Source organism: Cervus canadensis, chromosome 19, assembly GCF_019320065.1.
Source record: "Cervus canadensis isolate Bull #8, Minnesota chromosome 19, ASM1932006v1, whole genome shotgun sequence".
In the NCBI taxonomy this organism is placed as follows: Eukaryota; Metazoa; Chordata; class Mammalia; order Artiodactyla; family Cervidae; genus Cervus; species Cervus canadensis.
This window is the reverse complement of record NC_057404.1, coordinates 55,838,706-55,910,794: the sequence shown is the minus strand read 5'-3', so window position 1 is coordinate 55,910,794 and position 72,089 is coordinate 55,838,706. Positions and strand designations below refer to the sequence as shown.

Below are 72,089 nucleotides of genomic sequence, written 5' to 3'. Positions count from 1 at the left end.
GACAGACTTTATTTTCTTGGGCTCCAAGATCACTGCAGATGGTGACTGCAGTCATGAAATTAAGACACTTGCTCCCTGGAAGAAATGATATGACCAACCTAGACAGTATATTAAAAAGCAGAAACATTACTATCTTCCAACAAAGGTCCGTATAGTCAAAGCTGTGTTTTTTCCAGTAGTCATGTATGGATGTGAGAGTTGGACCATAAAGAAGGCTGGGCACCAAAGAATTGATGCTTTTGAACTGTGGTGTTGGAGAAGACTCCTGAGAGTCCCTTGGACTACAAAGAGATCAAACCAGTCAATTCTAAAGGAAATCAATCCTGAATACTCATTGGAAGGACAGATGCTGAAGCTCCAATACTTGGGCCACCATCTGATGTGAAGAGCCAACTTATTAGAAAAGACCCCGATGCTGGGAAAGAAAGATCGAATGCAGGAGAAGGGGACAACAGAGGATGAGATGGTTGGATGGCATCACTGACTCAATGGACATGAGTTTGAGCAAACTCTGGGAGATAGTGATGGACAGGGAAGCCTGGTGTGCTGCAGTCCATGGGGTCGCAGAGTCAGACATGACTGAGTGACTGAACAACAAACAATAAGGCTTCAACAGTACATGAACCGGGAACTTCCAGAAGTTCAAGCTGGATATAGAAAAGGCAGAAGAACCAGAGATGAAGTTGGTTATGATCCAGCATCTGCTGGATCTTACGGTGAACAGTGTTGGATTCGTGATCTCTGAAGAAGATTTAACTTTGGGACCAGGCTTGATCACTCAAGAGCTTTTGTATATATTAAAGTGAAAAGGGGCTGAGAAAGCTTCTGACACTGACATCAGAAGGGGTACAGAGAGTGCGCCTCCTTTCTACAGTAAGAGCAAGCCCATCCGTTTTCACCCGGGTCCCTCTGGGCATTTTTCTCAGGCTGTTTAAGAATGGTTTTGACAGCCTTTACTTCTTTCGCTGCCTTTCTTTCTTTTCCTCATATTCCTTGCCATAAAACACTGAGCCAATTGCAACAGATTATCCAAAGACTGATTTGGTCCATGTGCCTGTTTTAATAGCTTATGGCAGATATCTGGAGCCAACTGAGTGAGAAATCCTTTAAGATCACTTTTTCCTCTTCACTTTTGGGATCAATCTCAGTGAATCTGCACAGGGATTCCCTCAAACTAGGAATTTACCAGGAGCTTCTTTCTCTTCCTGTTCCTGTTTGCCAATTTGGCATAGTTTAAAGTCTTAGCATGTGCTTGCCTGAGTCCTTCAAGAATACACCTACAAAATGACTCTGATCCCATCTTCCTTTACCGTGTTATAGTCCCAGGCTGGTTCTATAGCCAGGACCACCTGATTTCCAGTGGGGAGGACGGCTATCTCGTCCTCCCTCTTCTCTACTGATTCATTACAAAGCCATTCATCTCCATAGACAACCGCTTTCCCCAAAACTCGAGTTTTTGAGTTGGGGATTAGCGTTTGTCCCAGGACATACATCATGTCCTTCCAAGCAGAGTCATAAAGCAGAGTAACACCCTTAAAGGCTCTAATGTATTTTTCCGGGTCCTCTAACTAGTCTCCCAGATCCTCCTTGATTCTTTGTATTTCTTGGTAAGAAAATGGCTTATTAACTCTCATAGACTGATTATTTCTCCTCATGGGTGCTTCATGAAGAGACAACAGCTTGTATGGCTGTTCCTCAGCCTCTCTGGCTGCTTGGCGTGTATGATCCCAGGGAGAGATTGGACAGACCTGCTTTCTTTTTTCTCTTTGTCTCCTGTCCTCCAGCTCATCCTGCATTTCACCCTTAGTCTGTGCTGTCTGAGCTTCTCTTACTTCGATGGCCTGAGTTTCTACTGACACCATAGTCTGTGGTCATGCTGAGACGGGGGTGTTTGGAAGTCTACTCGGGCCGTTTGAATCACAGCTTGGGTTGTCACCGAGACCAAGGCAACCCTTCCTGGGGAGCCCCTGGCTTCCAGTTTGCCCAGTTTGGAGCCCTGAGTATGGGGGCAAAGCAGGAGGACAGGAGGGAGCTGAAGGTTTCACACCCAAATCTACACCTTTGGACATAAGTCCAGCAAGTATCACACAGAGAAAATGGGCAACACTTATGCTACTTCTACCCATTTCCCTTGATTTCTACAGAACTGGTCTAACTGTAAAACAGTATTATAGTTAAGAGACCCGTTCGCCATCCTCCAGTGGGTACCGCGGCCATGCAGTATCACATGGGAAGACCAGGCGTGTCTTCTTTAAGCCCTGGGAATGAAATCTATCCCAGTTTTTCAGGATACCGTTCACAGGAGTGAGGCTGAATTGTTAGCTCCCATCTGTAAGAGAGAAAAAAGCAACCAGCGCCCTCTTTCTGCCGGAGGCGTCCCCCACTGCTCTAGATGGGGGTGTAGACAGACTTTCCATGAAGCTTTCCTTCCCTGGTCGGACTTAGTCTGTCCCTTACCAATGCAGGCGCCGTATTTGTCCCTCCCGGTTTACCACCGAGGTGGGGTGGAGATGCACCAGAGGCAGACCTAGACCTGATGGCATCCCAGACTGATGTCCAGCTCCTCACCATTAAAACCTTTGCCTCTGATGCCACCCGGCGTGCGATCAGAGTAACCTTCCAGAATGCCTCCCGAGCTAAGACCGCTGGGGGAAACATTCCTCACCTGAGTGCCTGTGCACGAGTTCAAGTATATTCCTGACCACAGTAAGACCGGTATAATTATAAAACCACACTGTTCCTTCTGAGCATCACCACACCAGTATTCTCACAGATTCCACAGAAAGAATATCTAAGGAGTTGGGACAAAAGCCACCGAGAGCCTCCTCTGGTCCACTGAGAGCTGTTACCAAAGGAAGAAGCCTGCTGTCCTTTCTGAGTAACCTTGAACCTGAGAGATGCTCTTGGAGCTAGAGCTCCATCTAGCTTCTGAGCTTCCGACTCCTACCAATCCAAGTTTGGGACCTAAGTAACAGCACACAGTAACAGCATAGATCAGAAGTCTCTTCAAAGTCTGTGGTCCGACAGATTAGATTAGTAGTTCTAACTTCCCACGCAATTACGAAGTGGTCAAAGAGACCAGGAAAAGGTGACCGAGAAGGGAAAGTTCAGTCCACACGCTTTGCCCATCTCTGGCCGCTCCCCTCGCAGGGAGGTTGGGTGTCCCTTGGCATTGGCAGGTCGGTAAAAACCCCCGATAAGGTTCCCCTTTCGGGGGCTGCCTTCAGTGGTTACAAGGCACTGCAAAGCCAGAGCAGAGCTCAGAACGTGTTTCACGCAGGGCGTGTCATTCATTCACACAGCACAGTGAGGAGTCAGTAAAACGGAAAACGTGTGTGCTGACAGAGCAGAGAGGCTACAGCTCTAAGTGTTCTTACCTTGTCCTGAGGATCCTGGACGAGCCCTCGAGACAATAGCTTACGGTGAATGGTGTCAGATTCGTGATCTCCGAAGATGATGATTTGACTTCGGGATCAGGGACCAGGCTTGACCACTCAAGAGCTCTTGTGTAGCAGAGTTTCATTACAGTGTGAAAAGGGACAGAAGAAGCTTCTGACATAGACATCAGGAGAGGGATGGAGACTGCCCCCCTGCCAGTGTCAGCAAGCTGTTTTATGTCTGTTAGAAAGCTGTCAATCAGCGGAGAGAGACACTTCCAGGCTGACGGAGTTTCACCAGGCCCCTCTCCCACAATATGCATTTTTGAGATAGGATGGCGCAAGGTGTGTCATCCCCCAGCCATAAAATACTGGTCTGTTGAGCTATTATCAGCCCAAGGCTTGAGAAAAGAAAAGTTAGTCTTAAGTGGAACCATTTTGAAGAAGGGCAAATTTCAAAGCAAATATATAGTTTCATTAGCATAGTTTAAGGAAGAAAAAAAAAATTTCCATAGAGTTTGTTTCCTCCTGCCGCTTAAGGGAGAGAGAAAAAATGTCTGAGACTTGCAGCCTATTTTCTCCATTTGGAGACGCCTGGCCTTCCTGTCTGTTACCCTCTCAATAGAAAAAGCAAGGGAATTCCAGAACATCTACTTCTGTCCATTGACTATGCTAAAGCCTCTGACTATCTGACTACTGTGAACTATCTTACTATTGTGAACCACAACAAACTGTGGGAAATTCTTAAACAGATGGGAATACCAGACCCTCTTACGTGCCTCCTGAGAAACCTGTATGCAGGTCAAGAAGCAACAGTTAGATACTGGACATGGAACAACCAAATGGTTCAATATTGGGAAAGGAGTATGTCAAGGTTGTATATTATCACCCTGCTTATTTAACTTCTATTCAGAGTACATCATGTGAAATGTGCAGCTGGATGAATCTCAAGCTGGAATCACGTATCTCAGATATGCAGTTGACACCACCCTAACGGCAGACAGATAAAGAGGAACTAAAGAGCTTCGATGAAGGTGAAAGAGGACAGCGAACAAGGTGGCTGAAAGCAACATTCAAAAAACTAAGATCATATCAATGGAACAGAATAGAAAGCCCAGAGATAAATCCACGAACCTATGGACACCTTATCTTTGACAAGGGAGGCAAGGATATACAATGGAAAAAAGACAACCTCTTTAACAAGTGGTGCTGGGAAAACTGGTCAACCACTTGTAAAAGAATGAAACTAGAACACTTTCTAACACCATACACAAAAATAAACTCAAAATGGATTAAAGATCTAAATGTAAGACCAGAAACTATAAAACTCCTAGAGGAGAACATAGGCAAAACACTCTCCGACATAAATCACAGCAAGATCCTCTATGACCCACCTCCCAGAATATTGGAAATAAAAGCAAAACTAAACAAATGGGACCTAATGAAACTTAAAAGCTTTTGCACTACAAAGGAAACTATAAGTAAGGTGAAAAGACAGCCCTCAGATTGGGAGAAAATAATAGCAAATGAAGAAACAGACAAAGGATTAATCTCAGAAATATACAAGCAACTCCTGCAGCTCAATTCCAGAAAAATAAATGGGCCAAAGAACTAAACAGACATTTCTCCAAAGAAGACATACAGATGGCTAACAAACACATGAAAAGATGCTCCACATCACTCATTATTAGAGAAATGCAAATCAAAACCACAATGAGGTACCATTACACGCCAGTCAGGATGGCTGCTATCCAAAAGTCTACAAGCAATAAATGCTGGAGAGGGTGTGGAGAAAAGGGAACCCTCTTACACTGTTGGTGGGAATGCAAACTAGTACAGCCACTATGGAGAACAGTGTGGAGATTTCTTAAAAAACTGGAAATAGAACTGCCATATGACCCAGCAATCCCACTTCTGGCATACACACTGAGGAAACCAGATCTGAAAGAGACACGTGCACCCCAATGTTCATCGCAGCACTGTTTATAATAGCCAGGACATGGAAGCAACCTAGATGCCCATCAGCAGATGAATGGATAAGGAAGCTGTGGTACATATACACCATGGAATATTACTCAGCCATTAAAAAGAATTCATTTGAATCAGTTCTAATGAGATGGATGAAACTGGAGCCCTTATACAGAGTGAAGTAAGCCAGAAAGATAAAGAACATTACAGCATACTAACACATATATATGGAATTTAGAAAGATGGTAACGATAACCCTATATGCAAAACAGAAAAAGAGACACAGAAATACAGAACAGACTTTTGAACTCTGTGGGAGAATGTGAGGGTGGGATATTTCAAAAGAACAGCATGTATACTATCTATGGTGAAACAGATCACCAGCCCAGGTGGGATGCATGAGACAAGTGCTCGGGCCTGGTGCACTGGGAAGACCCAGAGGAATCGGGTGGAGAGGGAGGTGGGAGGGGGGATCGGGATGGGGAATACGTGTAAATCTATGGCTGATTCATATCAATGTATGACAAAACCCACTGAAATGTTGTGAAGTAATTAGCCTCCAACTAATAAAAAAAAAAAAATAAAAAAAAAACTAAGATCATGGCATCTGATCCCATCACTTCACAGCAAATAGATGGGGAAAAAGTGGACAGACTTTATTTTCTTGGGCTCCAAAATCACTGTGGACAGTGACTGCAGCCATGAAATTAAAAGATGCTTGCTCCTTGGAAGAAAAGCTATGACAAACCCAGACAGCATATTAAAAAGCAGAAACATCGCTTTGCCAACAAAGGTCAGAATAGTCAAAGGTATGGTTTTTCCAGCAGTCATGTACCAGATGTGAGAGTTGAACCAACCATAAACAAAGCTGAGCACCGAAGAATTGATGCTTTCGAGCTGTGGGGCTAGAGAACAGTCTTGAGAGTCTCTTGGACAACAAGGAGATCAAACCAATCAATCCTAAAGGAAATCAGCTCTATATTCATTGCAAGGGCTAATGCTGAAGCTCCAATACTTTGGACACCTGATGTGAAGAACCGACTTATTGGAAAAGACCCTGATTTGGGGGAAAGACCGAAGGCAGAAGGAGAAAAGGGTGACAGAGGATAAGATGGTTGGATAGCATCATTGACTCAATGGACATGGGTCTGAGCAAACTCCAGGAGATAGTGAAGGACGGGAAAGCCTGGTGTGCTACAGTCCATGGGATTGCAAAGAGTCGGACATGGCTGAGAGACTGATCAACAAGACAATGATGAAAGAAATTAAAGACAACACAAGCAGATGGAAAGGTATACTGTGTTCATGGATTGGAAGGATTAATATTGTTATAATAACTTATCTACCTAAGGCAATCTACAGATTGAATGCAATCCCTATCAAAATACCAAGGGCATTTTTCACAGTAATAGAACAAATAATTTTAAAATCTGTATGGAAACATAAAAGGCCCCAATCATGAGAAAGAAAGCCAGAGCTGGAGGAATCACACTCCCTGACTTCAGCATATAATATGAAGCTACAGTAATAAAAATACTATAATAAGGGAACAAAAATAGACAAATAGATCAATAAAACAGAATAGACAGCCCAGAAATAAACTCACACATCTATGGTCAAAGCAAGAATATATAATGGAGAAAGACAGTTTCTTCAATACATGGTGGTAGGAAAACTGAATAGTTATATGTAAAAGAATGAAATTAGAACATTCTCTAACACCACACACAAAAAAAAACTCAAATGTATTCAACACCTAAATTTAAGACCAGAAACCATAAATCTCCTGGGGGAAAACATAGGACAAACACTCTTTGACATAAATTGTAGCAGTAATTTTTTGTCTGTTTCCTAAAGTAAAGGAAGTAGAAGCAACATGAGACAAATGGGACCTGATTAAATTTAAAAGCTATTGCACAGCAAGGGAAACCATAAAACAAAAAGGTTAACTACTAAATGGGAGAAGATATTTGCGACTGATATAACCAATAAGGGATAGCTATCTAAATATATATAAACAGCTCATAAAGCAAACAGACAAAAAAACCCAACTAAAAACTGGGCGGAAGACCTGAGCAGACATTTTTCCAAGGCATAAAGATGGCCAGCAGGAACATGAAAAGAAGCTCAACACTGTTAATCAGAGAAGTGCAAATCAAAACCACAATGAGCTATCACACCTACTAGAATGGCTAGCATTGAAAAGAACATAAATAACAAATGTTGGTGAAGATGGAGAAAAGGGAACCCTCATACACTGCCAGTGGAAATCAAATTGGTACAGCCACTGTGGGAAACAGTATGGAGGTTCCTCAAAACACTAAAAACATATACTACATGACCTAGCAATTCCACTCCTGGGTACCTATCTGAAAAAAATAAAAACACTAATTTGAAAAGATACACAGCAGCAAAGCTAAGCTGAGGAACAATACAATAGCCAAGCTAAGAAGCAACTTCAGTGTTCATCAACAGATGAACAGATAAATATATGGTACACACACACACACACTCTCTCTCTCTCTCATACAATGAAATACTACTCAGCAACAACAGCAAAAAAAGAACGAAATTTTGCCAAATGCAACAATATGGATGGACTTGGAGGGTATTACGCTTAGTGAAATTAAGTCAGAGAAGATAAATGCTGCATGTTATCATTTACATGTAGAGTCTAAAAAAATGAAAGAAACTAGTGAATATAACAAAGAAACAGACTCACAGACACAGAGAACAAGAGTTACCAGCAGGCAAAGGGAAGTGGGGTGGAAAGAGCACGATAGGAATAGGGTGTTAAAAGGTACAAACTACTATGTATAAAACAAAGTACAAGGATATATTGTACAATACAGGGAATAAAACCAATATTTTATAACAACTATACATGAGGTACAACTTTTAAAAAAATTAAAAAATAATCTAATTATTGCCCTGTGTGTTCCCAAGGGTATAGAAAATAGAACCAATAAATGTAAGTGACAAGGTGCAGCTTAACTGAAAGAAGAAACTTCTAAGTAATTAGGTAGGTGCTCAAAGAATATGCTATTCAAAGAGGTAATCTGTTCTCATTTAACAAGTATTTACTTCACACCTGCTGTGTGCAGTATGTCAGGCATTATACCCCTACTGGGGAGACAGACAACAGTAAGACCACAACCCAAATCTCATGTATATATGCTGTATACACATGTCTGTATATGTATATATATCATATATGGGCTCCTTGGTGGCTCAGTGGTATAGAATCTGCCGGCAATGCAAGAGACACAGGTTCAATCCTCGAGTGGGAAAGATCAAGGAAACGGTAACCTACTCCAGTATTCTTGCCTGGGAAATCCCATGGACTGAGGAGCCTGGCAGGCTTCAGTCTGTGGACTTGCAAAAGAGTCGGGCATGACTGAGCACGCAGGCACGTGCATGATACAGTATATATATGTTAGGGATATCTGATCTAATCTAGCTGGGGGCAGGGTAAAGATTTCACAGTAAATCATTAAATTATTAAAGTAAATCATTAAAGTCAGCAAAGATTTCACAGTACTTAAAACACTGAAGCTGGGACCTGGAAAATTTGGTAGATATTAGCCAGGTCATAGAGAGTACTGGTAAAATATTCCAGAAAAGAAAAAAATATGCATGAAGCCCCAGAGTGAGAGACAGCATATTTATTACCCTTCCAATAAACCCAAAGGATTTTAAGTTTAAAGTTGACTGGAACTTACTAAGGAGAAAAAAGCAGCAAAAGAGAAAACTGACTGAGCTCTGGTCAAGGGGGAGTTTGGACTTAAGCCTAAAGGCAAACTGCAGACATTCAAAGTAACTTCAGCAAGACAGATAAGATCATCCTTTAGGAAGATCACTTTAAGGTATGAGGCGGCAGAACTAAAGCAGAGAAACCATTTGGGCAGCTCTCAGAATAGTTCCTTTGAGGACACATAGGGTGGCCTGAACTAAAATGATGGTATTTGACAGAAAAGGGCAGGGAGGAACCAGTTAGTGAGGGAGAAGGAAGTGTCTGAAAATGATTTCTGCTTTGGATAGCTGGGTAGACAGACCATTCCCTAGAAAAGGAAACATGGAGTTCAAACAGACTGTGTATATGTGTGTGTCTCTGTAAGGGGTAGTTCACATCTGTACGTTAAGGTGCCTTGTAAGTTATCCAAGTGAGACCAACTATAGCACCTAAAAATATGGGTCTGAGACTCAGGAAAGAACTCTGGGCTGGAAATGTGCAAGCCATCTATACATAGAGGGGGAAAAAGCCACACAAGTAAATGAAAGAAAAACAAAACAAAACAAAACATAGGGAAATCCTGTAGTAAGAGCACAACAAATCCTTGACAAACAGTAAAATAGAAACCTGGAGAGACTGAGAAGGAAGTGCCAGAGAAGACGGAAGACGTGGCAGGAGGATGTCACAGCGCCAAGGGAAAGGGGTACATGGAAGTGGACAGGCACATTCCAGGCTCCTCAAAGGCAAGCTATAAAGACTAAGAGGCACGTTAGAATTAGTTTAAAAAAAAAAGGTCGTGGGGAACTGGTAAGAGCAGTGTTACTGGGTCAATGAGCTTAAATCCTAGATTAGAAAAGGTTGAGGAATAGGAGGCAGAATGGAGGCAGCTCAAGAAAGGGATGAGAGAGGGTCACAGACAGAAGGATTTTGTTACTTAAGACAGGTAGGGATTTGACATTTAAATACCGGCAGAGTCCAGTATTATATCAGAAAAAAAAATAGTGGCAGTACTGTTTCATTCAACTCTAAGAATGTTTAAGGTTGAAAACAGAAAAACAGAAACAGAAACAAACAAAACCCTTAAAAGTCAAACTCAAGAGCACAGGAAGGAATATAACACAAAGTACAACAGAGACTAGATTTCAACGGTGCGTGTGCTAAGTTGCTCCAGTTGGTCTGACTCTTTGTGACCCTATGGACCGTAGCACGCATGGTTCCTCTGTCCACGGGATTCTCCAGGGAAGAATACTGGAGTGGGTTGCCGTGCCCGCCTCCAGGGGATCTTCCTGTCCCAGGGATCGAACACACGTCTCAGGTCTCCTGCACTGGCAGGCAGGTTCTTTGCAACTAGCACCACCTAGGAAGACCCTTCAATGGTAGAAGAACCCAATATACAATGGAGGTGCGCCAGTGAATCCCAAATGACTACTTGCTGAAAATGGTGTGAGTGCTGTCCCATCGTTTCTGAGTTACCCCATCCCCCAAACCCTGAGAGGCAGGAGGGCATAATGGCTAAGAGCATGGGCTCTGGACCAGCCATGTGGATTTCTACTGTAGCTCTACCACACAGGTATGTCATACAGCTGAGTTAGACACCATTCTGTGCTTCAGTTTCCTTTTCCGTTGTTTCATGGATTAAGTTAACACAAGGCTTAGAACAGTTCTTGGCACACAGTGGTATCCCATCACCACAGTTTCACTGCTATTAATATTAGGTATCAATATCAAGAAATCTTGATCCTTAAACATCCTAAAACATGTAGGACTCCTACATGTCTCATGAATAGCTTAATTTATGTCCTTAAAGCCAAGCATCTTTAAATTCTAAAGAAGGATCCAATTAAAAGATGGTCTCAGAGATTAAAATAAACTCTTCAATGAGAAAAATATCAAACCAAGCTGCTTTAGGTGTTAAACCAAAACTTAAGCTAACCTGCTTTAACTGTTAAATCAAAACTTTAGTAATATATAAACCAAAAGCAAGAATTTGTATTTGGAAAGGTGAAGAATCAGTATGAGAAAAATAAGAGTTCACTCACTCAAAAAGGCACATCTTTGAGGATGTTACTAAATGGTACTCCCTTCACTTCCTAGAAATCTAACCTAACAAGACTGAGAATAATTAGGAGTAGTATATTAATCTCTATTAAAAATGCTGCCAGATGGAAACATGTTTCTCTATTAATAAGACCATGAAGAATAGAGATCAAAATTTAGATCATGTTCAGAGGTAACCTCAGCTCCACTGGGAGGCATTACACACCGAGGGTCTGGAAACCTTCCGAAAGGTTTAGCTGGTGATTTTCCAGAGAAGACAATTCTTCGGGGGAGAATTGACTACATAAATTATAATTGCTGAAAACAAAACGCAGCACTGAATAATCGGATAAAAAGGAAAAAAGCAACAGAAATCCCCAGTCACCATCTCTAACAGATGTTTCCTGGCCTCTGCTTTGAAACAATGTGTTAAGAAGCTTACTCCTTCCCAAGCAGCCACTTATGAACAGTTCTGTTAGAAAATCATATTTAGCAGACTGCATTACTGAAATTTCCCTTTTGTGCAAACTCTGTCTGAGGTCACAGGTGAATTCTTCCACATGATGACAGTTTTCAGAAAGTTCAAAGGCTACCATGTATCCCTATCATGTCCCTTGTCCAGGCTAAACCCCACCAATTTCCAAAGTATGTCCTCAGGAATATGATTTCCAGAGCCACTGTCATCCAAGAAAATCCAGTTTTAAACTATACAAAGAACTAAGTCAATTTGGGAAGCAAAATAACGACTGTCTAGTTTAGGAAACTATCATAATAATGACTACAGATCCAGTCTCAAGAGTATGAGCTGTGCAAGGATTTTCAGGGTGTTTTTTATTTTCATGACATTAAAAAATATTAACAGTTATAAACACAGAGTTCTTATATGATAAGAATTTTCTATTTTAAGAGCTTTTACAGAACAAGACTTTGAAGCCAATATTTTTCAAACTAGGGTATACCTTAGGTCCATTAAAAACTCTTCTTTAAAAAGATATTGTTTCAAAAATACAGTTTTAGGATACCCCATGAGGCTTAATGTTACCCAGTCAATGTTTTAGGGACTCATCATGCCTGTTCGGCAAAAAGGCTATTACATTTATGAATTAGGGGAAATCAGATTTGGCATATTGACATAAATTTGCAGCAGTAAACTCTAGTATACAAAAAAAATAAGTTTTAAAAATTAGCATAATCGCTTCTTGGCCCTATGGCTAAGATCAAGTGTAAAAATAAATCTGACTCAGAATCTCTTATTTCATAGAACTGGCAGGGAAGATTTCCTGTCTTCAGTCCACACTGATGACTAGTGTTAAAGCCCCAGAGTCTCCTTAAGTCCAGGACTCCTCTGCTTCCACACTGTGTTTGGGAGAAATTAATGTGCAGCCTGGGGACCAACTTTCCTGTGTGCACCATTCAGCTACTTCCCAGTGAGGTCCTCTCTGCCTGAGGCAGTGTCACTGACCCCCGGAAGTTTCCCAGGACCCCCAGGGGCCTCCCGACGCCCATCCACAGCCCTCCTGTGCTCTCCTCACTCTTAGGCAACCTACCCTCCCTCAGGTCCACTACCATAAATAGGAGGAATAGTCTAATCTTTTACTGAAGCTGTTAGCAACAAGGTGATACAGATGTGGTTAATTAGTCTGCCTTACTTTAATAGGCTGCATTCCACACAGTATTTTAAAAATTAATGTCCTGAGGAAAGTCAGATGCCTTTAAACTCACACCAAAGGAAACTGATTCTACAAGTCCACTGGTAAGTAGTGAGTGAGTGGAAATTACTTCATTTCCTCAGCCTCAAAGATGATGTTCTATTACTTGAGAGGAAAAAAATCCTTCCTATTTAGAAAATCAGTCCTCTTATGGAGCAAAAAAGAAACAGCAGAAGGGAAAAGAAGTGAAATGAGAAGGATATTAAAAATCCTCTGGGAATTACTTCCAATTATTAGTCAAATCAAAGAGTAGAGGGCTATTTACTGACTAAGCACTTGCGATGTGCTGCACGTGAGAAGCTGAGAAAGCACACTGCTGCCGTTACAGAGTCTGTGACAAAGACCAACTGCTAAGAGCATGAGCAGCAGAGATGTCAGTTCAGAACTGGATGAGCAGGCAAAGGCAGGTACCAGATGGACGGGACTCTCTCACTTGATAAGCATCACTAAAGCAATCAGAATTGGGAATGTTCCCCAAAGAAGTTCTAATGACATTCTGGCCCAATATGCTATCAGCACCATCTCAAGGAAGCGATGGGATTTCAAATTCAGGGGGTCTTAGGACTTCCCTGGTGGTCCAGTGCCTAAGGCTCCACACTACCAAAGCAGGGGGGCCCCAAGTTCAGTCCCTAGTCAGGGAACTAGCTCCCACATGCCACAACTACGGAGTTCACATACTGCAACTAAGAGGTCACACGCCACAACTAAGCACTCACATGTTGCAACTAAAATCCCGCATGCTGCAACTAAAAGATTCTGCCTGCCGCAAAGACGATCAAAGATCCCATGTGCCACAACTTAGACCTAACGCAGCCAAATGAACAAATACTCAACAGAATAAAATAAAATTCAGAGAGTCAATTAGCTGACTAGCTTACATGTGTGCTTATAGTTTCTTAAATTTTGCTTTGGAATTATTTTTATAAGCATAATACTCTTAATCATGCTTTTATGCTTTAAGATTTTTATTTCAGTAAGATATAGCAGTAGAAAAGTAAGCTACAATCTTGAGATCCTATTTACCACTATACATACCTTGCTTTTTGGACAAGAAAAAATAATCCCTCTACCTGTGCAGCTTATTTGAACCATGGGCAACATTATTACATCCAAACCCTTTCCTTGTACTTGATATGAAAGTATGTACCTACCATCTTGAAAAGTGTAAACCTATAAAATGACAGCAAATTCCTTAAGACATCCAAGCAATTACCCTGGAAATTTAACCAGCATAAACTACTAAACTGGGTATCTCAGCAAAATAGTTTGACATTTTGTCCTCTACTTTAAAAAGGCATGCAAAAAAACCCACAGAATGATGATGTACTCTTTTATGACATTAACAGCTGTAACTCTAAGCTAAAAGCTGGGGCAGATGTGGGGTTCTGTAAGGAAGTGTGGCAAACAGGCCTAGCCCTCCACATTCCCTCCACTGGACAGATGAATGGCTGCAGTCACACTCCTGTGTCCAACTTTAAAGTATTAGTCCATGTCTGCAATCTCATTAATGTGTTTCAAAGTGTACCAACAACATTTTCGAAGTGAATGTTTCCTGTCCAAATCAAGTAAATTTTTTTCTTCCTCTTTAAGCAAATTTGGTAACAGTATTTAGAAGCCAGAAGTTAAAATGTATGCAGTATTTGGACAGCCAAACTAATTTTTAAAAATTTCAGTTCTTTGAAAGGAAAATGTAAGCAAAGGACACAAAGTGTTTTAACTGCCAACATCTAGGGAGATCTCACATGCACATTCAGACTTGCCATCCTCCCTCTTTGGTGACAGTCGGCTGGACCTGAGTATGATGCCCACCTTACCCATGAGATCTGTTGCCACCTCTCAGATCTCCACGGCCCTGAAAGCAAGTCAGTGACTACTTGTTAAGGTGCTCTGTTCTGCTTCCTTTTCTTAGAGAGGAGGTAAGAAAACCCACCAGTGTGGGAAAGCAGCAGAGACAGGACAAAAGGGGGACAGTAAATGAAAGTAAATGGTCCTGTATTAAATATGCAAATAGTGTTGTGAAAGTCACTCAAAATGTCTAAAAAAACAGTTCAGTTCAGTTCAGTCACTCAGTTGTGGTCCAACTCTTTGCGACCCCATGAACTGCAGCACGCCAGCCCTCCCTGTCCATCACCAACTCCCGGAGTCCACCCAAACCTATGTCCATTGAGATGGTGATGCCATCCAACCATCTCATCCTCTGTCGTCCCCTTCTCCTCCTGCCTTCAATCTTTCCCAGCATCAGGGTCTTTTCAAATGAGTCAGCTCTTTGCATGAGGTGGCCAAAGTATTGGAGTTTCAGCTTCAGCATCAGTCCTTCCAATGAACAGACGGATTTCTTTTAGGATGGACTGGTTGGATCTCCTTGCAGTCCAAGGGACTTTCAAGAGTCTTCTCCAACACCACAGTTCAAAAGCATCAATTCTTCTGTACTCAGCTTTCTTCACAGTCCAACTCTCACATCCATACGTGACCACTGGAAAAACCATAGCCTTGACTATACAGACCTTTGTTGGCAAAGTGATGTCTCTGCTTTTTAATATGCTGTCTGGGTTGGTCATAGCTTTCCTTCCAAGGAGCAAGCATCTTTTAATTTCATGGCTGTAGTCACCATTCCATTATAAAATAAACTCATGGCTTGCTTCACTGATTCACATTATATATGTAATTCCTATATGCATTTTGTATCACTGACTTCAAATTTAATTTTTTAGAAGTATTTTTAGGAAAAACCTACCTTATTTGATTTCATTGTTCATTAATCCCTCTAGTTACAAAAGAACAGACTCAAACTGATCATTTAAATATTTTGTCAAATTCTAGAAAAAGAATATCTAGATTAAATGAGGTAGTATTTCCTCTGTGCATTATACCTAACAATGTTCATATGAGTAATTGATTGGGGGTCTTGAGAGCAGAAGTAATGTGACTTTTCAGAAATGGAGTCTTCAATGGGCTCAATTTGCCAGATAAATGTTCTAACCTCCTGGGGAGTCCTAGGTTTATAGCTTAAAAACTGACAGCATATACTTAAGTCCCTATCAGTTCAGTCCCTATCACTGAACATCAAAGATAATGCTAATGTCCTATATGGACCCCAAGATTATACAGGACTGTTCCAAGAAAAGCCTTTCTTATACACAAAAGCTTATGTTTTTAACAGCACACAGAAAAAAAGAGAGTATCTGATCAAAGACTATAATTTAGAATGAATCCCAACTGGGCCACCATTTTGTCACGTTAATAAAAATTATTTTAAATCAATAAAATCTAGAACTATACTTCAAAGACTGAATCTTCTGTTCTTAAATTCAGAAAGAAAACAGTACAGGTTTTAAAAACAAGCTGATGTAATCCGAACATTGTAAATTAACAACTAAAACGGGTAGAAAGTATTTTAAGAGACATGCAAAGGAATCATTCTTAAGTTAGCGTGCAGTCCCAGGCATCCAACCATTACAATCCCATCAATTTAAAATGAAACTGTGGCATGACAATTACTCGGTTTACAAATAAGAGAGGCATGTAGTTTTTATGAGCTAAGGACTCAGGAGGTGGATCTTCTACTTACCAAAGTATCAGCTGGTGCAGCACTGATCCCCACTCCAACTCTGGATATGCAGCCTGGCTAGCAAGTCTGACTCCACACTTGATCCCCCATGAAAAAGCCTGACGCCTCGTGCACCGTGCTGTCTCATTCTACACTTGACTGACATCATGACAATTCCCTGGCCTAATATGGTTCAGGAGTGTTTGGGTATGATATTCCCCACTACGAACCCTGTTCTAGCTGACCCAGAGCAGGGACAAGGCTAGAGTCCTATTTAAAGGACAGAGTCACTCCCTAGCTGGTGTGTCTAAGGACTCCCCTTGGGCAACTGAGTATCTGTCGTCTTCATTCCCAGGTCACCTTTAACAAATAGAGTTCTCTCTCTGGTAACTTTTAATTACTGAAGCTGAAAATGTACCACCATTTCAGTAAAAATTCTAACCAATAGTTCCACTGTTGTCCTTCCACTAATGTCAAGAAGGACATTAGTCAAATGCTACTTGTACTAGAAAGCTCCAACAGATCGAGCAAGTAAAATTCATCAGGCTTGTAAGGATCTCAAGCACAACCCTATAATTCAGCCCCTATCTTCAAACTGAGTCTTTAAAGGACATAACATAACCTCATTTTATGAGCCAATGAAAAGCACAGAAGGGCTACTCACAGACCAAGAGAATAGTTTCATCTGAAGTCAATCCTTTTTCATTTGGTAACGACTACAATTCCACTCACAGAAAAGAGACTCTCAAAGTTCAAAGGTTTAAAGTTTCATTAGAAAAATCATACATAAAATAAAAAATATGTTTATCAACAATAATGGTATTATTTCATTCAGCAGATTCATGCAAAACATGAGTGACAGTATAGAAATGACAATATAAAATCTCATACAACTAACTTATCTGGAGAACCAGTCCCTTAGAAGGCAACTGCAGTTCCATTTTTCCAAGCTCTCTTCTTAAGTTGAGGGTTTTCTGTAATTGGTTTTACCTTTTCTCCAGAACAAGTTTAAAGATGCATGTCATTTTCCCATCACCAAGTACTTTATTTCCCAAAATGTTTAAACCAAGCACCTGATAACCAGGTGTATCTGTTGCTTCCGATTCTTTTATTTTGCTAAGGAATATGAAACTGCTTTGAAAGTCAATCCAAGATTACACCAAAGTTCTACTGTCCTTGGCTACTTGGCTCTTTGTCCTCGTCAGCTTCTTAGGAAGTATGAGTGACAGTCATCGGTAGCTGCACAACTGACATTATAATGAACACTTTTTTTCCTCTTTGTAAAGTATACCTATAGGTTCTACCTCCTCTCTGCCCACCCGGTGGCTCCACCTCCCTGATCAGATTCAGATTTCTTCTGTGATCAAAGTACACGAGTTTACTTAAGATTTTTCAAAAAGAAAGAAAAAAAGTCTCTTTTATTGTTTCAGTGAGAAAATGCTGAAACCCCAAGAGAAGTTTACCACCTGTCCCAACTCCATTCCATCAAGGCTGCCAAGCAGCTCCCGTCTGCTGTGACAGCAGTGATGGGATGCCCACCATCAACTACTGTCAGCGCCGGTGTGACACTTCAGACTGCGTCTTTTCACTGCTCGCTTTATTCCTAAAAAGCAAAAGCCTTTGTAATTAGACTAAATTCAGTTCTGAAAATGAAGGTATTTGTGTTGTTCCACTGTTTGGTTACATGCACAGGACAAAAGACAGGATGACTCATTTACCCTGAATAAAACGAGACAGTGACAACTAGGTTGATTAAAATATTCCTGTAGCTTAGAGAAACTAAAGCAAAGTGCAAGCTGGAACAGAGTTCTAAACATCTCCCGGGTGAAATTCAAACTATCGGAAAGAAGGCGAAGGGGCATTAATAGGATCAGTGTCCTAAAAAACTATCGAGGTGGAAAGCCACCTCTGTGCGCGCCTCCACGGCCCCCCCTGAAGCCACCTCTTTCTCCTCGGAAGTTAGATCGATTTCTCTCTCGCCCACGGCCAGCAGAAGTGCCACCTCTTCCGCCTCCTCTGGGAGCTCCACCTCCTCGATCAGATTTAGATTTGGGAGGAGGTGATTTTGGTCGAAGTCTCTCAATTTCCTCTGTACATCCAGTCAAATAAGAATTCGGGGCACTGAAGTAGGATGCATACGTTTCTGCATTGTAGTTACTATTTGTAAGAGTTGGTCCAACTGTAAGCCACCCTGAAATGGAGGGAAGAAAGATTAACCTTTTTATCGCCCCCAATTCTCTTACTGATCTTTAGGAGCCATTTCAAATCTCCAGTGTATTTCTACATGTCCCTATCACTTACCCAATATTGATATTTTACATAGAACATGTGGCATTTAACTATGGTCTTTGATTTCATATATATATATATATAGTTTGCTTGTTTTGTTTTTCCTCTTAAACTGTAACTTTTATAATATAATCGTCATTTCCATCCATATTTCACATTCTGTGAGAATAGGATTTAGAAAATATTGGACACCACACTGAATTCTGCTTAGTGAAAATTTATTAAATTTTATATCACCTTCCTACTTGTAGAAATGGTTCCAGTTTTCTGACTAACATCCTGGAACTAACTTTTGCTTCTTTTCTTCCAACCACATTAACCCAGCTGACAGGTCTTAGAAATTCAACCTATTACCATGTTGCTCCTATTTGTTACCATCTTTCCATTTCTACTCCCACCCTTAAGAGTTTTTATTTTTCTACTAGTTTTGTCCCGTACACATATAACAGACACACATGTATACTGTAATGCTTTCTCAGTCTCTCCTCCCTCTAAAAGTGGAAAGCCTAAAGTAAAGCTAAAACCACATTCCTTCTCTGTACAACCTTCTGGGCTTTCCACTAAGCCAGAATTCAGAAATATGGAATCGAAAGTCTTATACAATGAGGTCTGAACTAGCTTTCTAATCGCACTGCTGAAACAATGAACCACTAGTTAACTGTTTGCACACGGATATCCACCTTGTGCCTATAATTTTCTCTATCCTGTCAACCTAGTGAAAATTCCATCCTTCAACATCCACCTTAAACATGTATCTTAATGAAATGAATTATCTTTCTGAATTTCCATTACATATTATATTTCTATAGGTAAAAAGGTATTTTTGTCAACTTCACTGCTAGACAGTTTTCTTCATAAGGGTGGTTTCTGTTCGGTCGCCTTGTATCTGCAGCAGGAAGAACTGCAGATTAACTGTAAATGCCTGATGGAGACCTCGTGCTCCGAGGCTCCCTCCACGTGCTGATTCCTCATCACTGGGGCAGGCCGAGGAATCTCTAAGAATGAGGTTCTTCACCTGAAAAATCAATCTCACACTATTTATGCCTTATCAAGATTATTTCTTAGACTATTAGGTCCATGATAAAATGCAAAATATTTGACTAAGATCACATTCTAAAATGTAGTAGCCTTTTTTGTACAACACTGTGTTCATCATTTAAATCATCTAACAGTACACAGATAAGATCTGTAATATCTGGAGAAAAGTAACAGATAAAACCGTATGATGCCTTTCATGTCTCATCAAGTAGACACCCTGGTAAAAGTCAGATGAAAGAATACACTGCACACCTATGTGGTCTCACTGACAACTGAACCTATGAGACTTCTACTTGCTTTTGGTTTATTTTCTGCTATATATATGGTGCTGTGGAACACAACGCACAAGCAAGAGGTAAGAAAAAATTCGAAGATTTAATAAAAATAGTTAATATTGTCTCTTTCATGCTATATTGCCCTACATAAATAAGACATGTAAACCTTTACAAAGTAAACTGCAAGGGACGCTGCTTCCCACTCACAAATTCTTCACTGCAACAGAGTTCTATTCAGATTTCTAATCCTTTATTTCTAAGAACCAAGTAAGCTTAAATTAGCCTGGCTTCAGCGAGTATGATATATATAGCAATTTTTAAACTTTTAAAGCAGTAATAAAGAGTATTCCTTTGGTATGTGTTATATACCTTAGACTACCTCCTTGAGGAAGAAGTGTATTTGAGGATTTGACCCAAATAAATTATAGCCTCTTGAACAGACTTCTCTCAATTGCTCCTATTATTATTTACATGGTTAACTTCCTACTACATAATTTTCCCAAGTGGATATTCCTTCTTAATACTAAAATAATTTTTGCAAGAATAGGCAAAGATAAAGAATCAGATAGTAGTTTACAAGCAAAAAATAAAATCTGAACCTCTAAGACTTTGTGCAACTGGTATAGATATAGATAGAAGGGTATCAAAGATATAATGTATAATATAAAGTGGGTAGAGTGGCCACAGCTAAATGAATGGAGAAAATTCCCATGATGTTTTAGTTATAGAATATTATAAATACAAACTGGCACCAAAATTTGTATTTTTACTTCAGTTGCTGTTTATGCTTGTATCTACAGCTATACTTAACAATTATCTACTCTCTCTACTCCTTAGGTTCTTCCACTCACATTAAAAAAAAACTTAAAATAATGCTATAAAGCCGTTAAAAGCATTATAACTAATTATTTAAATGTAGAAATAATTTTGACGTATATTTTGACAAATATTTTGACATAATATTGAGAAAAATATAAAATGATGAATGACACAGTTATGTAAAAATTTGTATGCACAAGAGGACTGGAAAGTATTATGCAAAAAAATACTTCTTGGAAGTAGTGAGGTTGAATCTTTTTTCCTCTTAAAAATTTTCTTTAATGTTGTTACACTGACTTTTCAATTATTAAAAGATTACCATCTGTTTGATGTTCCCTTTTATTGTTTAAATAGCTTTGCTTTTTCTTTAAAGTTTTCTACTTCCTTTAAATAGCAGTTCCCACTGAAGATTGTTTCCAGATTCAAGAGCTGTTTTTGGGTACAAAGGTTAATGATGGAAGATAAAAATCTGTTCCTTATTTCCTCAAACACTATAGCCATAATCTTAATATTCAGCATCTATGGACATCTACACTTTCTGAAAAACACACAATTCCAGCTGAGCATCTAGTTGTTACTTTCTTTTAAGCCAGTGAAGAGGAAATATTTGCTTGCCACAAGCTCTGTTGCCAAAATATTTTACTTTGATAAAAGAGTAAAATCATCTACTAAACCTCCAAACAAGATGTTCATGTATGTGTACAGCAGAAGTCTCAACAACTCAAAGTTCATTCTGTAGCTGTCTATCTAGTAAGGGTGTAATAACTCAGGCATGACTATATATATATATATTGAGAAAAACTGGTTTTAAAAGACTAAAGAAACTATGAGGCATAACCATAGCATTCCTACCCTTTAAAAAAACCAATACGCTATTTTACTTTAGAATTTAATAATTCAAGGGTACAAGCTGCAATTTCCAAGAAAACCAGTGAAGGAACAATAAAAGAATATTTAACAAGTTAATAAAAAAGAAACACTGAATAATATAAGAATACTTAATCCAAAAGAAATGAGAGAAAAGGGGACACAGAACAGGTGGTACCAATGTAAAGCGAACAGTAAGGTGGTCACCTTCCCTTCAAACACCCTCTTCCAACAACACGAGACAACTGTATGCATGGATGTCACCAGATGGTCAATACTGAAATCAGATGGATTATATTCTTTGTAGCCAAAGATGGAAAAGCTCTATACAGTCAGCAAAAACAAGATGGGGAGCTGACTGTGACTCATATCATGGACTCTTTATTGCAAAATTCACACTTAAATTGAAGAAAGTAGGGAAACCACTAGGCCATTCATGTATGACCTAAATCAAATCCATTATGATTATACAGTGGAAGTGACAAATACGTTTAAAGGATCAGATCTGATGGAGTGACTGAAGAATATGGACAGAGGTTCCTGACACTGTACAAGAGGTGGTGATCAAAACCATTCCTAAGAAAAAGAAATGCAACAAGGCAAAATGGTTGTCTGAGGAGGTCTTACAAATAGCTAAGAAAAGAAGAGAAGCAAAAGGCTAAGGAGAAAAGGAAAGATACACCCATCTGAATGCAGAGTTCCAGAGGGGGGATAAGTTCCAAGGAGGGATAAGGCCTTCTTAAGTGAACAATGCAAAGAAATAGAGGAAAATAGAATGAGAAAGACTAGAGATCTCGTCAAGAAAATCTGAGATACCAAAGGAACGTTTCATGCAAAGATGGGCACAATAAAGGAAAGAAACAGTATGGACCTTATAGAAGCAGAAGAGATATAAGAAGTGGCGAGAATACACTGAAGAACTGTACAAAAAAGGTCTTAATGACTTGGATAAACACAATGGTGTGATCACTCAGCTAGAACCAGACCTCCTAGAGTGTGAAGACAAGTGGGCCTTAGGAAGCATTAATACGAACCAAGCTAGTGGAGGTGACAGAATTCCAGCTGAGCTATTTCAAATTCTAAAAAGTGATGCTGTGAAAGTGCTGCACTCAATATGCCAGCAAAGATGGAAAACTCAGCAGCGGCCACAGGACTGGAAAAGCTCAGTTTTCATTCCAATCCCAAAGAAGGGCAACACCGAAGAATGTTCAAACTACCACACAATTGTACTCATTTCACATGTAAGCAAAGTAACACTCAAAATCCTTCAAGCAAGGCTTCAACAGTATGTGAACCAAGAACTTCCAGATGTACAAACTAAATTTAGGAAAGGAAGAGGAACCAGAGATCACACTGCCAACATCTATTGGATCATAGAAAAAGCAAGAGAGTTCCAGAAAAACATCTACTTCTGCTTCAGTAACAACACAGTCTTTACTGTGTGGATCACAACAAACTGTGGAAAATTCTTAAGAGATGGGATACCAGACCACCTTACTGGCCTCCTGAGGAACCTGTCTGCAGGTTAAGTAGCAACAGTTAGAACTGGACATGGAACAACAGACTGGATCAAAACTGGGAAATGACTATGTCAAGGCTGAATATTGTCATCCTGCTTATTTAACTTATATGCAGAATATATCATGAGAAATGCTGGGCTGGATGAAGAACAAGTGGGAATCAAGATTGCCAGGAGAAATATCGATACCTCAGATATGCAAATTGACTCCATCCTAAGGGCAGAAAGTGAAGAGGAACTAAAGATACTCTTGATGAAAGTGAAAGAGGAGAGTGAAAAAACTGGCTTAAAACTCAATATTCAAAAAACTAAGATCATGGCATCCAGTCCCATCACTTCATGCCAAATAGATGGGGAAACAATGGAAACAGTGACAGACTTTATTTTCTGTCTCCAAAATCACTATGGATGATGACTACAGCCATGAAATTTAAAGACACTTGTTCCTTGGAAGAAAAGCTATGACAAACCTAGACAGCATATTAAAAAGCAGAGACATCACTTTGCCGACAAAGGTCCGTATAATCAAAGGTATGGTTTTTCCAGTAGTCACATACAGATGTTAAGAGTTGGACCATAAACAAAGCTGAGTGCCAGAGAATTCATGCTTTTGAACTGTGGTGCTGGAGAAGACTCTTGAGAGTCCCTTGGACAGCAAGGAGATCAAATCAGTCAATTCTAAAAGAAATAAACCATAATTTAGAAGAACTGATGCTGAAATTGAAGCTCCAATACCTCAGCCACTTGATGCAAAGAGCCAACTCACTGGAAAAGGCCCTGATGCTGGGAAAGATTGAAGGCAGGAGGAGAAGCGGATGACAGACAATGACACGGTTCGATGGCATCACCAACTCAATGGGCTTGAGTTTGCGCAAACTCCAGAAATGGTGAAGGACAGGGAAGGGAAGCCTGGGGTGCTGCAGTCCATGGGGTCGCAAATAGTTGGACACGATTGAGCGACTGAACAACCACAAATATCAGAAACTACATTAAAGGTTATCCTAGTGGCTCAGTGGTAAAGAAACCCCACGCCAATGCAGGAGACACAGATTTGCCCTTGATCCTGGAAGATTATACATGCTGCAGGACAACTAAGCCCATTTGCAATTACTGAGCCTGTATTCTAGAAACTCCAACTACTGAGGCCATGTGCCAGAACTACTGAAGTTCTCGTGTCCTAGAGCCTCTATTTCACAAGAAAATCCACTCAAATGAGAACCTTGTGCACCATTACTAGAGTAGACCCTGCTAGCTGAGAAGTCTGTGTAGCAACAAAGACCCAGCTCAGCCAAGAATAAATAAAAAGAAATATTTTTTAAAAAGAAATTACATTAAATATAGACTTGACTTGTAGCTCAATTGGTCAAGAATCTGCCTGCAATGCAGGAGGCCAGGGTTTAATCCTTGTGTTGGGAAGATCCTCTGGAGAAGGAAACGGCAACCCACTCCAGTATTCTTGCCTGGAGAATCCCATGGACAGAGAAGCCTTGCAGGCTCATGGTTCATGGAGTCACAAGAGTTGGACACGACTTAGAGACTAAACCACCACCACCACCACCAAACAATTCAATTAAGGGACTTCCCTGGTGGTCCAGTGGTCAGGATTCCACACTTCCAAAGCAAGGGGCATGGGATAAATTCCTGGTTGCAGAACTGAGATCCTATGTCTCTCAGCCAAAAACAAAAACAAAAAAAACCAAACATGGGAAAGGGAACAATCAATTATTTTAAAAAACCCCAATTCAAAGATAAAGATTAAATCTACCTATTTAATGAAAACTACCTCTGTGTTTGATCACAAGAGATATATTAAAGGATATGGAAGACTGAAAATAAAGCATGGAAATAATATGCAAAGCAAACACAAACCAAAAAAAAAACTGGAATCACTGTAATGTTAGATGAAGTAGGATTTAAAGTTAAGAAACTGGATTAAGAAGGACATTTCTTAATATTAAGAGCATCAACCTACTAGGAAGGCATAAAAGTCCAACATTTTAAATACACCTAATGATCTCGAATAGACATAAATTCAAAACTGACAACTAAACAGAACCACAAACCCATAATCTTAATAGATTTAAACATACCTTTCTCATAGAATAAATAGTTAAACAAAATCAGTAAAGACATGGCTGACAGAACAGCATACAACAAATACTACAATCAACAACAAAAAATTTACATTATTTTCCATCAGACTTTCATCTGAATTGGACAGTCATCTAAATTCAGTCAAAGCAAATTATAAATTAGTGATATTTTATGATACATATTATTTGACCACAATATTAAGCCAAAAAGCAATGACAAATGATAACTTCAGCAACGCAATTCTGAATAACAAACTGCCAAGAGAAACACCATTTAACTTTTAAATACAGAAAACATCTTCTCTAATCCTAAGCCACAGAGAAAAAAACATTTCCCACGCAAAATATTTCTTTGTAAAGAGAATGCACTTTTATTTTTCTCTTTATCATTTTACAGAACTTTATGAAATTCAAGACCAGTTTCTACAAACGAAGATATTTCTAAGCGTGTTCACTAAAGCACATCCACAGAGACCAGCTGACGAGTCTGGGGTGGAGGCAAGGAAGATGGATCCCGTTATACCTACCCACCTACCGCAACTTTAAGGGTTACTTTTTTTAGAACGAACATCAGAGTTTCTCCTAAATTCATAGGTACTTTGAAGGCCAATTATTCCACTGTACCTTCTTCAACTTTTACTTTGTATAAAATGTAGACTATTTAAAACAAATAAGATCCTGGCTCCTTTCAGCTTTAAACAACATTTCTAGCATGGTAAAACCAAACAGGTTGATTTCATATACTGTGATTGAATGATGCAACGTCCTTAAAAGTAACTTTTATATTTTCCGAGAAGTAAAAGAAATGGAATGTAGAATTACTTCAACAATACTTTGTAAACAAAAGCTGTGCCCTCTGAAAAAAAATTCCAGTCTATAATAGCTTAATTATTTTCTACTCATTTTTTTCAAAATTGTAAATTCACATTACACAGATTTAGTAAAAAAAGTTAAAGTTTTGATAAAACAGTATCATGATATATGTAAGGAGACAAGTCAAGTACTAATAAAGCTGGGATATATCATATATTTCACAAATGTATGGTTATTTTCTACAGGATCATTTGGTTAGCAGACATTTAGTGCCATCTAAAAAGTAAGACATTTTGTTCACGCCAAAAGGTCCTTGAAACCTGAGCAAATCTGGTCCCTGCCAAATAATTTTGGACAGGGCCAAATATCAGGAGCCTTTTGGTGTGGACCAAATGTCTTACAGACGTTTTGGACAGGACCAAATGTCCATTATGCATTTCTTCAACACAGTATTTATTTAATAACCTAAATGCTGGGTCAAAGAAGAAAATAAGACAGTCTTCGCTTTCCATGAGACTGAAATGCGAAAGAGACTGACTATAAACATGTCCAAACGATTTTATAATTCAGATAATAATAGTGCTATGAGGGAAAGAGTGGTGGGAGGACTGGATAGTACTGTGAAGCTGGCTAATCTAGACAGTGTTGTGAGAAAAGGTCTGTCAGGATCAGAATGATAGGAAAGAGGGCCATGAAAGAGTACTGAGACAAGACTGAGTATACTTGAAATACAGCAAGAAGAAGGGTCAAATGTGTCATAAGCATTTTATTTTACAAAGCACTGTGTACTCTTTCTTAACATCTATATCTCAAGGAACTATCAACACTCCCCCCTGCTGAGATCTTACCTGGTCGAATTGTACTATCTCTTCCAAACAGATGAAGGCGTCTTCTACCAAGACAAAAATGTTCAATTATATGAAAAATTTCTACAGGCTTTTCTATATTGCCAATTTCAGGTTCTTCTGTGATAATCAAGTCAATGTCAACATTAGCATGAATGAAGTCCCCATCTGTGCTACGCTTAACAGTTCCTTTGATCCCCATAAGGCAGTGTTCCTAAGTAACAATAAAAACAGGCCAATTAATCTCTTCTCATAAACAGTCATATTGCACAACATTTTACATTTCAAATTCCAAAACAATACTCATTTCTCTGAATCTTTGGGATATAGTTCTATGGGCAAAAACACAATAGGAAAAACCTGGATCTCTGGACCTCCGAAGATTGGCAGGGAAGCTAGACATTAAACTCAGGGCTGTCACATTTTAGATAACTGAGTCAACGACTGTGGGATCTTTTCTTCTGCAACTCTTGATAGTAACTTGTTTCCAGAAGTTATGGAAACATGGGACTTGACTTCAGAATCTGATGTTATATTGGGCCTTGCATGATCCAAGAGCAAAGCTATACACAAGGTATAAGCCTTTTCAAATGGAGGAAAGACTTTAAGCAAGGATACAAACTTAAAATACTCAACATACATAAATGTGAAAGTCAAACAATTTCCTTTTTTGTTGTTTATTGTTTGACCTCTATTTAATCTGGACAACAGGGTATAGTTTAAATAAATTTAATCTCACTTGACTCCATGAACCAATGGATGGCTTGGATTTCCTTCAAAAAGAATTTCTAGCCCAAGAAAGACTTCAAAAAGACCCTCCCCATGAATGAAGCTCCCCATGAATGAATGAAGCTCCCAGAAGAATGAAAGACTGGAGGACAAACTGTTAAACCCTGATAACTAGGAGGGCAGTCCTACGAATTAGAGGTTCTCAGGGGTTCTTGTTCAGGTTCTTATGCAGAAAAAAGAAGGGAAAGTGAAAGTCGCTCTGTCCATGGAATTCTCCAGGCCAAAATACTGGAGTGGGTAGCCTTTCCCTTCTCCAGGGGATCTTCCCAACTCAGGATCGAACTAGGGTCTCTGGCATTGCGGATGGATTCTTTACCAGCTGAGCCACCAGAGAAGCCAAGTATACTAGACTGGGTAGCCTATCCCTTCTCCAGGGGATCTTCCTAACCCAGGAATCAAACTGGGGTCTCCTGCATTGCAGGCGGATTGTTTACCAACCAAGCTATCAGAGAAGCCCAGAAAAAAGGGAAGAGGAGAGAAATATTCATCTCAGCTGGCCAGCTATTGAGTCTTGCTGCCATTTCTTTTTTCTGAGTCTAGAGAAAGGAAAAAATATGGGGGTCAGAAGTACCAAAAGCCCATATCTGACTGAGAATTACAGTAGTATAGGATATACGGGAATACATATTACCTTCTCCAGCACAGCACAGGCTTCTCTGAGTGAATAAAGTTTTTAAAATGAACTTGGCTTTGTTACTTTAATGCTCAATGCTATCTGTGCAAGTCTGAGAGAACCCTTCCACCAAAATGAATTAAACAGCATGGAGTCATCTGGAAAAGCTTGAGAGAAAATAATTAAAATATAGAAAAGAAAACAGTAAAGACAATACCTTTGTTCTCTGGAAGACGGCCTTTGGATCTAAAGTCTTAGTCTTCCCAGGATTGTTTTTATTGGTTTTAATCCAACAAATATCTTCACATCTTCTGTAACCCCACTTGCGTAAACACTAGAAATAAGAGAATTTTTTAAAAATCCTTAGCTAAAAGAAATAAACAATACTTAACCAACCAGCATTAAAAACTTCCTAGAGGTTTGAGACACTAAATTCCAAGATGGCATAGTAATTTTGTATTACTGTAGAAACAGAAAAAAAGAAATACTTGTCTTTAAATATACAGCCATTATAAAAACATATAAAATCAAAACATGTAAAAGACTATATAATACTCCAATTCTTTATACTACCTTCCACTGTCATCAATAGAAAGTGAGCTTTAAATAAGAGAATAATCAGCCCCTATTAAATCAAAAAATAATTCAAAAGGTAACTGTTCTTGCCACCTCAATTTTCTATCCTCTGATAAAGCTAAAAACTGTTGAGAAGTTCTAATCAGTAACTTCCTTTCAAATGAGTCTTGTAAAATGTTATTTTTATATATTTAATACTAAACCTCAAAAATCCAAAGACTTACAATTGTCTGTATATTTCTTTATAGGATAAAACTTTACTTTCAGCTTTATGTAACTTAGACAATAGAGAGTTTTGAATCTTAGTGTCTTAGAATCTGTCATATATGAACATATAACAAATACCAGCTAAGTGAGTACCCAGAGTAGCATTTTGAGCCCTACCATATGTAGGTGTTTGCTAGCTGCTGGGATTAAAAACTTGAGTAGGATGCAGTCCTTACCCCTAATTGACTAAGAGCAAAGTAGGAGGAATTAAATAAATTGTGCAGTGCAATACTGTTGGCACTATGATCAAGTACAAATAAAGACACAGTGGAGCATAAAACATATGTACTTTTCACTGTATAAACTGAGATACACCTCAAAATGGAACTTAGATTTTTAACTTAAAATCTCAAAAATCACAATCACTATCTGTTCCTGTTGCCAAATATTTGTTTAGCACTGGATATTCATGAAGTATCACAAGGGCCTAAATCCAACATGCCCTAATCAACTTACCACAAGTTCATGAGTATTCCTCATGCTGTATTATTTTTGTAATTATTTGGGGCCAAAATCTGCTTTCACTAGTATGATAAACTGCTGCATAAACAAGTAAGATAAAGCCTCCTAGTCAATTTCAAGCTAATTTGAGGGGTAGGAGAAAAGCCCAAAGCTAGATATTTGATCTAACAAGGGTAATATACCTATAAAATATACCAATATACCCATAAAAACATACGGTGTGTTTCTATTTTCTTAGTTTTTTTTTTACAGCATCTTAGGGAGATGCCAGCAATAAAACAGATTCCCAGTATACAGTTATAGTCTTACCATGGAGTTAATAAAAGATGGAAGCAATGATGTGATCCAACAATCTCAAACTTGCTATTTATACAAAAACTACAAAGCAACTGCAGAATTTCAGGATTTGAGCACAAATTTATCTCAATATAATCCTACTTAAATTCTTTACCTGTCAAATGGACACCTCCTAAAATTACCAGGATTAAATGAGATCTTGGTAGTATATCAAGTATTAATAATGTCCTAAAAATGTAAACATTATCCCATAACAAGTGAGGAAACTGAAGCACACAAGAGTAAATACCTCTTTACACAAAGTTTCACAGCTGGACAGCAGATCTGAGACCAAAACTAGCCACAAAGCTACCAGTATTAAAAAGAAAAAGCTTTCATTATTTGGTTTCCACTTAGAAATTCAAAATACTCCAACCAAAAAAAACAAAGAAAGTTCTGAATATGATAAACATAAGGTACCTAAAATAAACTGAGATGATAAACTTCTTTCTCACTCTCACTCATCCCTTCAAACTATGTGTTCTAGATGCTGTGTTATTTATCCAACTCGATTTGGCTTCCACTTGGAATTCATGAGTTAAGACTACTCAGAAGAATACATTTTAGCTACTAATAATGGACAGTATACAACAGTAAGCCTCCCGTTTTTGAGCTGCAATTCAATTTCAAATCTCTAAACTGTTCTCTTCTTGCAGTTGTAGTAAATTGTAGTTTGATTTTTTATCGTAAAAGCTAGTTAACTGACTAAGGGGTACTGTCTTTTACATATTCTTTTTATTTTTTTTTAATTTTTAAAATTTTTTACATATTCTTTTTAAAACAGTTTTTCTTTCTGAATATTTGAGTACTATGTAAGAAATGAAGAACAATTTAACATTAATCTTCAAATTTCTTATACAAAATACTGTTATTTGTTTCTTATGAATTTTAAAAAAACACTTAAAAAAAACGCCATCTTACCACTCTTCCAAGGTCCAATCCTTCCCCAGAACCACACCAGAGGAAAATAAATGATCGAGGCGCTGCAATCTCATCGATTTCTAACTTCATAATCTGGAAGAAGCCAAAACAGTATAGCAGAGAAGCATCTTGTTTCCCACTCATTCTAAATCCAAAAGAACAAGCACTGAGATTTATCAGGACTTATAGTATATGTTTATATACTTATAATATATGCTTAACTGGTGGCTCAGATGGTAAAATGTCTGCTTGCAATGTGGGAGACCTGGGTACGATCCCTGGGTCAGGAAGATCCCCTGGAGAAGGAAATGGCAACCCACTCCAGTACCCTTGCCTGGAAAATCCCATGGATGGAGGAGCCTGGTAGGCTACAGTCCATGGGGTCGTAAAGAGTCGGACACGACTGAGCAACTTCACTTTCCTTTTCACTTATAGTATATGTGCTCTTTAAATGTACTAATTTTCATTAGGAAATACAATGGAAAATAAATTTTATCCTTAAAGCTTGTTCTTAAGGGTTTTTTTTCCCCTGTATTAATACAACACAGATGAACACATGCACATACATACACTTGATTTTATATGAAAAGTTTATAGAAAACCATATTTATAGAATTATGGAATTTTATAAGGTATAGCTTCAGAGCAACCTGTTACCACTTACAGAAAAAGAAACTGAAAAAGAAAAGGATTAAATTACCCCAAAGTTAGGGGCAAACTTAAAATAAAACATAACTACAAATGTTTGTGGAGGACATGGTTTCCAGTAGAACAGTTCTAAATAAAATAAATCAATATACACATTTCATTGTAATGATCACTTTCGGTCTGAAATGTAAAAAAAAATAGGCTATAATTGTTGGCTTTGTATGTGTTGAGTATGACAATTAAAAAAAAAGTTCTTTAATAATTAAATTTCTAAATTTGGGGACTACCATAAATGTGTATAAATGACTACAAAAGCAATCATTTAATATGGTATTCTTATTCTACTGCTTCCTATTACAGCTAACAAGTTTCACAGACCATGGCTCAAGCTAATACTTATTAGTTAGATATATTAAGAAAAGTTTAACTTAGAAAAAATTTTTTTTCCTTTATTTTTTTCTTTGACCACACCTCACGGGCGTGTGGAACTTTCCCAACCAAGGATGGAACCCACATTCCCCACAGAGGAAGTACAGAGTCCTAACCACTGGACTACAAGGGAAGTTCCTTAACTTTTACCTGAATGCATCATAACTGCATCACCTATAACTTATCTAAGTAAAAGAAACATTATTTGAGGGTGATAGTGAAAATAAACTACAATAGGCATAAACCTGTTCAGTTTTACACTTCCAACTTTATCTTGATATAACGCCTGATCTAATAGTCTCATAAGAATATGAATAAACATTAATATGCACAGACACACACATATATTCCTACACACATTCCTACACACATATTATACATGGCATAGCTAAGGTAAGTGATGGCACCCAGTGAAGAACATTAAGCAAATAACTCTTGATGTTACAATTATAAATACTAAATATTTGTATTTTAAGTAAGTGCTTATATTCTTAACTAAAACACACTGATCTCTACTGACTTTAACATGAAAAAGAATACCTGAGAAACTCAAATACTTTTTTAATTTATATTTAGCTATTGGCACTTTCTTTAGGTCATTACTACATAAAGGTTAAGTTCTAAAGCTTAGAGTTCTTAGGGCTCCAGACAAACTTTTCAATACGCATATAAAATGGAATTTCTTTATTTCAAAAACTCTATTAGTTTATCATATAAAATTTAAACTCTTGGATTTCACTGACCAAATCTTAGAGATGGGCCAGAGAAAATAAAGTTCAATCTAACTACTAATTATAGACATAATAAGATTAATTTTTCAAGTTTCTTTTGCCTAAATTGAAAGATTATTTTCTATATCAATTTTAATGAGGAAAAATAGACATTTCTTAAACACCATCAGAACAAATATTAATTTGTGCAATCTATCTGGAAAACCTCTCAGCCCTAAATATCAACAGCACTACATCTGTAACCTTAAATTTTGGGGATACTATATATTTCTGTGTTTCAACAATAAACACAGATTATACTTATCAGAGGACAGGAAAAACTTGCAAAATAAAAATGTAAATAAATGTGACAGAGGTATTGAAGCTAAAAAGAAAAGTTTCAAGGAAGAAAAACTGAAGTTATATATTGAAGAGTAAGGAATACTAACAATAGTAATGACTATTAACTCAGAAGGGGATATGCAAGGATTTAAAGCAACTTCCTGTGAAATAGCAGTTTACAGAGTTTCCGTCCACTGCTTTCCCTACCTCTCTTCTGTGTTCAACGCTTTTGATCACATGCTCCTCAACTAGGGAAGCTCTCTATTCCCTTGGCTTCCATGACATTCAAACTGTCTTGATTCACCTCATTCATCTGTGACCCATTCTTTTCACATCTTTTCTATTTGCCTCTTAAATATAAGTTCCCTGAGGCTTTACTGTAAATTCACATTGTATCCTAATTGAGATACTATCTCAAATGAATATACATTCATTTATTCTCATAGGTTTAATATGCTAACCCTTTAAAATCTGTCTTTTGAGATGGCCAGATCTTTCTGTTACGTTGCATACTCCTGTTACAACCTTCACTTGAATGTCTCTCATACACCTCTAATCAACACATTCAGCATAATCCTAATCCCTCTAACCCTGCTCCTCTCCTTAAACTGACTTTCAGCTGGTGATAACTGAACGCACTTATCCCAAGTCTCAAACTTCCAAGCATCCTTACCTCTTTCCCTCATCCCAATCACTAGATCTCACAAGAAATACCTACAAAACATTTCTGAATTTATCACCTTTCTATCCTTACTACCATTACCCTAATTCAGGGATCCTTTATCTCCTAACCAGACTACTCCAACAGTCTGCTACCTGCTCTTCCCTCTCCAGTCTTCATTTTCTCTGGACCATCCTTCTCCACACACTAATTAGACCATTTTACTAAACTGGTTAAAGCCCTTCAAAGATTCCTTAATGCCTTCACGATAAAAGTCCAAGCTTCTAAGAAGACAGAATCTCTAGACTGTCTCCATCTGTGTTTCAACACAATCAACATACATACAGACCTCCATTCTCATCTCTTTGCCTCCTGCTCTTGCTGTTCCTTCAGCTTGCCCATTCTCAGCGGCTAATTCTAGCTAATCTGTACACGCATCACCTCCTCTTTATGTCCCCCAGCTTCCTCAACTTGATCAGGTTTTTGTTCAGATCACCTTATGCAGTCCTCTATTATTGAACTAACAAAATGATACTGCAATTATCTGTTTAGGTCACTGCTTATCCCATTCACCTCTGTGCTCCTTAAGGCCAAATACTAAGTCTCATTCATCTTTGAATCTCTAGTACCTAGTTGCCTAGTACAGAGTGGTACTCAATAAATATATATTTGCTATTTTTGTTACTACCAGTAAAAACAGATTACTTTATGTAACTCACTGAAGCTATCAGTTTGTTTAATTAGGAAAACAGAACTTTACTGTAACTATATAAGACTGAGATTATATATTTTTAAAATCTATTATACTGTAAATTCTTTAAAGAGTAAAAATTATGCTAATACATATATGTGTGTGTGAATACTCTGACATTCACTGAAACTAACCAAATACAGAAAGCTATCAACCATTCAATCTGTTTTTAGACTTATTTCTAGCTATACATTCAAGGACTCTTAAGATTGGAATTTTAAGGCTTCTATAGACAACTTACTTATTCCCTGCTCAACTTCTGCCTCAAAAAGAAAGACCAAAGATATTATAATGTTTGTTGCTGCACCTTAGATTTTCAGCCATAATATATACTATAATCTATATTTATAATTCCTAAAACAGTATTTATAATATTACTCTCTGATCAATTAAAGATATATTCATTTGAAAAATAAATAATTCATTACAATGCAGAAAGTTTCATCATACATCATCCCAAGTCCAGCATTTTTCATTAGCAGTGATGCCGGTCTCTCTGTAATATTCTTCTAAAGGTGGTTCAAGAAGAATCACATCAAATTTGGGTGTCAGTTCTCTGATGTCAAAGGCTTCTATATCTGCTTGTAAGTACCTATTTGATTAAAGCATAAAAAGTAAGAGATTACAGATGGTAATGAAAAAAAGTTTCTTAAATATTTCCTAATACTATTTCAAAGTCATCATGAGCTAATAACTAAATACCTTTTTATGGAGGAATCTCTCTCCTCAGTATAGACAGTAAAACTATCTATCACTGTTCTTCCTGAGGACATGGATAGAATCATACTGCAAAGCAAAACCATGATCCCACAGGAATATCCTGAGTATAAACCTCTCTCATTTTTTATACTGAAAATCCATACTTAGATGTGAGATGTGACTGTCTGAGTCCCTTTCCATTATCATCATAATACTTCGAGGAATATCACATTATTTTTCCTGCAATTGTCCTTTAGAAAAATTGTTTTAAATTCCTCCATCTAAAAAAGTTTCTAAAGATAGACATAATTTTCTTTTGCTAGTTTGTTTGTTAGCAAGTGTTTATATTAACAGTCCTTTCCAGCCACTTAGTATAAATTACTACTAGCCTTTATTTAATGGTTATTTCTACACAGTATGAAGGTATTTCAAATATAAATATAAAACACTTTGGGGCCTCCCCAGTGGCTCAGTGGTTAAGAATTCACCTGCAATGCAGAAGACCCAGGTTCAATCCCTGGGTCGGGAAGATTCCCTGGAGGAGGGCATGGCAACCCACTCCAGTATTCTTGCCCACATAATCCCATGGACAGAGGAGCCTGAAGGGCTACAGTCCATAGGGTTGCAAAGAGTTGGACACAACTGAAGCAACTTAGCATGCATGCATGCATAAGATACTTTAAATGTAAAATATTTCTAAATATGATAAATAATATCCTGTTAAAATTTTTTTCACAAACTCAGTCATCTCTGTGGTTTTCTAATAATAGTATACATTTTAGCAAACTGTTAAATGTACAAAATGTTCAAAGTAAGCTAAAGAGTCTCCAATTTTAAGGATTATACACATTTTTTGAAGGAAACATTATTCTGTTAGCAAAGGTTAAAATGAATTTTTGTATTCCAAAATGTTAAGAATAGTATCCCTAGATGCCAAGTTATAATTTAACTTTCATTTTCTTATTTTCTCTCAAGTTTTCTAACTTTCTTCAGTAAGTAATTTTTGCGAAGGAAATATATTTAAAAACATTTAAAGATAGTTAAGAATACAACAAAAAAGATTTTCTAAGAAAAAATACTTAAAGACACTCTAAATTATCTAGTAAACTGAAAACAAATAAAATGACAACCTACTGTGTACTCAGTACCAGACTTTCAAACTAATACATTTCACTATTAAAGAAGAAAGAGTGTGTTAACCTTTCAAAGGTGCTGAATTTTTTTCAAACTTCAGAAAGGTTACATTACAAAATGTAAAATATTAGTCTGAGTTGGGAACAAAAATTTTAAGCCTGAGTTGGGAACAAAAACTCCACTTACATAGGAGGAGTGTTGGATTTAGCTATTAACTCATCCTTCAGTCTGATGAGCTCCCGCAGTTTAGGGTATTCTTCAAATCTGTCGGCCAAACCTGGGGAGGAAAAATAGTAAATTCCAAATTTCAATACAATTGAGTATCAGTGAATTCAAAGGTGATGAGCCTGCTCAGGAAAACAAAACAAGACACAACCAACTTATCATTCTCACATCCTTTGTAAAAAAAGTTAGTTCTGAGTATTTTTAAATACTTCATATACACATTTTATACCTAATGACCCTAGTTTCACATGTAGGCAAACACCTAGGGGTTTTAAAGGCCAGATGGTTTAAGTCAATTAACCATTTAATTTTTCAAACTCATTACATAATCTGCTTAAAGTATCAAGTTTAGACATTCTGTTCTCAAGAAAAGAAATTTTTTTTTATTCATGCTTTTTTTTTTTTTTTACTAAAAAACAACACCAACAACAAAAAACAACTCTCCCAAAGATCTAGTGACTGTTCAGTTTTCCCTTAGTTTGACAGTTATCCAGAAGAGAAAATGAAGATTTGTTATCCTTACTACTGACGATTTTAAATGGCTTAAATTATGGACACAATCCCAGAACAAATCTAGGCAGGGAGATAATGAGTCCCTATTAGTCAATTAGCTTTCACCTCACTCACTCTGATTACTTATCTAAAGTGCACTACCAACTCCAAGACAAGTCATTTTCTGTAAGAACATATCCTATATCAGTATTTATAGTTTTAAAGATCTCACATCTCCACATATTATAAACCAAATCCTCATATATATTTTCAAGCTTAGGATCTTCAAAAACACCTCAAAGTCCCAGAAAGGTTAAAAGCAGGAGCCTCATTGTTTCCATGTCCTCAAAAATATTTAAATCTTTGAACCTCAGAAGAGATTGCAGGGAAAACAGCATAATGCCTGTTTAAACAACTGTAAGGGTAAGTAGGGCCTTGAATATCAAAGATTCCTAAACGATTTTATTTTACTTTATCATTCTGCCTTACAAGAATCATAATCATCTTACGTTAAAAACCAAAAGTACATTTTCACAACCCTAATATCAAAAATTAAAAAAATGAAAGATTTTGTAAACAGTGCTTAATCAGTGGTTAGAGATCAAATTTCAAATGAAACAAGTTTGAAGATTTTATTATATTCGGGTTTCAATCACAGTAGTCAGCTCTCAATCACCTACAAAACAGAGCTACAACTTTTTCTCAATTCATAATAGTTTCCTACGTACATTTTCTTTGCCTCAGAGAAATAAACGTCTTAAAAGCAGAAAGGCCAATAATGAAATCTGGCTATATTACTTATATCCTTAAAAAAAGCTTTACTGAAGTATAATTGATAAACAAAAACCTTATAAACTTATATTTAATGGATGCAATCTGATGAGTTTTAACATATGCACATAGCTGTGAAACCATAACCACAATCAAGGTAAGACATATTAATAACCTTCAGAAGTTTGTGTTCCTCCAGTTTTGGCGTGTGTATGTGCAGTAAGACCCCTTCATGGATCACTGCCTTGCCATGGCGAACGACGGGCTTGCATAACTCAATGAAGCTATGAGCCATGCTGTGAAGGGCCACCCAAGACAGACGGGTCATAGTGGAGGGTTTGGACAAAACGTGATCCACTGGAGGAGAGAATGGCAAACCACACCAGTATACAAGCCTTGAGAACTCCATGAACTGTATAAAAAGGCAAAAAGATGTGACACTGAAAGATGAGCCACTCAGGTTGGAAGGTGTCCAATATGCTACTGGGGAAGAGCAGAGTACAACTACTAATAGCTCCAGAAAGAATGAAGCAGCTGGGCTAAAGCAGAAACAACACTCAGTTGTGGATGTGTCTGGTGATATAAGTAAAATCGGGTGTTTTAAAGAATAGCACTGCATAGGAACCTGGAATGTCAGATTCATGAATCAAGGTACATTGGACATGGTCAAGCAGGAGATGACAAGAGTAAACATCGACATCTCAGGAATCCATGAACTAAAATGAATGGGAATGGGTGAAATTAATTCAGATGATCATTGGACCTACTACTGTGGACAAGAATCCCCAAGGGAAGCAACCTAGATACCCAGCGACAGATGAATGGATAAAGAATTTGTGCTACATATGCACAATGGAATATTACTCAGCCATTAAAAGGAATGCATTTGAGTCAGTTCTGATGAGATGGATGAATGTAGACCCTATTATACAGAGTGAGGTGAGTCAGAAAGGGAAAGATAAATATTGTATTCTAACACAGAATCTGGAAAAATGGTACTGAAGAATTTACTTATAGGGCAGCAAAGGAAAAACAGACAGAGAAGTCTTATGGACATGGTGGGAGGGGAGGAGAGGGTGAGATGTATGGAGAGAGTAACATGGAAATTTACATTACCATACGTAAAACAGATAGGCAAGGGGAATTTGCTGTATGGCTCAGGAAACTCAAACAGGGGCTCTGTATTAACCTAGAGGGATGTGATTGGGAGGGAGATGGGAAGGACGCTCAAAAGGGAGGGGACATGTGTATACCTATGGCTGATTTATATTGAGGTTTGAGAGAAAACAACAAAATTCTGTAAAGCAATTATCCTTCAATAAAAAAAATAAATTAAAAAAAAAAAGAATCCCTTAGAAGAAATGGAGTAATCTTTATAATCAACAAAAGAGTCTGAAATGCAGTACTTGGGTGCAACCTTAAAAATAACAAAACGATTTCAGTTCGTTTTCAAGGCAAACTATTCTACATCACAGTAATCCAGTCTATGCCCCAACCACCAATGCTGAAGAAGCTAATCAGTTCTATGAAGACCTAGAAGTCTTCTAGAACACCAAAAAAAGATGTCCTATTCATCACAAAGAAAGCCGAGTGCCAAAGAATTGATGCTCCTGAACTGTGGTGTTGGAGAAGACTCTTGAGAGTCCCCTGGACTGCAAGGAGGTCAAACCAATCAATCCTAAAGGAAATCAGTCCTGAATATTCATTGGGAAGACTGATGCTGAAGCTGAAACTTCAATACTTTGGCCTCCTGTTGTGAAGAACTGACTCATTTGAAAAGACCCTGATGCTGGAAAGATTGAAGGTGGGAGGAGAAGGGGACGACAGGGGATAAGATGGTTGGATGGCATCACCGACTAAATGGACAAAAGTTTGAGCAAGCTCGGGGAGTTGGCAAAGGACAGGGGAGCTTGGCGTGCTGCAGTCCATGGGGTCACAAACAGTCAGACCTGACTGAGTGACTGGACTGAACTGATTCATCATAAGGGACTGGAATGCAAAGTACGAACTCAAGAGATACTTGGAGTAACAGGCAAGTTTGGCCTTGGAGTACAAAATGAAGCAGGGCAATGGTTGACAGAATTTTGCAAAGAAAATACACTTGTCAGAGCAAACACCCTTTTATAACAACACAAGAGATGACTTTACATATGGACATCACCAAATGGTCACTACTGAAATCAGATCGATTACATTCTTCATAGCTGAAGATGGAGAAACTGTATAGAGTCAACAAAAACAAGACCTGGAGCTGACTGTGGCACAGATCATCAGCTCCTCATAGCAAAATTCAAGCCTAAAAGAAAGAAAGCGGGGACAACTACTAGGCCAGTCAGGTAAGACTCAAATCAAATTCCCTACGAATATCAGCGGAGGTGACAAACACTCAAATGATTAGATCCAGTGAGCAGAGGGCCTGGAGAACTATGGACAGAGGTCTACAACACTGTACAGGAGGCAGCAAACAGCACCCCAACGAAGAAAACGCAAGAAGGCACGTGGCTGCCTGAGGAGGCTTCACAAACAGCTGGGGAAAGGAGAGGAGCAAAGAGAATGGGTGAAATGGAAAGGTTCACCCAACTAAATGCAGATTTCCAGAAAACAGCAAGACCAGAAGGTCTTCTTCAATGAACAGTACAGAGAAATAGAGGACAACAGAAAGCCTAAGGCTAGAGATCTCTTCAAGAAAATTGGAAATACCAAAGGAACATTTCATCCAAAGATGGGCACAATAAAGGACAGAAACAGTAAAGACCTAATTGAAGCAGAAGAGATCAAGAAAAGATGGAAAAAATACACAGAAGAACTGTACAAAAAAGATCTTAATGACCTGGATAACCACGATGGTGTAGTCTCTCATTCAGAGTCGGACATCCTGGAGTGTGAAATCAAGTGGGTGTTAGGAAGCACTGCTGCCAATAAAGCTAGTGGAGGTGATGAAATTCCAGCAGAGCTATTTAAAATTCTAAAAGATGATGTTATTAAAGCACTGCACTCATTAAGTCAGCAAATTTGGAGAATCCAGCAGTGATCACAGGACTGGAAAAGATCAATCCTCATCGTAACTCCCAAGAAGGTCAGTACTAAAGAACGTTCAAACCAATGGACAACTGCACTCATCTCCCATGCTAGTAAGGCTATGTTCAAAATCCTCCAAGGCAGGCTTCAGCATTACGTGAACCAAGAACTTCCAGAAGTTCAACAAGCAAGCTGCATTCAGAAAAGGCAGAGGAACCAGAGAACACATTGCCAACCTTCACTGAATCACAGAGCAAGCAAGGGAATTCCAGAAAAACATCTACCTCTGTTTCACTGACTATGCTAAAGCCTTTAACTGTGTGGATCATAACAAACTGTGGAAGATTAAAGAGATGAGACTATCAGACCATATTACCTATCTCCTGAGAAACCTGTATGCAGGTCAAGAAGCAACAGTGAGAGCCCTACAGGGAACAACTGACTGATTCAGGATTGAGAAAGGAGTAAGACAAGGCTGGTATTGTCAACCCTGTTTATTTAACTTATATACAAAGTACATCATGGAAATACTAGGCTGGATGAGTTACAAGCTGGAATCAAGATTGCCAGGAGAAATATCAACAACTTCAGATATGCAGATGATACCATTCTAATGGCAGAGCATGAAGAGGAACTGAAGAGCCTCTTGATGAGGGTGAAAGAGGAGAGTGAAAAAGCTGGCTTAAAACTTAACATTAAAAAAACCAAGCTCATGACATCCATTCCCGTCACTTCAGGGCAAAGAGAAGGGGGAAAGGGAAAAGCAATGACAAATTTTCTTTTCTTGGGCTTTAAAATGACCATGGATGGTGACTACAGCCATAAAATTAGAAGACAACTGCTTCTTGGCAGGGAAGGAAGATGACGGCTTCTTGGCAGGAAAGCTACAGCAAACCTAGACAGTGTGTTAAAAAGCAAAGACATCACTTGGCCAACAAAGGTCCGTATAGTCAATCAAAGCTACGATCTTTCCAGTAGTCATGTACGGATGTGAAAACTGTACCATAAAGAAGGCTGAACAGCAAAGAAGTGATGCTGTTGAACTGGTGCTGGAGAAGACTCTTGAAAGTCCCTTGGAAAGCAAGGAGATCAAACCAAATCAGATCTTAAAGGAAATCAACCATGAACACTCTTTGGAAGGACTGATGCTAAAGCTGTAGTTCCAATCCTTTGGCCACCTGATGCAAAGAGCTGACTCATTAGAAAAGACCCTGATGCTGGGAAAGATTGAAAGCAGGAGAAGAGGGCAAGAGGATGATGGTTGGATGGCATCACTAATTCAATGGACATGACTTGGACAAACTTTGGAAGAGGGTGAGGGATAGCAAAGCCTGGCGTGATGCAGTCCATGGGGTCACAGAGAATCAGACACAACTTGGCGACTCAACAAGTATCTTTAAGTAAGATAAAATATGCCCTCTTAAATTTTTTGAAGTATCGCTGACTATGGTCAGCAGTATTGCTGAGTATAGACAATTTGCTATACAGCAGACCTAAAGAATCTTTTCATCACAGGGGCCTGGAATGCAAAGTAGGAAGTCAAGAGTTAACAGACAAGTCTGGCCTTGAAGTGCAGAATGAAGCAAGGCAAAGGCTAACAGACTTTCGCCAAGAGAACATACTGGTCATAACAAACACCCTCTTCCAACAACACAAGAGAGAGCTCTACACATGGACATCACCAGATGGAGAAGATGGAGCAGCTCTTTACAGCCAAAGATGGAGAAACTCTACACAGTGAGCAAAAACAAGACCGGGAGCTGACTGCGGCTCAGATCATGAACTCCTTATTGCAAAATGCAGACTTAAACTGAAGAAAGCAGGGAAGACCACTAGGCCATTCAGGTATGACCCAAATCAAATCCATTATGATTATACAGCGGAAGTGACAAATAGATTCAAGGGATTAGATCTGATAAGAGTGTGCCTGAAGAACTACGGAAGCAGTTCAAAACATTGTATAGGAGGTAGTGACCAAAATCATTCCTAGGAAATAAAACAAGGTAAAATGGTTGTCTGAGGAGGCTTTACAAATAGCTGAGAAAAGAAGAGAAGTGAAAGGCAAAGGAGAAAAGGAAAGATATACCCATCTGAATGCAGAGTCCCAAAGAATAACAAGGAGAGATAAGAAAGCCTTCCTCAGTGATCAACGAGGAGAAATAGAGGAAAACAACAGAATGGGAAAGACTAGAGATCTCTTCAAAGAGCTACCAAGGGAACATTTCATGCAAAGATGGGCACAATAAAGAACAGAAACGGTATGAAACAGAAGCAGAAGAGATATAAAAAGAAGTGGCAAAAATACACAGAAGAACTTTATAAAAAAGGTCTCAATGACCCGGGTAACCATGATGGTGTGATCTCTCACCTATAGCCAGACCTCCTGGACTATGAAGTCAAGTGGGCATTAGGAAACATTAATATGAACAAAGCTAGTAGAGGTGATGGAATTCCAGCTGAGCTATTTCACATTCTAAAAGATGATATGCCAGCAAATTTGGAAAACTCAGGAGTGGCCACAGGACTGGAAAAGGTCAGTTTTCATTCCAATCCCAAAGAAGGGTAATGCCAAAGAATGCCAAACTACCGCACAATTACACTCATTTCACATACTAGCAAGGTAATGCTCAAAATCCTTCAAGCTAGGCTTCAGCAGTACACGAATTGAGAACTTCCAGATTTCGTAATGGACAAGCTGTATTTACAAAAGGCAGAGGAACCAGAGATCACATTGCCAACATCCTTTGGATCATAGAAAAAGCAAGGGAATTTCAGAAAAATATCTACTTCTGCTTCATTGACTACACTAAAGCTTTTGACTGTGTGGATCACAAGAAACTGGAAAATTCTTCAAGAGATGGGACTACCAGACCACCTTACCTGCCTCCTGAGAAACCTGTATACAGGTCAAGAAGCAACATTTAGAACAGGACATGGCACAACAGCCTGGTTCCAAATTGCAAAAAGAGTATGTCATGGCTGTATATTGTCGCCCTGCTTATTTAACTTATATACAGAGTATATCATGGGAAATGAGGAGCTGGTTGAATCACAAGCTGAAATCAAGATTGCCAGGAGAAATATCAATAATCTCAGATATGCAGATGACACCACTCCAATGGCAGAAAGCAAAGAGGAACTAAAGAGTCTCTTGAAGAAGGTGAAAGAGGAGAGTGAAAAAGCTGACTTAAAACTCAACATTCAAAAAACTATGATAATGGCATCTGTCCCATCACTTCATGGCAAATAGATGGGGGAAAAAAATGGAAACAGTGATAGGCTTTATTTTCCAGGCTGTAAACTATTACAAACCTAGACAGTGTATTAAAAAGCAGAGATATCACTTTGCTGACAAAGGTCCATACAGTCAAAGTTATGGTTTTTCCAGTAGACATGTAGGGCTATGAGAGTTGCCCTATTAAAGCCTGAGTGTTGAAGAATTGATGCTTCTGAAATGTGGTGATGAAAAAGACTCTTGGGATCCCTTGGACAGCAAGGAGATCAAACCAGTCAATCCTAAAGGAAATTAACCCTGAATATTCATTGGAAGGACTGATGCTAAAGCTGAAGCTCTTAATACTCTGGCCACCTGATGCAAAGAGCCGACTCACTGGAAAAGTGATGGTGGGAAAGACTGACCGCAGGAGGAGAAAGGGGCAGCAGAGGTTGAGATAGTTGGATGGCATCACCAAGTCAATGGGCATAAGTTTGAGCAAATTCCAGGAGACAGTGAAGGACAGGGAAGCCTTGCAAGCTGCGGTCCATGGAGTCACAGAGTCAGACATGACTGAGCAACTGAACAACAAGATCTACAGAATTAATTTATCTTGCATAACTGAAACTTTATGCCAACGCACAACAACTTCTCATTTTCTTCTCTCTCCAGCCTCTGACAACCACTGCTGTATTCTCTTCTTCTATGAGAATCACTATTTTAGGTAGCTCATAAAAGTGTATGTATTTATATATGTACTACTGATATTTTAAGTACCTCTTTAAGTGTGTGCATTTTTGTCATTCTGTAACTGGCCTATCTCACCATTATTATAACTTTTTGTACTACATCTAAATTGTGACCATGAAAACATTAAAACCAGTTTCTACATGTTGCTTACAAGCAAAAAAAGAAAAAGTATATTGGATTACATCAAAATAAAATTTTTGTGTGGCAAATGGTGCCATCAAAAAAGTGAAAAGATAACCCACAGAATGGGAGAAAATATTTGCAAATCACACATCTGATAAAGGACTTACACTGAGAATATACAAAGAACTCTTTCAATAAAATAATAAAAAGTCAAATACAAAAAAAAAAAAGCTTTCAGACATTTCTCCAAAATAGGTATTTAAATGGAAAAATAAGCATAGGAAAAGATTTTTAATATCATTAGTCACTAGGGAAATGCAGATCAAAACCACAATGAAATACTACTTCATAATCACTAGTATAGCTATAATTATAAAGACAGACAATAGAAAGTGTCAATGATACGTGAAATATTGTTGGAACCCTCACATATTGTTAGTAGAAATGTATACAGTACAGCTGCTCTGAAAAACAGATTTGCAGTTCCTCAAGAAGTTAAATGTAGAACTATCACATGACCCAGTGATTCTCTCCCAGGCATACACCCAAGAGAAATGAGAGCATACATCCACACAAAAACTCTAAATGAACATTCACAGCAGGAGAGTTTTCAAGTCAGAAAGTGGAAACAATCCAAATTAATAGATAAACAAAATGTGGGATGCACTTACAATGGAATATTATTTGGCAATAAAAAGAAACAAAGTACTACACACTGCTAACATCAATGGCCCCTGAAAACATTATGTTAAGTGAGAAAAGCCCAGTCACAAAATCACATATTGTATGAGTCCAATCATATGAAAAGTCTAGAATAGGCAAACTGATTAGGAGTCAATGAATGGTCACTTAAGGCTGGTGGGGGTGGGGCAGCTGTGTGTGAAGGAATGGGAACTGACTGCTAATGATCGAGTTCTGAGTTTCTTTAGGGGAGATAAAAATGTTCTAAGGATGCGTGATATTGTTGGTAGGAATGTAAACTGGTGCAGCAACTGTGGAAAACAGTATGGAACTACTATAGTGTTTTCTCAAAAAACTAAAAACAGAAGTAACTATATGAATACAGAAATTCCACTCCAGGGTATATATCTGCTGCTGCTAAGTCGCTTCAGTCGTGTCCGACCCTGTGCGACCCCATAGACGGCAGCCCACCAGGCTCCCCCATCCCTGGGATTCTCCAGGCAAGGACACTGGAGTGGGTTGCCATTTCCTTCTCCAATGCATGAAAGTGAAAAGTGGAAGTGAAGTTGCTCAGTCGTGTCCAACTCTTAGCGACCCCATGGACTGCAGCCTACCAGGCTCCTCCGTCCATGGGATTTTCCAGGCAAGAGTGCTGGAGTGGGGTGCCACTGCCTTCTCCAGGTATATATCTGAAGAAGACAAAAACACTAATTCAAAAAGACGCATGCACCCAATGTTCTTAGCACTGTTTACAACAGCCAGGATATGGAAGCGACCTAAGTGCCCATCAACACGTGAAAGGATAAAGATGTAGTATATATACATATCCAATGGAGTACTACTCAGCCATTAAAAAAGTGATTATTTTTTTCACCATTTGCAACAACATGGAGGATATTATGCTTAGTGAAATAAGTCAGAAAGACAAATACCATATATTATCACTCATGTCAAATCTAAACAATAAAGAGCAACCTAGTGAATGCAACAAAAAGATGCAGAAAACAAATTAGTGGTTATCAGTGGGGATAGAAGAGGGAGAGCAAAATGGGGGAGGGGATTAAGAAATACAAATTTCTTTACATATAATAAATAAGTTACAAGCATAATGTTCAGCAGAGAGAATATAGCCAATATTTTATATTAACTATAAATGAAGTGCAAACTTTAAAAATTGTGAACCACTATTTGTACACCTAAAACTTATATAATATTTTAAGTCAAATATACCTCAATTTTAAAAAAAGGTCTAAAATTAGATGGTGGCAATGGTTGCACAAACCTGTAGATACTTTAAAAAATTAAATTATATTCTTTAAATGGGTGAATTGTATAGTACATGAATTATCTTAATCAAGCTGCTTTTATTTTTTTTGGACTAGATTCATTATTTTTTTTTTTTTCACTTATTTTTATTAGTTGGAGGCTAGACACGCCACAACATTGCAGTGGTTTCTGCCATACATTGACATGAATCAGCCATGGATTCACATGTGTTCCCCATCCCAATCCCCCCTCCTGCCTCCCTCCCCATCCCATCCCTCTCGGTCATCCCAGTGCACCAGCCCCGAGCACTCGTCTCATGCATCCAACCTGGGCTGGCGGTCTATTTCACCCTAGATACTATACTTGCTTCAATGCTGTTCTCTCAGAATATCCCACCCTCGCCTTCTCCCACAGAGTCCCAAAGTCTGTTCTGTACATCTGTGTCTCTTTTTCTGTTGTGCATATTGGGTTATCGTTACCATCTTTTTAAATTCCATATATATGCATTTGTATACTGTACTGGTCTTTATTTTTCTGGCTTACTTTACTCTGTATAATGGGCTCCAGTTTCATCCATCTCATTAGAACTGATTCAAATGAATTCTTTTTAATGGCTGAGTAATAGTCCATTGTGTATATGTACCATAGCTTCCTTATCCATTCATCTGCTGATGGATATCTAGGTTGCTTCCATGTCCTGGCAATTATAAACAGTGCTGCGATGAACACTGGGGTGCACGTGTCTCTTTCAGATCTAGTTTCCTCGGTGTGTATGCCCAGGAGTGGTATTGCTGGGTCATATGGCACCTCGAATAGCCAAAGCAATCTTGAGAAAGAAGAATGGAACTGGAGGAACCAACCTGCCTGACTTCAGGCTCTACTACAAAGCCACAGTCATCAAGACAGTATGGTACTGGCACAAAGACAGAAATATAGATCAATGGAACAGAATTGAAAGCCCAGAGATAAATCCACACACCTATAGACACCTTATCTTAGACAAAGGAGGCAAGGATATACAATGCAAAAAAGACAACCTCTTTAACAAGTGGTGCTGGGAAAATTGGTCAACCACTTGTAAAAGAATGAAACTAGAATACCTTCTAACACCATACACAAAAATAAACTCAAAATGGATTAAAGATCTAAAAGTAAGACCAGAAACTATAAAACTCCTAGAGGAGAACACAGGCAAAACACTCTCCGACATAAATCACAGCAGGATCCTCTATGACCCACCTCCCGAATACTGGAAATAAAAGCAAAAATAAACAAATGGGACCTAATTAAACTTAAAAGCTTTTGCACAACAAAGGAAACTATAAGCAAAGTGAAAAGACAGCCCTCAGATTGGGAGAAAATAATAGCAAATGAAGAAACAGCAAAGGATTAATCTCAAAAATATAAAAGCAACTCCTGAAGCTCAATTCCAGAAAAATAAATGACCCAATCAAAAAATGTGCCAAAGAACTAAACAGAGATTTCTCCAAAGAAGACATACAGATGGCTAACAAACACATGAAAAGATGCTCAACATCACTCATTATTAGAGAAATGCAAATCAAAACCACAATGAGGTACCATTACACGCCAGTCAGGATGGCTGCTATCCAAAGTCTACAAGCAATAAAGACTGGAGAAGGTGTGGAGAAAAGGGAACCCTCTTACACTGTTGCTGGGAATGCAAACTAGTACAGCCACTATGGAAAACAGTGTGGAGATTTCTTAAAAAACTGGAAATAGAACTGCCATATGATCAAGCTGCTTTTAAAAATGCAGGGATACTGCCTCTGACGAGCATACTGGTAGACCGAACAAGCTGAGGAAAGAATCTAAGCTTGAGGATATCTCAACAGAAATCTCAAAAACTGAAAAGTAAAGAGAACAAAAATTGGGGGGGGGGGGGGGGGGGCGGGCGGTGAAAAAAGACTATCCAAGGAACATTAAGATAACTACAAAAGGTATAATGGAAATACCAGAAGAAGAAAAAAAACAGAGGAAGAGAAGAAATATCTGAATCAATAATAACTGGGGGGACTTCCCTGGTGGTCCAGCCGTTAAGAATACAACCTGCAATGCAGGGGATGACAGTTCGATCCCCGATTGGGGAACTAAGACCCCACCTGCAGCAGGACAACTAAGTCCATGTGCCACAACTACTGAGCCACAACAGTGAGCTCACATGCCACAACTAAGATCTGAAGAAGTCAAAAATAAACAAATAAAATAATGACTAAACATTTCACAAATTAATGTCAGACATCAAACCCCAGATATAGGAAGCTCAGAGAATACCAAACAGGATACATATCAAAAAAAAAGAAAAACTCAACTATACCTACACATATCATTTTCAAGCTATAGAAAATAAAATTCCTGAAAGAAACCAGGAAAAAAAAAAACTACTGTGGAAGAAAGTTAAGAATTATATCCAACTTCTCAGAAAAAAGCAAGCAAAAAGAGAGTGAAGTAAAATATTTAAAGTACTGAAAGAAAGAAAGCACCAATCCAGAATTCTGTACTTTACAAAATTAATCTTTCAAAAGTAAAGGAGAAATAAACACTTTCCCAGAGAAACAAAAACTGAGGGAATTTGTTGCTAGCCGGCCTATCTTGCAAGAAATGTAAAAAAAAATTCTTAGAGGAAAGGAAAATGACATAGGTCAAAAAATCAGATTTACCTAAAGAAAGGAAGAGCATCAAAGAAGGAATAAATAAAGGCAAAATAAAAATGAGGGATAATCACAGAAACAAAATGAAGGAAAGGAAGGAAGAAGGAAAAAAGCAACACTGCTTGATGGAAAAAGAGAGTGTACAAAAAGTACTATGAATGGAAAGGGGAAGCCAAGCCAGGAAAAAGTAATTTTGTTAGAAATAAACCACAAAATGGATAAATTACATGCATGTCATCGACAGCCAGCAATTGCATATTCCCAACAAATCAGACATACCTACATCCCTGATGAAATTCTGGGGTCTATGTCCAGTGTCTACAAAATGTTGGCAGTAATCATTATGGGGATTTAAACTCTGTGTTCCCTAAAGAAAAAGTCAAAATTAAATTAATAGATTTCACTCTGGTGGCAGATACATTAACTTGGAGCTTTTTTTTTATTATTATGAGGCCAAGCAAAATATAAGCTAACTGATAGATTTAAAAAATAAAAAACATCACTACTAAAATGATAGTTTACAATTTAGTTATCTACAAACATTAATAGCCAAGCATAAGAAAAACACTTCATGAATAATTTTAAATGATATTTTATTTTATAATAATAATGATCCCTCAATAACTGAAAAAAAGTCTTGAACATAAATAAGTATTTAAAATTTTTTCAGGCACAGAGCTGAAACATGAAAAGTTAAAGATTTGAAAATTATTTACCTTAAGAAAAGTACTAGAATCTTTATAAATCTCTTCTTCATATGGCAAATTCTCTTCCTCCTGTTGCATTTCTAATTCATCCTTAAAAAAGGAAGATTAAGTATATTTTATGTTTAAGAGGAATCTTATGTATTATATTGTAAGTATTAAGACTCATAAATATTTTATTTCCCTAAGACATAAATTTTTCAAATTACCATTAAACTCAAACATTGAAGTCTTTGCTTTCTCATCATTACCTGTAACTAGCTATGTTTATAATAAAAATTTCCTTTTCACTCTCAATAATAACTGTCTATAACTACTAATTTTGTTGACTAAGTTGTCTAGATTTACCTTAGATATAATACTTGAAATTATTAGATGCTTAAATCATGAAAGACAGGCCCACCAATAGGGCAATTTTACTTCTACTAGAGCAAACTGAAAGAAATCGCTATTTTATAGGTCAAAAATGTTAAAATATTAGGAACTGTATATGCTTTAATCTAACATAGTCACAAATATTTAAGTTATATATTAGGATATATCAAATGCAACCAACACACAATATTGTTGTTTCACTAAGTTGTGTCCAACTCTTTATGACCTCATGGACTGTAGCCTGCCAGGCCCCTCTGTCCACGGGATTTCCTAGGCAAGAATACTGGAGTGGGTTGCCATTTCCCCCTCCAGGGGATCTTTCAAACCCAGGGATTGAACCCACATCTCTTATGTCTCCTGCACTGGCAGGCACATTCTTTACACTAAGCCACCAGGGAAGCCCAACACACAACATAGTTTTTATGAAATTAGGTAATTATACTTAGAGATTTACTGAACTATTTATTCTCTTCTGTTAAATATAGCTGCATGACAATTAATTTGAAAAGGTGGAGATAGGTTTTTTGCCCTTTACTTTTTTTTCACCTAAAGAATGCAACTATAAGTTCATAAGTTGGGTTTTTTACCTTGGGCCTCTGTTAGAAATGCTTCTACACTGTTATCTAGCCCATGGATTCTCAAAATATTTTAACTGCACTACCCTATATTGTTAAGATGGAATAACATAACTCATAAAAGATAGTAGTGCAGCCTCCTGAAAATTGATGCAATTATCCAACGTTTCTGGTACATCTACCTCCTTGCTCTTATTTAAGAATGTTGTTGTCTAGAGCTTACTAGGCATGGCGCTTAGTGTTTTATATACATCACCTGATTTAATCCACATACCTCTTCTATTAAAATGAGTAAATTGATATAAATGGTGACATATATGCTACTGACATTATTCAGTGTTTTGTCAAAATTCAACTTTTGTCAAATTTGTTTTCCTAGATAAGACTCTACAGATTGTAAGGACTTATTTTTTTTCTTGACCAAAACACTGTCCCATTCTCTACTTGCCTTATATTCTTCCATCTTGTCTTCATCTGTCTCTCCTTCATCCTGATACTTACGTTTTGCGTTTGGAGCAGCGGTATCGTAGGAAGCCCTGAAAATTAAAACTGAAATATCACTCACAAATACATAAGATGTATACATGTATCCATTAATATTAAAGAACAGTTTTACAGAGACAGAACAAGGCAAAATTTCCTAACTAAACAGTATCCATTCACTCAGTTTATAAATTTTAAAAGTATCACAACCTGATTAGTAACTTTGTCCTTTATTTTTTAGAAAGCAACCAAATGAGAAAATAAGTTTTTATAAGGTATGTATGGCAAAGAGAAATTTCTACATTACATATCATTCTAATCTGTCTTGAGTGAAACTGATGTTCTAACTGGTAACTACAATACTGAAAAATTCTAAATGCTTTATGAACTATCAAATGAGTACCACTTTTAGGATAAAGTACTTTTTTTTAAAATAAGGATTTTTAAAATAAAATTATATATGGTACATAAGCTAATTCTCAGTCTAACATTCCATTTTCTAACTAGCTCATAAATGAGAACTTACTTATATTCAGAAAATAAGCATTTCGTAATTCATAGACAATAAAAATCAATGTTTTCCAAATTGGTATGCTGATGCTTATCATAACAACATACTTGATGCCTAAGATTACTGTTTATTAAAGCAATGATCCTTTTGCAAATATTAACATATCACTTATAAAGGGCAATTATTCTACTGACCTGCAAGTTTCTCTTGTTTCAGCAATTTCCCTCTGCTCATCTTTGCTATTTAACACAGCACCAATGCTGTCGGCACTTTCAGCTCCCAACTGAGAAAAGGCAAAAATCAGAACACAATGCTCTGAACATCCTTTCTAGCCATTTGTAGCAGTATTTAATACATCAAATATTAAAAAAAAAAAAAGAAAGAAAGAAATATCCCTAACTATAGTAGCAAGCAAATGGACTATTTACCTTGCAGGAAAAAGGGAAAGTACCTTGAAACAAAACCACATTATTTAAGAATGATTTCGACAGCTGAAAAGTATTTTATGCTTTAAGTTATACTGAAATCAAAACAATTAACTTGAGCCAATCTTCTTTTAAAGTAAATAATAAAACATGATTTAGCAGTAGTAACAAAAGAAAAAAAAAAGCAGCTAACAGTGTTCATAGTTTGATAGGCATTATGTTAAACACTTTCATCCATCTACATACCATACCTTATTTCTTCTATATAGTACATATACTTCATGTGCTATACTTTATTTATCCCATACTGTAATAAAGACCTATTTGGTTTTATTCAAGCCAAGTCTTTATATAATGATTACAGGCACAATACTAAACTTTCCAAATACCTGAAAAATAGTTATGCAAATTATGGCTGGCAGTTGGGGAAATTTTGCAAAATGCAAACGTAAACAAATCCCTAGTTGAGATAAGTCTGGCTACAAACTGTGGCATCAATTCATGAAAAAATTAAAAACCAAACCAAAGGTATAGAAAGCAATTTATAGGCCATGAGGAATCACTTAATATTTTTAAGCACAAGAAGAGCATGAGGAAGTCTGCATTAAATAGTCCTTAAGCTCAAAACAGGTGAGAAAGCATACAATACTAGAGCCCAGCCTTTATTAAACAATTATATTAATTCCCACTGCCTCTTTAGACTATTCCATGACTCCCCTAAGGTTTCTCCAATGATACATCTCTTCCAATATTATTAACTGTTCTGATATTTTAACTCTTCCATAAAATTTTCCTGACCGCTACTCTGTTTCATCAGAAAACACATCTACTTCCTGTAGGGGAAATGCTTTTTAACCTTCTTCCCATTAAAGCGACTGACTCCACTCCCTTCAGTTCTCAGATAAACACAAGTCACTTTCTCAGAGAGTTCTTCCATGAACACTAGAGACAGAATAGGTAGTCTCCTTCCATTTTTTTCTTACCTCCTCATTTTCTCATTCAGATCAAAATGCAAACTAATTTTGTTTTACTTTTGTTTATTCACTATTTATATTATTTTATATTTTATATTTGTACACCTCAATAATTTTATGTTTACTTTTGTCTACTTCTCCCCCCACTGAATTGTTAGCTCACTGAGGAAAAACTCTGCCCTGTTGATATCTATATGTTCAGGAGCTATTAAAAAGTCTGACTTATAATAGATGCTCATTAATAAATACATGAATAAACCAATTAGATTTCTTGCCAAGGCCTAAATTAGAATACGATGTTTTATAAGACAAACGCTTTAAATCAAATTGTGCTTACATACATATTCGTCTTGTGTTCCAACATTTTTTTTTTTTAATTGTGGAATGACTGGAGTAATTAGACTTTCTATTGTGTGTGGGTGGGTGGGTGTGTGTGTGTGTGTGTAAACAGACTTTCCATTGTGGGTGGGTGGGTGTGGCTATGTGTGTGGGTGTGTGCATTTGTCCAATTCTTTGTGATTCCTCCTTGAATGTAGCCCACAAGGCTACTCTGCCCATGGAATTCTCCAAGCAAGAATACTGGAGTGGGCTGCCATTTCCACTGTGGTAGCACTAAATATATTATTTGAATAATTATGACAATTTGGTATCCTTTGGAAGTATATTAATTTTTAAAAACAAAGCTACAAGTTAAAGAGCAGGTGTAAATTACTGGTGGCAGCATCAATGGCCACAATCATACACTGCCTATACACTGCATCTGATATACCCAGCAGCCAAAAGCAAATCAAGCAAATTACATACATTGAGTTGTGCTCTAGTTTGAAGTTCATGAATCAACAAAAGCTTATTAAAAACTAGCTTTGGGTAAGAAAAGGAGTTAGGGCAGAAGATTAACCCAACTGGAACTGTCCGTATGAGTTAGTGATGTGCAGTCGTGGACTCAACACTCAGGACAAGGGACGCACAGAGCAAGGAAAGCCTAAACCAGGGCGTCCCAGACCGAGTTCCATCACAAAGCTCTGACCTGGGCTGTGCCATAAAGGACAGACAGAAATCAGAAAGAAAGGACACTTCTTGAAAGTTATAAAGTCTATTATATTACACAAATAACTTTCTGGAGAGCAACCAGTCTGTCTTGTTCACGTAGTAAGTGAAAAAAAGGCTGCTGATAAAGTGGAAATCTACCATTGACGATATTGGCCATCCTCACCCAGATGGAATGGTTTCTAACCAGTTATACCAACCAGGGAGCCAGGTGTATTGGAAAGAGCACAGAAAGGCCTAAGACTGAAGCTGGCAAACTTAAGTTTTGTCACCTTCAGCCTGTAAGGTAAATTCTTTGAGCTTTATTTTTTTGATCTATAAGATCCAGATAGCATCTGACTTGTATGATAAAATATAACATACGTAAAAGTCTGTCAAGTCCTTTGACACATACAAGGGACAGCTGCTGCTGCTGTCGCTTCAGTCGTGTCCGACTCTGTGCGATTCCATAGACGGCAGCCCACCAGTCTCCCCTGTCTCTGGGATTCTCCTGGCAAGAACACTGGAGTGGGTTGCCATTTCCTTCTCCAATGCATGAAAGTGAAAAGTGAAAGGGAAGTCGCTCAGTCGTGTCCGACTCTTAGAGACCCCTTGGACTGCAGCCTACCAGGCTCCTCCGTCCATGGGATTTTCCAGGCAAGAGTACTGCAGTGGGGTACCACTGCCTTCTCCATAATAAATGGCAGCCATTATTAAATGCTGTACACTATGTAAATTCTCTAAAGGTAGGATAACCTATTATTCACAGCTGAATTACCAACATCTACAAGAGTTCCTGGTACATAGTAAGACATTCAAGAAATAACTGTTTATGTATGTATTTTGAGTCAAATATAGGTCTGATTTCAAAACTTAAAAGTGTAAAAATCTTACTTGGTTGTAAAAAAGAGCCACTGGACATTTTCAAACATAACATGATAAAAGCAACTGGGATAAAGAAGTCTTGAAAAAGATATCTGTCTGTCAAAAAAATCATGTCAGAGGCACAAAACAGATCTGATTCCAAACATCCAGTTTTGTTCTTTTTTTTTTTTGGCTTACACCACGGGGCTTAAGGGATCTTAGTTCCCAGACCAGGGATTGAACCCAGGCCACAGCCATGAAATCGCAGAGTCCTAACCACTAGACCAACAGAGAAGTCCCTAAACACCGACATTTTAAACTCTATGCCATAAATCTTTTCATCATGTCATAAAAGAAGCTATATCTTTGATTTTCATTTACTAAAAGCAAGACTTATCACAGAAAAAGTAACTATTTTCGAATAACTATTAAGATTCCTCATTAAAGCTTATGAGCATTTCCCCCATCACTTTTACTGACCCGAGGGGTAGAAAGGAAAACACAACCTGACTTGAAGCAAAGGTGTGCATCTCCATTTTCTGCATGGGTACTCTACTAATCAGCACCTGTCAACTTACACACAAGAAGCAGTGAAGACAAGCTTTGGAGAGACAAACCTGGGTTCAACTTATTGGCCTAGCAGTTAAGACTCGGGGGCGGGGGGTGGGGGATCAGTTAACCACCGGCGCTTGTGTTTCATTATGTGAAGATAATGCTACCTCTTTCAGAGATTTGTTGTGACTGATAAATTCAAACATTTAGCTGTGGGTAATGACGAGGATACCGTACACAGCACAGTCGACTGCAACACCCATGATGCAGAACCTAAAATTTACACTCAGGCTACTTCCAATGCGGTCTTTAGATATTATGTCAGGGGAAAAAAAAAACAAAACTGTAAACCTATTTCACAATGAAGCCACAATCTCATGAATCAGGTGCTGATACGAGAAAAGCAAGACACAAACGACTATTTACAAAGTGAACAGAAATTTAGGGGCTAACGAGTCGCCTTTCCTCGCGTGAACTGCGAAAGTTTATACACAAAACACCAAAGTTTTGTATCCTCATCACTGAAGATGCCAGACACCTGACGGGCAATCCATACACGATGCTGAAGACCAGGCGTGGCGGTCGGTTTAGCACCACCACAAGGACCACAACATGAAAGGGGAACGATTCGGGGAACACAGGTAGGTAGGTCCTGGGATTTAAGTCTCGAGACCAGAAAGGGCTGGCGGGTGGCAGGTGAGGAGACGGAAGAGCCGGGAGAAAGGGACGAGGAACGCCGCGCACGCGCATTCGCGACCCCTCCCTGGGCCGCGGACCTGCTGCGCGAGAAGCTGTCGACGTAACTTCTGCCGCTCCCGGATCTCCTGCAAGCGGCTGTCCATGTCCCGACTTGTTTTCCACTACCTCGGAAACTTGGCAATTAGCGGGTGAATCCTTGTCCCAATTTCTCTTCGGAATCTGTGGAACACAAAATTTTCCAGCCGCTTCAGGAGGCCGGTACCCAATACCCTCTCCTCAGTAGGTATATCCGGCGCGGCCGGAACTTTGCGCCACGGGGCCCGGAAGTCCCGCCTCTTCCCTGACGCCGCGATTTGACGCCATTTAGCAGAGGCCCAATGAGTGTCCTGCGGCGCCGGGGGCGTCACGGAAGGTGTCCGCCCTTCCGAGAGCGCGGGCTTTCAGAGTGGCGCGGGCAAGTGGCATGGCCTCTCACTGTGCTCTCCTGGGACTGCAGGCTTCCTAGGTCTGTTAGCACTGTTTCCGAGTTGTGGGCCGTATTGTCGATTCCCTTTTCCAGTAATTCCCCAGTTGCCAGTGCTGACGTTTTGAAAATTGCTGGATACCAGGTTTTTTGCTAAAAGCACAACTCGAGTTGGATTGCCGGGTTTAAACCTGGGACTTACTAGCTGAATGGCCTTGGCTAGTTAATCACCGTCTGTGTGCCTCTAGTTTTGTCATTTGTACAGTGGGAGTGATAAGAGGGCCTACTTCACAGAGTTGAAGATTGAAAGAATAAGCAGAGCTAAAAGCATACCACCACGGAGCTGTTTATTGAGATTTTTATTATTACTTTCATTTCCCTGTAGGCAGGGAACAATAATGCAGGAGACATGAGAGACGGGTTTGATCCCTGGGTCAGGAAGAGCCCATGGAGGAGGGCATGGCAACCCAGTCCAGCATTCTTGCCTGGAGAATCCCATGGACAGAGGAGCCTGGCGGGCTGCAGTCCATGGGGTCACAAAGAGTTGGACACGACTGAAGCGCCTTAGCACTGCACAACCCAGGGGACAGTCACTATCTGCTCATGCTCCTCACAACTTGTTCTGCCCGTAGTCCGAGTCCCCGGTCGGGAAAGAAGACTCTTCGAAACAATGCAACTTGCAATAGGGGAATTTATTACTGACTCGAGCCAGGGCCTCCTGCCCTCACCAAATGTGTGAGGATGAAAGGCCCCGAGTCCCAGTTCTCTCCGGTATTTATTAGGTCAAAAAAAGCAGCAGGTAGTTGTTGCAAGCGGATTGGTTACACAGTAGGTAGTTGGCACAAGCGGATTGGTTAGACAGTTGCAAGGTAATTTTTGTTGGCCCAAGGTGGGGCTTTCAGCTTTCCCCTGATAGGTTCCCTTTTTTCTTGCTAGGCATATGTTGATTGGCTAGCTCCAGGAGGCCTGATAATTATGTAACCCCGGGAAACCAGGCCTACTCCTAATCTAGGCTGCCTGACATGGCGTTAGCCGTGACAGCCTCACAAACTCACTAACCCTTGAGAAGTTTCCTATTTTACCAGAATGCATTTTTATGGATTCTTTTGTTTAGGGAAGTGAATGTGTAGTAAGTGGTTGAGACAGTGAAGAAACTGTTTGCAATGCAGGAGACCCAGGTTCGACCTCTGGGTCAGGAAGATCCCCTGGTGAAAGGAATGGCAACCCACTCCAGTATTCTTGCCTGGAGAATCCCATGGACAGAGTAGCCTGGCAGGCTACAGTCCATGGGGTTGCAAAGAGTTGGACAGGACTGAGTGACTAACACTTTCACTTTGACTTTTTTTGTCCTCTATTACAAGTTAATCACTAAAAGTATGCTGTCTATTGTTCTGCCCATAGTCCGAATCCCCGATCAGGAAAGAAGACTCCTCGAGACAATGCAACTTGCAATAGGGGAATTTATTACTGCGTCGAGCCAGGGCCTCCCGCCCTCACCAAGGGTGTGAGGATGAAAAGGCCCCAAGCCCCAGTTCTCTCGGGTATTTATTGGGTACAATTATTCAAATATAAGCAGCAGGTAGTTGGCGCAAGCGGACTGGTTACACAGTAGCGGGTAGTTGGTCAAGTGGATTGGTTACACAGTTGCAAGGCAATTTTTGTTGGCTTAATCCTTCTTGGGCTTTCAGCTTTCCCCTGATAGGTTCCCCCTTTCCCGCTAGGCACATGATGATTGGCTGGCTCCAGGTGGCCTGATAATTATGTTACCCCGGGAAACCAGGCCTACTCCTAATCTAGGCTGCCTGTCATGGCGTTAGCCATGACAGCCTCACATCTATAAGCTTAAGTTATACATAAACGGCCCATCTCTGGGAACCCTGCTTTCCAGGGAATGCACATTAAGCTAAAATCCTTCTCATAGGAAACATCCTGACCAGACCCACCTGTGAATCACTGCCAGGAGAAAGAAATTAACATGCCCACCCGCACCCCCCCCCCCAGATGCTGATAGGAAACAGAAGGCGTTTGACTTTACTTCCTCCACTTTTACTATTAAAAAAAAAAAAAAAAAGCCTAAATTCTAACTCAGGCAAGATGGTTCTTTGGGGCATGAGCCCACTCTCTTCTTGCTTAACTGACTTTCCAAAGGAAGTCATTATTCCTTGTCCCAACTACTTGCTTGCCTCTTAATTACTGGCCTTTTGTGCAGCAAGCAGTATAAGCTTAGACTTGGTAACAGATGGGTCAAAGGAAAACAAGTCTTGGTTTTATTCTAGACGTCAGATGCTACGGGGCCCCTTTTTTGTGCTTGTGCATTTGTCTTAGCTGGAAATAACCCTGAGATATAAAAACAAATAGCCTACTGAAATAACCTGCTTGTAGCAGGGGACTCTGTGATGCTTCTCCTCTCTTTATATGAAGGCAGCAAAGACTGAAGTCTTAAGTTATTACCACTATACACCATATTATCATCTTATTCCAAATTCAAAGTACTAGCAGAAGTAGACTAAGAAAGTCATGTGGCTCCATGTTTAATTGGAAATTGTGGCAAGTACTTACTAACATCAGTAACAAGTCTATATTCTTCAAGAGGGGATTTACTTTTTGAAAATAGTATTAAATCCTCCAGATCAAAAGCAAGTGGTCCAGGCTAGGTCAAAAGGGCTAAACTCAGTAACGGGTGGGTCATAGTAAAACATGTTTTGGTTCATGTTCTAGAGGTCAGATGCTAGGAGTCCCCTTTCTGTGTTTGTTCATTTGTCTTAGCTGGAAATAACCAGTTCTAGACTCTACCAATTTTCATGTATTTCTCAATAAGTAGCTCTGAAAGGCAATTTCAAGAAGGAGTCCTAAAAATCCTTTGAGTAATGGCAGCACTACTTGAAAAAGTATGCTGACTTCCAAGGGCCCTATACTGTAAAAGGCAATACTAACTTGTACTTAAAAATTAGCTGCATCACTTGCCAGTCACATGAGTACTGATTTGAACTTTTATTGATCAGTGATGTAAATAGACATTTTGTTCACTCAAATATGCATTGATATTTATTGAGCATTTTATAGGACAGACACTATTATGGACCCTCAGGTATATAAAAAAACAAAAACAAAATCAGACAGTTTTCTTTAGGGAGCTTACTATTGAAAGGAGGGAAAAAATTTTTTTCTGGTAAAGTGCAGTGCAGTGAGTGGTATTTGAGCCCCATAGTCACCCACACTCTGCTCTGTGATGATGGTTAAGCTGGGAGTTCACAAACTGAATTTCCCAACTTTCCTTGTCTGATGTCTTCCTGTACGATTCTGCCAAGAATTCTGCACAGGCAGAAGATTAGAAGGTGGAACATGGAAAAGCTATTGTCCTTTATTTCTCTGCCTCTCTGCTTCTATGTCTGGGGGAATGTCTGTGGCCTTTACAAAGTCGTAGAGCCAGTTGAAGAAGCCCCTCCTTAGTGGTCCAACCTTCCCTTTCCCTACTTGGGTGGGTGTCCCCAGAAGCGACTTTGCTCTTGGGCTCTGAAAATACCACCTCCCCACTCTATCCTACCAGTTCTAGGGCTGGCAGCCACTTCCTGAAATTAGGAATTTATGATTTAATCTCACCTTCCACTTTTTGCTCTTCTAGCCTTCAACATTTCTCCATAGCAAATGCTGTCTCTTTAGAATTCCTTGTATGATTTGTTTTCCTGCCTGAAATGTGTACTGATAAAGAAGCAAATGTGTACTACCTTATAGTATTTACAAAGCCATTGGCATGTAGCAGAGAGTTGTTGCAATTTTCACAAACAAAGGGATGTAACTCTGAAGTCTGTCTCCCAATGAATTTTAAAACACCAGACCACACCAGCACACCTGTAGAGTACTGTACATGTGCATCAGTAATATTTCTTCATCACGACAAAATAAGGGCCACTGGGGAATGTGTGTGGCAGAGGCGGGGGAAGAAGAAATTTGAAAATTCCCCAAATATAATTCATATTCTTTGCAAAAGCAGTTTTACTTGTAGGCACTTATTTGAAGGAAGTAACGAGAGATGCGGCTTTCCCAGGTGTCTCAGTGGTAAAGAATCCACCCGCCAATGCAGGAGATGTGGGTTCAGTTCCTGGATTGGGAAGCTCACCTGGATGAGGGAATGGCAACCCATTCTAGTTTTCTTGCCAGAAAAATCCTGTGGACAGAGGAGCCTAGCGGGCTATAGTCCCTGGGGTCACAAAAGAGTCTGACATGACTTAGCAACCAAACAACAACAAATAAAAGATCTCAGTAACAATGAATGCAGCTCCCCTCTTGGGCTCCATCCCATAGGCCTACAATCCTGTGTTCACCCAGCTTCAAGCCCAGAGTTAGCAACAGAGACACCAATGGTTTAATGGATGGGGGACTCACATGTGTGAAGCAAAGTCCTGGAGCAACACCTCATGGGGTATGGCAAACGGCAGGCAAGACATGGTGGCCATCTTCACTGGGGCGATCGGAGTATATTACCAGTTATAAGGGAACTGATGTCAAGTGGGCTCATTAGTTACTAGGGAAACCAGTAGAGGGGCATGCCCCTCCCCACCTCTTTGATGAGAACAATCACTAAATCACTAGCTGGAGCCTGAGGCAAGTTCATAGGAAGGTCAGCCATCTGATTAGGGTGCAGGCAGTTGGGGTGCAGGGCATGTGCAGACAGCAAGAGAGCAAACGTCTTCAGTGACCTGACCATGCACCCCTCTAAGTTCCCTGAGGATGACTCTTCCAAACTTACGCATCCAACTGCCTATTGTCCATCTTACTAAAATGCCCCTCAGTCTCAAAGTGGAGATGGCTATAAGGTGAATCCATCAGTTACCCGCATCCATTTATTTTTTAATTACCTTTTATTGAAGTGTAGTTGCTTTACAGTGTTGTGTCAGTTCCTGCTGTACAGAAGAATGAACACACATACATACCCCGCGCTTTCGGACTTCCTTCCATCCAGGTCACCGCAGTGCGTTAAGCAGAGCTCCCTGGGCCTGTCTTTTTAATTCTACTCCGAAAATGGTTCCTCTTTCAGTGCGTGGGATCAGTAGCCAGCCATTTTCCTAAATAAGAAGCACTCTACCTCTCCTTCGGCTTCCTTATCTTCTTTGTGACTATAATCTCTTCCCTGACCTTAGCACTACACACACACACACCTACACACACACCCCAGTCTCCATTTCACACACACACACACACACACACACACACCCCAGTCTTCATTTCTATAAACGCAACCTTGGATGATACATATCCTGATTCATATCCTAATTTTCCTATCAGTTTTCAGTCTATCAAATTCTTCCTAGAGATTTGTGGAAAAATAAACATTTATCACTTCCAACTCTACTAAAAATTTTTGCATGCTTCCCCACTGTCTGGGGGCAGTGCTGTCCAAGAAATAATTTTATAGTTATAGAAATGTGCTATTTGCACTAAACCACTAGCAATATGTATGCACTGAGGACTTAAAATGTGCCTAGTGTACCCAAGGAATAGAATTTTTATTTGGTTTTAATTAATGTAATTAACCATATTTGGTTTATCAGCTACTATATTACATAACACAGCTCTAGGTTCAAGAGGATTAAAATCTAAACTACCCAGCATTATATGCAAAACAGTCCTCTGTTACCCCTCCCATTTTCATTCTATTCTCCTTTATGTATCCAATCTTCAGGTATATTAAAATTTTTATCTATTTTCCAAAACATACCTTTTTTCTTGTACTTTTTATGAACTTATAACTGGGTGAGAGAAAATCTCCTAAAATAAAAAGAGATATGCTTAAATGACTTTTAAAAAATACATTTGGTAAGAAACTTTTTAGGAAAGAGCTAAAGAACTAGAAACGAATGCTTTCTCCGAGTGCCTTGGAAAGAACAAACACTCAACAAATGCTTATTGATGAACTGGTTGAGGCTAACTCTCTAATTTTTCTGAGCTTCGTTGGGAAGGTTGGTTGTAAGTAGCTGTTTTGAGAGGGATGGGAGACACAGCCAGTTAGCATTTGACATTTTCTACATCATCCGTGAAAATTCATTTACAGCCATGGGTGCAGGTTTCCCAGTCCGTGATTGTGCCCAACAGGAAAACAGTTAAGACCTAGTGCAGCTGTGGCATGAGAGAATACTTAGCAAGCCTCACGTGTAAATAAATGGACTACATAAGAAACAGGGATTAAGATGGTTTTTCTTATCATCTGTCAATAGATTTTATTAACGGCACTGTGATTAAATTATTCTGGAGACTTTCCTGGCGGTCCAGTGGCTAAAATTCCACGCTTCCAAAGAAGGGGGCCCAGTTTCTACCTCTGGCCGGGGAAATGGATTGCACATACCACAATTAAAGCGTTTGAATGCCTGCAACGAAAGATCCCGCATGCTGAAATGACGATCAAAGATCCCACGTGTCACAACTAAGACCTGGTGGAGCCAAGTAAATTTTTAATAATACTTAAAAAAATTTCATAAAAGATTGGTTTCCTGGAATATAAGAAGAATATTTCACAGATTATATGTCAGTGTTAAATGGAAAAATGTGGAGAAGGGAGTATGTTGGATTTACCTGGAGAATTAGCACAAAAAATCCCTAGTCTTTTCAAAATGAAAAAAAGAAGGAAGCAAGTGAGACAAGGCCAAGTGAAAAGCATAAAATAATGCAAAGACACTTTACGTAATGTCAACACACTTAACTAAATAGATGAAGAAAAATATTTAAATATTGGTTAGTGTGATGTTAAATGACTGCATTATTCACAAAAATCAGTTCTGCTGGAGCGCACAAAATAGAGTGGATGAATCCTATAGGATGTGTTAAGAACAGATAATGAGTAAGGCCTTGGAGTACAGACTGAAGCTGGCAAAGGCTAACAGAGTTTTACCAAGGGGACACACTGGTCACAGCAAACACCCTTTTCCAAAAACACAAGAGAAGACTCTACACATGGACATCACCATATGGTCAATACCGAAATCAGATGGATTATATTCTTTACAGTCAAAGAATGAGAAGCTGTATACAATCAGCAAAAATAAGACCAGGAGCTGACTGTGGCTCAGATGATGCACCCCTTATTGCAAAATTCAGACTTAAATTGAAGAAAGTAGGGGGAACCACTAGACCATTCAGGTATGACCTAAATCAAATCCCTTATGATTATACAGTGAAAGTGACAAATAGATTCAAGGGATTAGATGTGATAGAGTGCCTGAAGAACTATGGATGGAGGTTCGTGACATTGTACAGGAGGCAGGGATCAAGACCACCCCAAGAAAAAAAAATGCAAAAAGACAAAATCGTTGTTTGATGAGGCTTTACAAATAGCTGTGAAAAGAAGAGAAGTGAAAGGCAAAGGAGAAAAGGAAAGATATACCCATTTGAATGCAGAGCCAAAGAATAGCAAGGAGAGATAAGAAAGCCTTCCTCAGTGATCAATGCAAAGAAATAGAAGAAAACAATAGAATGGGAAAGACTAGAGATCTCTTCAAGAAAATTAGAGATACCAAGGGAATATTTCATGCAAAGATGGGCACAATAAAGGACAGAAATGGTATGGACTTAACAAAAGCAGAAGATATTAAGAAGAGGTGGCAAAAATACACAGAAGAGCTGTACAAAAAAGATCTTAGTGACCCAGGTAATCATGATGGTGTGATCACTCACCTAGGGCCAGACATCCTGGAATGTGAAGTCAAGAGGGCCTTAGGAAAAATCACTGTGAACAAAGCTAGTGGAGGCGATGGAATTCCAGTTGAGCTATTTCAAATCCTAAAAGATGATGCTGTGAAAGTGTTGCACTCAATATGCCAGCAAATTTGGAGAACTCAGCAGTGGCCACAGGACTGGAAATGGTCAGTTTTCATTCCAATCCCAAAGAAAGGCAATGCCAAAGAATATTCAAACTACCGCACAATTGCACTCATCTCAAATGCTAGCAAAGTAATGCTAAAAATTCTCCAAGCCAAGCTTCAACAGTATGTGAACCGTGAACCTCCAGATGTTCAAGCTGGATTTAAAAAAGCAGAGGAACCAGAGATCAAATTGCCAACATCCTTTGGATCATCAAAAAAGCAAGAGAGTTCCAGGAAAATATCTACTTCAGCTTTATTGACGATGCCAAAGCCTTTGTGTGGATTACAAGAAACTGTGGAACATTCTTCAAGACTTGGGAATACCAGACCACCTGACCTGAGAAATCTGTATTCAGGTTAAGAAGCAACAGTTAGAACTGGACATGAAACAACAGACTGGTTCCAAACTGGGAAAGCAGTACGTCAAGGCTGTATATTGTCACCCTGCTTATTTAACTTATACGCAGAGTACATCATGAGAAATACCAGGCTGGATGAAGCACAAGCTGAAATCAAGATTGCCAGGAGAAATATCAATAATCTCAGATATGCAGATGACACCACTCTTATGGCAGAAAGTGAAGAACTAAAGAGTCTCTTGATGAAAGTGAAAGAGAAGACTGAAAAAGTTGGCTTCAGTCAGTCAATCAGTTCAGTTGCTCAGTCATGTCCAATCTTTGTGACCCCATGAACTGCAGCAAGCCAGGCCTCCCTGTCCATCACCAACTCCTGGAGTTTACTCCAACTCATGTCCACTGAGTAAGTGATGCCATCCAGCCATCTCATCCTCTGTCATCCCCTTCTCCTCCCACCTTTAATCTTTCCCAGCATCAAGGTCTTTTCAAATGAGCCAGGTCTTCATATCACGTGGCCAAAGTATTGGAGTTTCAGCTTCAACATCAGTTCTTCCAATGAATATTCAGGACTGATTTCCTTTAGGATGGACTGGTTGGATCTCTTTGCAGTCCAAGGGACTCTCAAGAGTCTTCTCCAACACCACAGTTCAAAAGCATCAATTCTTCGGCGCTCAGCTTTCTTTATAGTCCAACTCTCACATCCATACATGACTACTGGAAAAACTATAGCTTTGACTAGATGGACCTTTGTTGGCAAAGTAATGTCTCTGCTTTTTAGTATGCTGTCTAGGTTGGTCATAACTTTTTTTCAAGTAGTAAGCAGAGACATCTGGACATCACCAGATGGTCAGTACTGAAATCAGATTGATTATATTCTTTGCAGCCAAAGATGGAGAAGCTCTATACAGTCAGCAAAAACAAGACCAGGAGCTGACTGTGGCTCAGATCATAAACTCCTTATTGTCAAATTCAGGCTTAAACTGAAGAAAGTAGGAAAAACCACTAGACCATTCAGGTATGACCTAAATCAAGTCCCTTTTGACTATACAGTGGAAGTGAGAAATAGATTTAAGGGACTAGATCTGATAGACAGAGGGCCTGATGAACTATGGACGTGAGTTTGAGTAAGCTCCACGAGTTGGTGATGAACAGGGAAGACTGGCGTGCTGCAGTCCATGGAGGTGCAAAGAGTCAGACACGACCGAGCACCTGAACTGAACTGAACTGATATTTTAAAACATTTAAATTATCAAGAAGAGAGAAGAGCAAGAGGCTTTAAAAACGCTTATAATTAGGAGGAAGTGGATGTATAGTTCTACCTTTTATGAATTCTTCTATTATTTCTATACAATTTCTTCAACATTCCCTGTAACTTTATTCCTATTTCAAAAACACTAATAATGCAGTTGAGATAAAAAAATTTAATAAAATGAAATATCCCTATGAAATGAAAGCAATTTCCCCCTAATTTATCTCTTCTATAGTTTATTTTAACAGGTCAGTGTATCTCAATTTCCTGGATAAGGAAAGGGCAACTCACTCCAGTATTTGTGCCTGAAAACTCCTATGGACAGAGGAGGCTGGTGGACTACAGTCCATGGGGTCGCCAAGAGTCGGTCATGACCGAGCCACTGAGCACGCACACAGGTATCTCTGTGTAACACAGAAAATGTTGAGTTAGAAATCTGTAAAGTTTGAAATACCTGTAACAGCATGTAAGGCTTTCTCTAAGAAGATTACCATACTTACGTAAGAAATGAAATTGTTTATGAAGCAAATACTTTTGGGAGCTTATTCAGTGGTTTTTAATAACAGGAGGTTTTGTTCTGTAGCTTACTCCAACTAACAGCCTTAATGCTTTACACTATTTTTCAAATGTGTTTGTTTTTACAGCTTAATTCTTTGAGTTTTCTCTCTCTCCAGAATTTGAAATGTTAAAAACAATTAGAAAAAGAAATTACGTTCTGGAATGAATCAAAATAAAACCTATAGGGGCTTCCTTGGTGTTCCAGTGGTTAAGAATCCACAATCCGATGCAGGGGACACAGAGTCTATCCCTGACTGAAGAACTAAATCCCACACGACGCTAGGCTTGCATGCCACAACTAGAGAAAGCCAGCGCAGCGAAGACCCAGTGCGGCCAAAAATAATAAATACATAAAACTCATAGTCAAAGAGGAATTGATGATATAATAGTAAGTGCTGCTCACTTTTTACTGATCTGTTTGGGATTTGGGGGATTTTAAAACATTTACGGTATTTTATAAAACACACATACAAACTGTACAAGATTTGGTCTAATTACAAAGTACTATTATAAAGGAATACACTATTCCAGAAATTTGGATCAGAAAAATACTACAAACTATTTTTGTAACTTTATACCCAAACTTCCCAGGTGGCGCTCGTGGTAAAGAACCTGCCTGCCAATGCAACAGACGTTAAGAGACGCAAGTTCAATCCCTGGGTCGGGAAGATCCCCTGGAGGACAGCATGGTAACCCACTCCAGTATTCTTGCCTGGAGAATTCCATGGACAGAGGAGCCTGGTGGGCTACAGCCCATAGGATCGCACAGAGCCGAATATGACTGAAGCAACTTAGCACGCAGGCACCGTGATTATAGCTTTCATTGGATACATTCTTTAAAACAGGCGACATATTCATACAGAGTGAAGTAATCGAAAGAGAAAAACAAACATCATTTATTAACGCATGTGTATGGAATCTAGAAAGATGGTACAGATGAGCCTGTTTGCAAGGCAGGAATAGAGATGCAGACGTAGGGATAAGTGGACACGGGAGGCGGGGAATGGATTGACATATACTATACACCACTGTGTGTAGAACAGATAGCTAGTGGGAAGCAGCTGTGTGTAGCACAGGGAACTCAGCTCGGTGCTCTGTGGTGACCTAGACAGGTGTAATGGGGGAGGTGGGAGTGGGAGCGAGGCTCAAGACGCAGGGGATACAAGTGTACACACAGCTGATTTACTTTGCTGTACATCAGAAACTAACACGACATTGCAAAGCAATTATATGCCAATTCAAAAAACAGTATAACAGATTATTGTAGCCAATGCAAACGCTGTAATTTTTACAGTATTTAAAATTAAATTTCTAAATTCCAAAGAATTAAGTTTCAAATGAATATGAAAAGACAATTCTTGTATATGTGCACAAAAATACAGATATTAAGACCAAATTATGGCTAAATCTGTTTTAGATTATAAATCAGTGCATCCAAGAGAAATCACTGGAGTCGCCCTACTTTCTCCTTCCCAGCCTTCTCCTCTGGGCATTTATGTCAGATGGCTTAGGAATGTGCAGAATTAGCACTCACTGGCTACTCACTGGTTATGCAGAATTCCCTCCGATTTGAATGATCTCAACTGTGTTTTTTTTTTCTCTCATCTGTTTATGGGTCAAATGTACAATAATTCAAAGCATGTTGATCCTAGTGAAATTTAGCAGAGAAAAACAGCTTTGGCCACAGAAACTTGAAGAGCTTTACTGAAGGGAAAAAATTGGACATTTTCTCATGGAGAGGAGCTGGATAGGATTCTAACTTCAATTTCCAACTGTAATAGTTTTGTTATGTCTCTAAAGGCTGGACCTTACTTATAGTAAGACTCATCTTAGGCCAAAATAAACAATTTCCATATTTGTAGCACAGTATTACTGCTCTATAAGTTAATTAATTCAGGAAAACTGGAAATGACATAATAAGTAAGCAACTCTTTCACATCTGTACCCAAGTCTGAATTGGTAGTTTCTGAAAACAGGTATCATTTTCATAGCAGGGGTAAAAGCACATGATTCTGTATGTACGTGTACACACATATGTACATATGGCAATAGTATAATTTGGAAAATTTTTGTTAAGATGTATAGGAAGATTAGGGCTTCCCAGGTGGTGAAGAATCTGCCTGCCAATGCAGGAGGTACATTATATAAAGGTTCGATCCCTGGGTCAGGAATATCCTCTGGAGAAGGAAATGGCAACCCACTTCAGTATTCTTGCCCGGAGAATCCCATGGACAGAGGAACCTGGTGGGCTACAGTCCATGGGGTCACAAAGAGTCGGACACTGAGTCTGCATGCATAGGAAGATTACCTTTATATTTAGAATACTGACCCAGCAGGGCCTGTAGCATATATTCATAAAGCAAATTAATTATTGTCTTCTTTCTGTGAAACTGTGAAACTCTTTCTGTGAAACTGGTTCTTCCCTTGTCTTTGGATGAAAACTTAAGCAGTCTTCATAGTTTTTCTGGTCATTCTTTTTTAATGGAAACAGTTATTTGGTTATTCAAGTTTTCGTCTCATTATAACAATCAATGAGACGGGGGCAGGGTGGGGGGGTGCCTTCCTTGGTGGCTCAGTTGGCAAGAATCTGCCTGCAATGAATACCTGGGTTTGATCCCTGGGTCAGGAAGATCCCCTGGAGAAGGGCATAGCAACCCACTCCAGTATTCTTGCCTGGAGAATCCCATGGACAGAGGAGCCTGGCGGGCTACAGTCCATGGGGTAGCAAAGAGTCAGACACGACTGAGTGACTAACACACACATAACAATCAAAATAAGAAGTCACAATTTAATTCTGGCTTTCTGGTAAAGGCTTGTCTCCTTACCCCCGTCTTCAGGCCAGTTGCAGGCGTGAAGCTAACCACTGCAGAGGCAGAGAAAGGAGGGCACCATCTGCTGCTTCTCTCCTTCCTCCTGGGGATGCTCCAGCTCCACCAGTTAGATCTGCAGACCTCCCCTCCAAGGTAGGAGTGTGGGGACTGAGGGGACTTAATGGACAGCTTTCTGGAAAAGTTCTTACTAAATTGGTACTGTCTTCATGATCTAGCATAGAAACTTTCTGGACTTGGCAGATGTTCAAAATTGATTCTTTTTCTCTCTTTAAAATATTTCTTTTATGTATTTGGCTGTGCCACTTCTTAGTTGTGGCACGTGGGGTCTTTGCTCTTCATTGCAGCACGTGGAATCTTTAATTGCAGCATTCAAACTCTTAGTTGAAGCATGTGAACTTGAGTTGCAGCATGTGGAATCTCATTCCCTTGCTGAGAGAGAGTGAAGTCTTAGCCACTGGACCACAATGGAAGTCTCTTAAAATTGACACTTTCTCATTTTGCATTTTCATGGGTTCTTCCAAGACCCACTCTACTCTCCCTGTGGGTTCCCATGACAAGAGCTAATGCATCTCTGTTTCTACTTCTCTTTAGCTTTCTTTATTTGCTTGGCTTCTTTCTGCAGAGGACTAGTCAGCCCTCTTGGCTATTCTTCAGGGCATAATCTAAGAAGACCCCATGCTGGCTTTCTAAGTGAGTGGCTTTCCAAGATTTGGCTCACAGAATAACCACTGTTTATCCCAACAGACTCTGGGAGCAGTATTCTACTGCCAGAATTCAGGAAAACCAGAAATCCTGTTACAAAGTGGCCACTTGACCCTTTGAGCAACTAACCAGCCATTCCAAATGGAAAGTAAACAGTCCCATATCCCCCAGACCTCAGGTTCCCCCTTAGTCTCCTTAAGGCCTCCTTTGTTGATTTAGGACTAAGCTCCCCCTCCCTTCCTTGAAAGAAAGGGTGGTATCACAGCATAATACAGTGAACTCTGAAAATTCTCTCCTCCAATCATCACTTCTTGATCATTTGAGGACTCAGAAGCAGACAGACTAGTTTAGAGCCTTACAGCCAATTATCTTCTACTTCTTTTACATGTCCGACAGGGTGGTTGTGATCCACAACTTTGGAAACTTTGGAAGTCCTAGCCAAAACTTCCACAAGTACTATTGTACACTTAAGTGAAAGATATATCCTACGATGTTGTTCAGTCACTAAGTCATGTCTGACTCTTTGTGGCCCCATGGACTGAAGCTCACCAGGCCTCCCTGTCCTTCACTATCTCCTGGAGTTTGGTCAAACCCATGTCCATGGAGTCAGTGATGCCATCCAACCACCTTATCCTTACTGGCTCTCTTCTCCTCCTGCCCTCAGTCTTTCCCAGCATCAGGGTTTTTTCCACTTAACGGGCTCTTTACATCCGGTGGCCAAAGTATTGGAGCTTCAGCTCCAGCATCAGTCCTTCCAACAAATATACAGGGTTGATTTCCTTTAGGATTGACTGGTTTGATCTTCTTGCTGTCCAAGGGACTCTGAAGAGTCTTCTCCAACACCACACCTCCAAAACATCAATTCTTCAGTGCTCAGTCTTCTTTATGGTCTAACTCTCGCATCTGTACATGACTACTGGAAAAACCATAACTTTGAAGAGACCGACCTTTGTCGGCAAAGTGATGTCTCTGCTTCTTAATACACTGTCTAGGTTTGTCATAGCTTTTCTTCCAAGGAGTAAGCATCTTTTAATCCTAAAAATCATAGCAAACACCCTCTTCCAACAACACAAGAGAAGACTTTACACATGGACATCACCAGATGGTCAACACCGAAATCAGATTGATTATATTCTTTGCAGCCAAAGATGGAGAAGCTCTATACAGTCAGCAAAAACAAGACCAGGAGCTGACTGTGGCTCAGATCGTGAACTCCTTATTGTCAAATTCAGGCTTAAACTGAAGAAAGTAGGAAAAACCACTAGACCATTCAGGTATGACCTAAATCAAATCCCTTTTGACTATACAGTGGAAGTGAGAAATAGATTTAAGGGACTAGATCTGATAGACAGAGAGCCTGATGAACTATGGACAGAGGTTCGTGACACTGTACAGGAGACAGGGATCAAG

At 39.1% G+C, this 72,089-nt stretch overlaps 1 protein-coding gene across 1 annotated transcript; it reads right to left on the bottom strand.

The window, feature by feature from the left end:
* Positions 1 to 17,122: 17,122 nt before the first annotated feature.
* On the bottom strand, positions 17,123 to 56,967 carry METTL14 (methyltransferase 14, N6-adenosine-methyltransferase subunit). The gene is made up of 11 exons (XM_043438502.1): positions 56,745 to 56,967; positions 52,322 to 52,410; positions 51,582 to 51,669; positions 50,196 to 50,276; positions 49,759 to 49,846; positions 36,454 to 36,544; positions 34,885 to 35,026; positions 30,894 to 30,986; positions 28,549 to 28,665; positions 26,933 to 27,143; positions 17,123 to 18,562 (listed from the first exon to the last, which is right to left on the bottom strand). The coding sequence occupies exons 1-11, from the start codon at positions 56,808 to 56,810 to the stop codon at positions 18,258 to 18,260; spliced, it is 1,371 nt and encodes a 456-aa protein (XP_043294437.1). The 5' UTR covers positions 56,811 to 56,967; the 3' UTR covers positions 17,123 to 18,257.
* Positions 56,968 to 72,089: the final 15,122 nt, after the last annotated feature.

Excerpts from the sequence above, each read along its gene's own strand:
- METTL14 (XM_043438502.1), bottom strand. The coding sequence starts at position 56,810 with ATGGACAGCCGCTTGCAGGAGATCCGGGAGCGGCAGAAGTTACGTCGA. Across the intron at positions 49,847-50,195 it reads ATTCTAGTACTTTTCTTAAG|GGAACACAGAGTTTAAATCC; the intron begins GTAAATAATTTT and ends CTTTTTCTTTAG. Across the intron at positions 35,027-36,453 it reads AAATCCAACACTCCTCCTAT|GTACTTACAAGCAGATATAG; the intron begins GTAAGTGGAGTT and ends TTAATCAAATAG.